At 37.3% G+C, this 55,404-nt stretch overlaps 4 protein-coding genes across 4 annotated transcripts; 2 read left to right on the forward strand and 2 right to left on the reverse strand.

The window, feature by feature from the left end:
• Positions 1-1,629: 1,629 nt before the first annotated feature.
• LOC144435499 (mpv17-like protein) lies at positions 1,630-5,433 on the forward strand. The gene is made up of 4 exons (XM_078124091.1): positions 1,630-1,939; positions 3,955-4,055; positions 4,670-4,768; positions 5,410-5,433. Exons 1-4 carry the CDS (start codon positions 1,630-1,632, stop codon positions 5,431-5,433), a joined length of 534 nt encoding a protein of 177 aa, XP_077980217.1.
• Positions 5,434-12,732: 7,299 nt separating this feature from the next.
• On the reverse strand, positions 12,733-18,632 carry LOC144435500 (mpv17-like protein). Its single transcript, XM_078124092.1, has 4 exons — positions 18,251-18,632; positions 13,544-13,644; positions 12,900-12,998; positions 12,733-12,753 (listed from the first exon to the last, which is right to left on the reverse strand). Exons 1-4 carry the CDS (start codon positions 18,543-18,545, stop codon positions 12,733-12,735), a joined length of 516 nt encoding a protein of 171 aa, XP_077980218.1. The 5' UTR covers positions 18,546-18,632.
• Positions 18,633-22,579: 3,947 nt separating this feature from the next.
• Positions 22,580-24,383, forward strand: LOC144435501 (mpv17-like protein). Its single transcript, XM_078124093.1, has 3 exons — positions 22,580-22,874; positions 23,375-23,475; positions 24,210-24,383. The coding sequence occupies exons 1-3, from the start codon at positions 22,580-22,582 to the stop codon at positions 24,381-24,383; spliced, it is 570 nt and encodes a 189-aa protein (XP_077980219.1).
• A 4,444-nt stretch (positions 24,384-28,827) lies between these two features.
• On the reverse strand, positions 28,828-44,637 carry LOC144435502 (arylsulfatase B-like). The gene is made up of 16 exons (XM_078124094.1): positions 44,571-44,637; positions 43,933-44,001; positions 43,088-43,199; positions 40,414-40,465; positions 40,146-40,249; positions 39,548-39,660; positions 39,121-39,218; positions 37,840-37,941; positions 37,328-37,391; positions 36,038-36,135; positions 35,374-35,507; positions 34,658-34,716; positions 34,041-34,158; positions 31,150-31,232; positions 30,051-30,149; positions 28,828-29,003 (listed from the first exon to the last, which is right to left on the reverse strand). The coding sequence occupies exons 1-16, from the start codon at positions 44,635-44,637 to the stop codon at positions 28,828-28,830; spliced, it is 1,548 nt and encodes a 515-aa protein (XP_077980220.1).
• Positions 44,638-55,404: the final 10,767 nt, after the last annotated feature.

The raw sequence follows: 55,404 nt of genomic DNA on the forward strand, positions 1-55,404 counted from the left end.
TGGCCTAACATCACTTTAAAAGAAATTGAAAGGTCGAGCTACCTAGGTTGTCAATTATACATCGATAAAAACATTGCCTACAGACAATTTCACATCGCCTATTTACCATTAACATCACCAGTATTCCCTTTTTGTCAGATGAAACAATTCTATAATGTTAACCCAAACGGTAAATGTTGTCTGTCGCATCGCTGGTAGTCCTCTAGTACGGAATGACGTGTTTCTAGGCACATTTATCGGAGAGGGGATATGACTATGGCAAAGTCCAGCGATTCGGAATTCGGAATCTTTGTTGCGATGGACTGTCGACGTTCGTTCTGAGAATCGAACGCAAAATGTGCGCTTTACGCAAATCTAATGGAATGTAGTGAATCGTGATGACTGACTAAACAAGCTTACAATGGAATGTGTACTATAACCCCCAAAATAGTGTATTTCAGGGCTGGTTCACACATTAAAAGACCACTACTAACCCTAACATGTAGATCACCGCAACGCCAATTACGAGTAGATAATGTAAAGGACGCCACCAACGAAATGATGATATGGTACAATGTCACTACAGAATGGAGATTTGACTTTACAGTGAGTATACTGGTATGTCTATGTATATTTCAATACGTGCTGGTCTGTTTTGTATATTTCATGACACTTTCTAGCCACATATAGTCACACTATACCATAGTATAAGATACAAATGTATGATAGACACGTGTACATGTATACGAGAAACACACTTTTTACAACTTCGAAACCGTCTTCGTATACCCCCGTTGTACGTGTAGGTGTTTATGTTCTTACGACATTGTTCGTATACTGCACAAGAAACTGAATAGTGTATGTATGCAACCATATCATTTCCACGTACACCTGTATATCGGAAATACCATTGCATAATCTCAGACCACTATCTGAGGCACAATGTCTATGGCTCGCAATCAAGACCAAAATTAAGCATGTCATTTTGTTTATTTACTTACGTATTTGCTTATATTATTCTACATTCACCTATTCCATATTCCATATTCTGTTCTCACACAGACACACATACACACAGACACATGCACACACACACACACACATACATACACAGACAGACACAGGCACATGCACAGGTACAGACATACACACACACACATACATACATACATACATACATACATACATATACATACATACATACATACATACATACATACATACATACATACATACATACACACATACAGACAGACAGACAGACAGACAGAAAGACAGACAGACAAACAGACAGACAGACAGTCAGACAGACATACATAGGCACATACACATATACACAGATACGCACAGGCAGACAGACAGACAGACAGGCAGACACAGACAGACAGACAGACAGACAGACAGACACACACACACACACACACACACACACACACACACACACTTTTGTCTTGATTGTACGCCACAATCTATCAATGTAATACAAATAGTAAATAGTTAAATTGGACTTCGAACTTTTTGGAAATCATTCGATATACGTTTACCAAGTTATCGTCGAATGCTGCACTTTGTACAGTTGTATTGTATTTATCTATATATATCTGTTTCTGTTATCTCTCAGTATCCACCACCAGGTGAAGCATTTTTATGATGTTAACCCAAACGGCAAACGTAGTACGTCGTATTACCGGTAGTCCTGTAGTACGGAATGCTGTGTTTCTAGGCACTGCGTACAGCGTATCTGAAGTCACACAGCAGGCATTTATCGGAGAGGGGTATGACTTTGGCAAAGTCCAACGATTTGGAATTTGGGGTCTGTGTTTCAATGGACCTTTCTTGTTTGGCTGGTATAAACTCCTTGATGGTTATCTACACGGCTCTACTCTTAGAATCGTCGGTACGAAAATGTGTTTGGACCAATTCTTGATAACTCCTATCTGTATTGTTGGATTTTATACAGGTAAATATGTGGGGTTTAGGTGTGTGTGTCTCTCTGTGTGTACGCGCGCTTCAAAACACATATTACAAGCACCTCGTTAGAAGTGGGGGACGTATGTATGTATGTATGTATGTATGTATGTATGTATGTATGTATGTATGTCTGTCTGTCTGTCTGTCTGTCTGTCTGTCTGTCTGTCTGTCTGTCTGTCTGTATGCACGTACTTGACTCAGTATATTAGGGAGGAAATATAAAGATACTAGAATATCAGTGATTTATACGATACACACATCACGTTACTACATCACAACAATTCCTCCAGCAAAATTATAACTTCGACCTTGTATAATGTAAACTGCTGAGTCAACGGCCGCATTTATGGACATGATTTATGCACATGATTTATCGATGTATGAAATACATAACCCAGTGAAACGTGCAAACAGTAACCTTAATTTAAAGCGTTTCTTTAATTGAATGTACTTCTGCATGGATGTTAACTTCTTCAATTGATGTACAGTACCAAAACCGTATAAATGGCATCAGCACCATTTACCATGAAAACAGAACATTATTTCACTGGATGACGTCAAGCGAGACTTATCTTACCATGAGAGGAAAGTCGTGTGATAAAATTGGCACTTTGTCATGACATCAACTTACAGACAACGAGTTGAGCAAAATTGAATATAACGTAAAAACGATGTATAGGACTTCTGGAGCATATACATTTGGAACGACGATGCGGTGTGCCGTTTAGTGGAATCTGTTTTGTACCCCTAAATATAAAATTAATATTGTATGTACGGCAGTAGTGAAAAACATTAAAGCGTCAATAAAAGAGTTTCTCCTCACTACATACCGGCTTTGTAGTCATAACAATACTACATATTGATTTGAATTGAATATGTCTGAAACATTTTCAATTTGGCCAATTTTGTTAGAAACTATTGGTCTCATTAAGTTACTAAAATATTTAGTCGTGTATCAATCATGTGACTGCAACTGGAACGTTAAAGATTTGTTTGTTAGGCACAATAACCTACCCATAGTATCGTACACCGTGAACAGTATCGCATCACATGTGGATAAACATACTTTTTGTAGCTGAATACACAATAAATCAAATCAAATTGATTCTTTGGGCCGTCTGCACCTAAAAATCAGCGCCCTCAACGGCGATCACAATTTCAACCACAATGTTTCTGTACTGGTTTTGGATAACATCGACCCCAGCTTAACATATACAATGAATATTTGTTGGTATTTTAACAATTTTCAGTGATATATATTGTGACTGCCTGATCTAAAAATGTTACTCCAGTTACACCAGTACAGTGTTTAACATGGTGACAGATTCTAAACCAAGCTTTCGTTTCAAGATTTAAACTGACTACTGAGTTAGCACTACCTACAAATAACATTGACCACTAAATAACAGATATAAATAAATGACCAATTTTTAGTGAATATATCTTGATGAAAAAAAATACCTCAGTTGCAGCTAGTAGCAGGTTGAAAATGTACATATAGTACATGGGTATAAACTATAGGGTTACATTGACATGAGCAAGTTCTAATTTCCACCATTCGACTTACGGACCACTGGTTTATTCATTTGATTTACATGTAACAAACACCTGTCATATATCAGCTCATGCCCATGGCCTGAGGCAAAATACCATATAATCCATCCAATGATTATCTTTCCAACATTTCATTATTATCAGGTTCAGAAAAACAAACAATATTAATTTTCAAGTTGTAAAAAATGACCGGTTCCTGTCAAAATTGTCAGAACCTTCTTCTCTCCCAATCCCCCCCCCCCACTTCCTCTGCGTTTTCTTGTTATTTTTCAGAAGGATTTACTTTGTATTTCACTCAAACCCCCCAAAAAATGTACGGAAAATAGGAATAAGTGTGAGTGATAGCGTCTAGAGACCATCTCCTCCTTCCATGTATATAATTATCTCGGAACATATCAACTGTCTTGACAAAATGTAAAACTATACTGTTTTAATATGATTGCTTTCTAGCGATGTCTGCCATGGAAGGGAAGTCTGATATATTTGCAGAGGCTAAACAAAAGTCATTCCCTACATTCCTCGCCTCGCTAGCGTTTTGGGTTCCAGCACAGGTAAGTACTGAGTACTGAGTACTTTAGGGTGTCTAGATACTATATTAAGCAATTCGAACACAAAAAATAACAGACAAACAAAATTAATGTACAGTAAATGCCAATAGTCTACACTAATTCATTCTACCATAGACGGTGGAGGGTCTACGATTCTACATATTGCATATTTAACGTTTTCACAGTGTATAGAGAGACACATGCGTACATCTCTTTTTTGGGACAGCCAAAAATTATGTCATTGAATTGTTGAAATAATTTGCCTCCAAACCACAAAAATAATTTAGTAGTCTTAGAGTTTAAATTTGCCTAATTGTGATGCTACAGATCTCCTAGTTATTCTAGCGATGAATTAATATGTTCAATAATTCGTACTGCTTGAACAAATGTAACGTAGAAAAAACAATCAAGATCTGCACTGTCACACTTTTCTGTAGTTGTCTGAACTTTAAGCAGAGCTATCCTCTTTTCTAAAATGAACTAGACTAATCACCGGATAGTCTGAAAGGTACGCCGTGACGGGTGCGCCCATCAGTCAACCCCTGTCGGTGAGGGCGGAGTAACACGATATATCTTACAGTCTGAATAATTCACTACATATTATTACGTATCACTAGGCAATCAACTTCAAGCTTGTTCCCCCAACATTTCGAGTGGTATATATCGGTACAGTGTCATTTATGTGGGCCAATATCCTGTGTTACCTGAAGAGACAGGTAAGGTTTTACTTTCCACAATGGAAAACTGTCATTAGGCCCAATGGTTTCTAGTCTATCTGCTAGACCTCTGACGTTCTTCCGATACAATACGACACACGACCGAACATCGCTATCGAAGATTCGGGCAAGCCCTCACTGCGAACTTCGTTCGCTTATAGTATAAAAAGAAAGCCCGAACGTCTAGCAGCGAGACTAAATGGTTTCGGCCTACATAGAACTATAGTATTTTGTCTAAGTAATTGTCAAGCCTCAAGTCGCAGAAGTTGTGAATTTTATGAGAATATCGTATTGTCACTCAATACTTTAAAGTCCTGTCTCTTTCATGTCTTTGTTGCATGTCTACCGCCCTCATGGTACTGTGATCGCAGAGAAAGTATTGTCGATTATATATTAAACATCAATTGCATACCTACTGCATAACATCTTCATTTGCATTTAATTTGAATTCATTTAATTCATCTGTACTGAGGTTACGTGAATTAATAATGTGTGCATATTGACGAACAGGATGTAATATTGCTAACTAAAGAGAGTTGTTCGTGTCGCGTGTGTTTTTTTAGTTTTGAATAATTTTAATTGTGTCAGTGTACTGTCACCTTTTTGGCACTCTTTTGGTAAACTTTTCATTTTATTTTCAGGACATTTCATTGGAATCTGAATAGGAATAAATCTGTTTATTACAAGAGATAGAAGTCACCAAGTCCACTGTGTGTTGTAGTAAGAGGCTGAAGCCAGTTAACTGTCCAGATATCGTTTCATGGCTGATGGTACACGTTTGGCATGTTCGCTGTTCGCTACTTTCCTCAACCAGGATATCAAAACTGCTTTAAAACACAGATTACAAGCACCTCGTTAGAAGTGTGTGTGTGTGTGTGTGGGGGGGGGGGGGGGTATGTATGTATGTATGTATGTATGTATGTATGTATGTATGTATGTATGTATGTATGTGTGTGTGTGTGTGTGTATGCATGCATGCATGCATGCATGCATGCATGCATGCATGCATGAATGTATGTATGTATGTATGTATGTATGTATGTATGTATGTATGTATGTATGTATGTATGTATGTATGTATGTATGTATGTATGTATGTATGTATGTATGTATGTATGTATGTATGTATGTATGTATGACTGGCCGTCTGTGTCTGTGTGTGTCTCTCTATATGTATATTGTGAGTGGGTGTTGGTGGGGGTGGGGGTGTGGATAATCACTTACAAATTCGCCTCGGATAGCACAAAGGGAAATTAACAGTCTACAAGGATCTTTGGAACAACGATAACGATGATATTTTTTTCTCCGGGACTTTCCTTCCCAAAAGAGACTTAAACTGTAACATCACACTATACGTATACACTCAAATAATGACGCACTTCTTTACTGTCTTCAATGAATGCTTTAATACTATTAGCAAAACAACAGACGCATTTCAATAAATGTAATTATTATCATTAGTATACGTCGTTGACTAATTCTTCACTTAATTGGCATCGTCATACTTCTTTATGGTAATACATCGTTTTGTTCCGTACAATAAAAAAACATGTACAGTTGTACAAATCTACGAATTGACTTTCACGACCTATCCGTAACTGACTCGGGTAATCTAGACTACTAAAATGTGTATTGCATGAACGCAAGTGCAAATCAATGCCCTGGTATGGCCGTGGAATATTATGTGCTGTACTTCGTCTTTGGAATGAACTGGTGTACTGGTACTGAGATTATGACATAACACTAATACTAATAATAAATAATAATAATAGCAGTTGCAAAACACCATATATCTTTAAGTGATAAAAACTACTAGTGGAAAACACACTAAAAGAGACACAAAGGCTTCTGACAATAAAAGATAGTGTCCAATGTAGTAGAGGTCACTAAACACGATCACTGGTAAAAAGTCACTACAAAGAGTCGTCTGTAATAAAAATCAAAAATCATAAAAGTTACACTTACAGTAAAAGTCAATTATGATAAAAATGCATTCTTAACTTTAGTTTTAAAAACACGATAGTTCATCACACTGTCTGATGCCAAGACCGTTCCATAAAACTGCGAATGCTGCAGCATTGGAGAAAGCACGTTTCCCATACGATGATTTTACCAGATTATCTTAATTGTACTTTGTAGTGAAATCAAGAAATAGATGCTGTGTATAATTTGATGATGATGGTGAATTAATTGGTGGTGTGCTTTGTCATGGCTAACAAATAAATAACAAACAATGAACGCGGTAGGAAAATGAACAAAAATGCTCAGAACAAATGAAAGTTTTCAAAAAGCATGTATTATATAACATTACAACACGATCTTCATAACTTCAAGATCAGTCTTGTTCAAAATGTTAATTTAGTCATCCGTTATTAGTCCTTTTCGTTTAGATAGAAATGGGCCGGGTTTAATTTGAAAAGAAAATTCCCGGAGAACATTCACAGTTTAAAAGTTATTTCAAATTTTGGACTCAAATCCTTCAAGTACACACTGTTGTTTGTTTTCCACTTTGATATTGTTGAAACCGATGACAAAATAGGTTTTGTCTCAATCTGGAATTTTTCAAGCAATATATATTTTGTTGTTCTTGTGAACGCAAAAGTTATTTGCAGTTTTTTGCAAAATATCTTGTAATTAATGAAATCTGCAACCACAAGAGGAAGTGGGATTTTTTTTGTACAGATTTGACACCACACCGTCCAGACAGATGAATACTGGGATGAATACTTAGTTAACGAATGGTTACTATGGTAACAGATGAAGAGGATTGTCAAAGAAAGTCACAAACATCTTTGAAGAGCAAATAATCTCGTAACCTTGTTGGGAGTATGGCCGTTTCGACGAATTTCACATATCTATGTTGTAGAAACACTCTCAGAGACGAACGACAGTGATGTTGTAGCGAACGAGGCTGTTGGTTCAACTTTGACAGTTCATCATAGAACTCGGCGTAATCCTTATTAAGATTAATTTGTTCCGTCAACGTGTAGTTCCAGTTTGGAAGACTGTTTACTAGTATTCCAATTATATTCACTTCGAATGACCATTTCTGTAGTATTCGCGTTATGTCAGCGGTGCTCGTTTTGTTCAAACGCCCTCCTTTGAGGACAATTCTTCTTAAATAGTCCGAGATGTGGACCAGGCCCTTTGCTTCACCATCCATGTACTTTCGATTGCCGTATTTGAAGGCGATGTCTAATACAGTGTTGTTATTTATATCTTGTGTGTTGAAGTCATCTGTGATTTTAATGAAATGACCGATAAGTTCACGACTACGATTTGTATGCATGAATTTGTAACGAATAGAATACGAAGGCATAAATAGGAAATGAAGGAGGGTTTTGTTGCTGTGATTTACAAGCTTTACGTCTGCCCCATGTCGTCTAAGAATGTGGACAGATGACCCATCGGCAAAGAACAGTGGAGGCTCGCCATATTTGTTTGTAGCATTGACATCGGCGCCATGTTTGATCAAAAGTTCGATCAGCTCAATATCGCTGTGGTGATATTTGAGAGCAAAATGTAAAACTGATTCGGAATCACTATTTGTCGATATGTTGACGGTGTTCACGTTAGCCCCTCTCTTCAGGAGCAACTCTAGTATTCTAATGTACCTTCGCAAATGGGCGCAATCTGTCTGCTGACTCTGGTAGTTTTGATGGACGATTTCAAAGAGTAGTTGATCTTCAACCACGGCACCGTGTTCAAGTAACAAATTGACAGCTCTGATATTACCTGTGAGACACGCGTAAAACAACGGTGATCTAGCATCGACTCGGTTACTAGTATAATCACTTTCCATTCCTGCCAACTTTGCGCCCATATTGAGAAGGACTTCGAGACACTTGACCCACGGGTTATGTAAACTACACATCGCAGCCACTTGTAGAGGTGATAGCCGGGGATTTATCGCCACTAATTCAATGCCAAATGGTCTAGCTCTTTGTCTGCCTTTATAAAACGAAATATGGGAATCAGCCTGATATCCTAGTCTTTCCCCGACAGATTTTACCTTGTTAGATATCGTCTCGAAAGGTAGATCGGGATGGAACCCATCGTCTAACAGAACTGTGATAGTGTCATGGCGATCGTTCATCAAAGCATCCTGGAAAATTTCTTCCATTCTAGAGATTTGGTTTTTCAACACGTGTTCCCGTTGGTAAGCAGTAGAGTCGTAACTTTGGCTTTAACGGTCAACAATGCATGTGTCGTCGAAATTACACCTGATAGTATTGGTGAGTGTAACAAGGTACAAGAAAACCAGGTACTGAAAAAAAAAAAGTATTATCAAGCAAACAATCTGTTCTTTTACAATACGTACGACGCAAACATTGTTGTTCACAATAGTACATCACGTAACTGTAGTCATATGCAGCGTTGATGGTCACAACGTGTTTTGCCTGAATAGTTCGTTATTGATTATCCTTTGCTTTGCAGCTATTGGTAGACTAAAATAACTTGTCGTGTGATGAGGCAACAACTTCCTTCACGCCTGTTTGTTTGTCTTTTATGTAAATGAAATTATGTATTGTTATGGATGAAACCTTTCAAATTCAGGAATAAAATTAATACTTAAAGAGAAAAAAAGCCTGACGATGAAAAGCAGGAAATAAAGCTAACATTCACAATGCTCAGTTAACTCACTCTCTCTCTCTCTCTCTCTCTCTCTCTCTCTCTCTCTCTCTCTCTCTCTCTCTCTCTCTCTCTCTCTCTCTCTCTCTCTCTCTCTCTCTCTCTCTCTCTCTCTCTCTCTCTCTCTCTCTCTCTCTCCTTGGAGATTTTTTTGCAACATTCAAACCCCAGGAGCAGTCGTTTACCTTACACTTTGCAAAACTTTCCCCTCGATTTACCTAATATGAGGGTAGTCAATAGCCAAGCCAATGTGTGTGCCTGCCAAAATATCTCTGTATAAGTTAACGTGTAGGTAATATAGCAATACAGTTGTATAATAAATAAATAAATTAATGCATTGAAAGTAAAATTTGAGTACGGAAGACACTTTTCAAGTACTCTATGGCTTCCGATAGTGTGTATGGTTTGAAATTTTATGCCACTAAATGGCCTCCTACATGTCTTTATGTGCTTACTGTGAGAGGGAGACCTTCCCCACTAGCTATCATAAGGGGTGCTGTTTCTGCATATGTGCAGCCGGGAAAGGGGGGGGGGGGCGGCATGATTTTTTTTCAGAGCGTGATGGGGAGGGGGTACGAAAAAAATGTTGAACAAAACAATTTCTCCTCCGCCCCCCCCTCCCCGCCCATAAATTCTGACCCCAGCCTAACTTCATTTGTAGGTTGTAATGAATACACTTTTCGCCGTTTTTCTTGTTTTTCCAATCGTTTGTGAACTTGGAGTATGTTGAACGTAATACATACTACATTGTCCGGTCGAGGTGAAAGTAGCCAGATGCCTATCAATGTCTTTATTTACCCCTCATTGCCATCGTTTTGTGTCGTTTGTTTTGCTCCGAGTGATCGCCGTGGGAAATAGACGAGACCACGTTGAAAACGTGAGCGAGGTGTCAGCGTACTACCCGTTTCAAAATGCTGCATGCGTTGCTACATTTGCCGATTTTGACGGAACTGGGGTACCTCTGAACACTTCTTGGGTCTTGAAGGCTCCGTTATTAATGTTGGCGTCAGGAAATGTCCGATATTTTGCTAGGTAAGGCGTAATTTAGCAGAAAAAGCCGCCCAACTTTGCGATTCAGATCTGAATCGGTTCCGTCTATTTGCGTTTGCGTTAGAGGAATTGTAGCGTTTGATTCGGGTTAAACGTCGGAACGAAAAAAGGCACAAAAACAGACGAAAGAAGCCCTCAAAATCACATCAAACGCTGCAGCTAGGTAGTACTTTAAAATAGTACTAACAAGAAGCCGAGAAAAATAGGCAGATGCAACATCGTCACGCTTACGATTAAACATTCAATACCTACACTAGCAAGACACGCAATCCATACCAATGCATAACAGGTGAAAAGGTGTTTCCAATGTGTACACCGTGTCACCTACACAAGTGTACTGTCAAATAGTAAAATGTACTGTATTGGACTTTGTCAGAAGTATTGAAGCAACTTGTAGAAGGAATATTGTGCATAAAAATATGACTTTATTTCTGTACATAGATCATAGCGCTGAGATCGGACGTGGCTCTGTCTCTGGCTATCACTCTCTCCACTGTCAATCAAAAATATAGAAACTTATTTGACTCTTTTGCTTTAACATACATATTTAATTAGCCTCACTACTGCGATATGCGAGCAATCTACATCACCTGTCAACAACATGGCGTGTATAGCCATAAGGCCAAATAAAACAAATAAGTTGTTTGGTTCCGGTTACCTGACCCAAACTAGTTTTTCACGCCGACTCTAAACTTTTATTTTTACGATTCAAGAAAAATAATAGTAAAATTGCGAAAATCGTGAAGTCTCGCAAGAAATAGTGGGTGCGGAAACTGACATCAACTTAAAAAGACAATATAAAACTATTCATCCAATCTGTAATGGCTGTACATCTGATAGGAAGAAATAAACAATACAGAGACCACTTGGAAAACAATGGCAAAAACCTGAACTTGACACTCACACATGAACAAAATATATCATGAAATAAAAATAAAATATCTACCTACCCCACCTTTTTAAAAATTGAATGTAATCGGAACCACTCAATTTTTTTACGCCTAATTGTAGACGGCAGTCACGACACTTGAAATAGCTATATATAGACACATTGTTGGAAATATTGTTATCCGCTATAAATGAGTAAATGATAGGTTTATAGTACATTCAATTTGATACATGTGTAATATGTAATGACCTCACACAGCATAACATTTAATACCACACTGTGACTCCACCCTCGGAACTGAGCTTCATTAAAATACCAAAACATAGTTTGACGAAATGGTATTATTGACAGATGGATTAAAACATACAGTCAGACACCTTCCTATTTCCCACCGAGAATAATATATCAACAGTACGGTCTACCACAAACAACGTGGCATGAAGTTTTCGAATCGATTCATTGTATTGACACATTCCTTCCCTATTTCCCACCTAGATCCAATAAAATGATAAAAAAACAAACAAACAAACAAACAAACAAACAAACAGACAAACAAACAAACAAACAGATAGAAGTAAGTCTACAATCGATCTGATCTTAATCTCTGATTCTGATAAAATGTGTTGTGATCGATATTGCGATTAGTGACCACTGCATGATCTACTGAACTAGAAAGATTACTAGTCAAACAATTAATCAGCATAACAATGTAAAACTGTTGTATATAAGGTCACTGAAGACTTACTCCGGGGAGGATTTTCATGAAAAACTGCGAGAAGCAAATTGGTTTAGTGTTGTTGATATTCGATGAATGTGAGGATGTCGATTCTGCTTGGAAATCTTTTCAAGTCGTTATTCGCCAGGACTTTAGATCAAATAGTAAAATGTACTGTATTGGACTTTGTCAGAAGTATTGAAGCAACTTGTAGAAGGAATATTGCGCATAAAAATATGACTTTATTTCTATACATAGATCATAGCGCTGAGATCGGACGTGGCTGTCTCTAACTATCACTCTCTCCAGTGTCAATCAAAAATATAGAAACTTCAACATATAAACTTATTTGACTCTTTTGTTTTAACATATATATTTAATTAGCCTCACTACGTATGCTGCGATAAAAATCCGAGCCATGGTTCGATAACAGTATCTTAAAAGTACAAGGAAAATGAGATACACTTTTCTCTAATTTCAAAAAGTCAAAACAATACTGAAGAAAGACTATGCAAAAAAGATGTACTTCAGTGCTAAACTAGGAGAGAGAGAGAGCGAGAGAGAGAGAGAGAGAGAGAGAGAGAGAGAGAGAGAGAGAGAGAGAGAGAGAGAGAGAGAGAGAGAGAGAGAGAGAGAGAGATGCACTAAGAAGAGCTGGCTCTAGTCGGGACTGCAACGTCACTCCTTTTCACGAAACGACTGCAAAGAAAAAATGATAAAATAAATTGATAAAAACATCAAAATACAGTACACACAAAAAACAAACATGTGAGCTAACAAATGACATACATAGATACATTGGACAGCCAACAAATCAGAACTGTAGTACGGTTTGCAATACTTACCATTCTGTTGATAAAACATAACATGTTTACCCATACGATGTTCATAGTTCCCATATACACCACTCTGTATGCTGGGGGTATTAGTAGGAAGTTTAGTCCCTGCAAGGCGAGGTTGACAGAGACATAGTTATACATTCCACGCAAGAAATGTTGATGGTATTCACTGGTTAGTTTAATTCAGCATTGAAAAGTTGTTGAGGTATTATACTAATGTGTTCGGAATAACTTATACAACACCAGAATATGACTGTGAGCATTAACACACACAAACACACACACAAACACACACACACACACACACACACACACATACATACAATCTATATCCATCCATCTATCCGCACACATACACACACGCACGCGCGCGCATGCACGCACGCATGCGTGCATTAAGAGTTAGACCACTACAATCCCATACATGGAAAGGATTTGACGAATCCGAGATTAAAACCAAGATTAAAACTTCAACAGTTTTGACATAAGCTGTGTTTTAATCTGTCAATATATTGTGTACGACACAAATCGTAATTGGAATGCTCGTTTTTGTTTTCTGTAGTTATTTCAACAACCCATTCACGTTGGCTGTTGTCATGGTGAAATTCAGAATACAACACACGTGACTTATGACGTAATACACTACACACTTCTATCGGCACTGATACGGCTGATCCAGCGATGTAAGTTGGAACAAATTTTTCTTTCCAGTCTGCAAATATGTCTGATTTTCCTTCCAATATTGATTGCACTGTAGCAAAATATAAAATCGATAAAAAAAATTGATTTCTCTTCAATGATGTGTAATCTAACTTCTCTTGCCTGGTGTAATTATTCCAAATTATACAAATGTAATTCCATCCTGATCAAACATAGGATGTAGTACACGAGAAGACTTATTTTATTGTTTGTCTTTTACTTCCATAAATTAAAATATACTGGGACTGAACTTTACCAGTTGGTATTTACTCTACTGTCTTGTTATTTTTGTATTCCGATAGGTTGATATTTTGAGTTTCATTATGTATTTCAGTGTATTTACAATATCCATGTACAATGAGACTAGAAAGACATTTTTGTTGTTTCCACAACTGTTACGACTCTACAACTAAAACCATATCACACGTACTAGTAAATACTAGTGGTGGTGTTTGCTCAGGTCTCTGGGCTGTTTTCACTCTTAATTGGAATAAAAAAAAATAACATAGTTGTGTTCTTTTGTGTAAGAAAACGACCTGAGCAAACAGTCGGGTGAACTTGTGTGACAATAAACCCCTTGGGAGCCTAAAACAAAGTTCATCACAATTTTCCTTCACAAAATTCTTTAAGTGAAAATCAAATGCAAAACATTTGAAGATTATGAGATTCTCCCAAGGAACTGGTGCCAGCCTCAATTTTGCGTGCTGTCAACAGGTGCAACTCTTACGGATGACAGAATACCAACTTTCTGATATTCGCTAAGTTTTAATGTTTTGCGAGGTCACCGTGAACTCTCAGCTGTCATGAATTAATACATAGAACAAATGTTTGCATTTCGCGAATGGTATTCTTCAGAGATGACAACACTGAAAGTTATTAAAAGATCGTCGATGTCAAATAATGACTGATTACAGACAGTTGGAAGAACAATGACGTGATCACATTGTTTAGCTAGTTTTTATATTTGTCAATATCATTTGCATTGAATTATTAAAGGCGACGGCAACACTTCCGTTTTAGTCATTTATGGTGCTGATTATTTTATCACCCAATCATTTGAGTATTGTATATTTTGTGTTTAGAAGAATTTAATTTTGAAACAAGCGACCTATCGGTCAGAATAGCTCCGCTGTTTTTTTTTTAATTTAATTTTTTATTTTGGTGACATGTAGAAGTGGTTCAGGTCTTCAGCTCTTCACTATGCAGTTTTGTTTTAGCGATGCAATAAAGTGGTTAGTGGTTTCATATGATGTCTCACTATAAAACACATTTTACACAGAAGTTGGTAATGTATTGTACTTTTATACCATAGTCACCATTTTATAACAAAAATCTACTGTTATGAAAAATTGCACAAAATTTTGAGGATTTTGAGGTTGGCTATAAATAATTCCAGTGTCTTACAGCTGTAACCCTGGAAAATTTTAATGATGAATGAAATAAACTAGGGATCTAAAATAATTTTGAGGCAATTTGAATTTCAATTTTCTAACAAATTTACAAAGTCAACAACATTCAACTTGTACTAGTTGTGGTAGATATATATAGGGAAGAAATGTATTAATCGCCATCTTAGTTTCCGTACGGCGACAATCTCAAGTACCCGGAAGAGAGTCATTCTCAGCCATACGTTACAGTGGTAACACTCGTTCATGTTCGGTTACCTTTCACAAAGAAAACACAACGAAATGGTTGAAATGATCTTTTTTTTTATTTCTTTTCATCACAACAACAAAATCTGCGTGATCAAAAGTGTTGTAAACTAAACCATAAAGAATTATCGGACTGGCTAAACTTCCCGATGAACTGGAGTAAGGTCCTACTACTTCCAAGTAAGCCTCGATAGTACTATAGTACGTGAGAAAATCGTCTCAAACTAGCGATACAACTTTCAAAATATAACTTGACATGTCTTCATTTGTTAGAGTTGTACAATTCAAGACGGGTTTTCACTAGAAAACAACAATTCTGTGAATAATGACACTCTGAACGCAGCGATTTCTCGGACGATGTTACCACTGTAACGTATGGCTGACAACGACTTGCTTCCGGGTTAGTCCCTCGTGCATACGGGTGGATTGTCGGCGATTAATACATACATGTACATCGTCTGATATTTTAATTCACAGTGTTTCTTGTGACCGGCGCCTGTCAGCAGACTCTGCCATTTTTTCATCATTCCATTGTATTTAAACCTTGTACTTGACATTTCGCAATATTTATAATTCTCAACAAAATACCTCAACATGCCTCACTTCGCTCGTACTCAAAGCAGCCCCGCGCGTAGTCCTGCTTGCATACGGAGGAATTCGGGACTCGATTCTGACAATTGTCCCTCCCCTCCGGTGTTTAGAGTCAAGTCAGTAATACCATGGAAGTATAACCCACTTTCCATGGTAATACAGACTCGTGCACCCGAGGACTACCCCGCGCGGTATGATCACTGACACTGATGACATGATGAGAGAGAACCTTTTCGGATTTACATGTAAAACGGGGAAAGATACGCAAAACATAATGCAAAGTCTGAAGCCAAATTAAAGTTGTAATTATTTTAATTATTTTTACTTGCCAAATATTTGCATTTTGGAAAGGCAAGACACGTTCATGTCGTTTAACTTTACATGTGAACTGTCGGCCATAACTTCAACCGCATGCCTGGCATGCCCTTCCTTACGCAAGTTGTCTGAATTCTGGTTCACTGTCATTCCAAATTGCACGACAATATAGAATTAACCACAAGTTACATGTTATCTGAAAACATCACACTTTTATAGTGGGTCTGAATTGTGATTTTACTGAGTACCAAGAACGTCCTGTGTTGATACTCAACATACTTGCTGTGGAAAATCGCTCGGTCGAATGAGGTCACCTTCAGCTTCTGGTCGAATCAGGATAGAGTATGCAAATGAGGATGTTGCGGACTGGCTGATTATGTAGAAGGGTGCAGAATTGGATTTGAAGTTTACAACCCTGTTTCGAACAAACGCTTGTCATTTGGGCGCCCAATGCGTAGAATTATGACTTTAGCACATATTACATTGCTTGTTTGACGTCAATAGTGTCTTTTGAAAAGTGGCAGTTTACTTAAAGTCTCGTCGACTGATTTCCAATATGGCGTCGGTCATTATGCTCATTAACATATTCATTTTTTTTTCAAATTACAAAAAAAAAATCATAAAAAATAAAAATGAGGATGTGCTGACTTGAAATTAACAAATCTGAGTAAGCTACCCCCTGCGCATCAACACGCCAGATATCAAAGCAATCTAATAAGAGGTTTTCAAGGAGTTGATGAAAATGACATTTTATGAAAAAAAATCATAAAAAATTGAAAATGGCACAGATCAACTTGGCATGAACAAATCTGAATAGCCTCCCCCCAGGGAACATGCACACCAAATACCTAAGAATACTGACTGTCACTTCCGGAGAAAATAATGAAAATATAAAAGTTTGACGGACACCTATGATTCACTCTACTCTCTATACCTCAATACCCACCTATACCTAAAGCTACGCTTTCAGCTTTCGCTGACAGCGGAGCTAATAAAATTATGGATACATTCTTTAGAAGTGAGCGAGCTGAAGGCAACAGCTAGGCCTAGACTAGGAGCTTCGATCTGCTCCGTGGCTACTTCTAAATGATCCAGGTTAACCATGAACATTGTGTGTAGTCTGAGCTACCTTTCAAGTCCAAGTCGATTCGTGTACGGAGTGGAGAGAGAGAGAGAGAGGGAGAGAGAGTAACATTGGAGGAGGGTTACGTTAACATTAGAGGTCACCCGGGCCCCCCTCTTATTTGTTACACAACCACAGGGCAGATTTGTGGTTTTCATTAATTTTTGCTTTCAAATATAACCCCCCCCCTCCAAAAAGAATTGTGGTGAGGGGTTTTTAGCTCATCATTCTTTTGTGCCCTCCCACTGGTGGCGAATGATAACTACCCTGAGGCTCCCTCCATCCCACTTGGTTTTAACTTGCCCGCCAAGCCACTGTCAATGGCGAACTGCCCACCCAATAATGTGAATGATTTACCCACTCTCCACCAGGAAAACGTTTGTGCTTTCCACTATACCAACATTTTGACGTACACAATGTGCATGACCTATACATATAGTATATCAGCACTCCCAGTCCCTCACCCACAATTCCATGTGTCCCCCCCACCCACTATATCACCCACTATATCAAAATCGGGAATTCCTCGTCTCAATTCTACCTTGTTTGCTCCCCTATAATAACTTTGAAGAGGAGCAAACGGCACGCTAAAATGTTTAGAACGGCCCAGAGACAGATAACTAACGACTCCCGAGCTCGGTGTCGACAACAACAACTTGCCGACCGGTAAATGCGGAAGTAAAATACGCGTTTACCGTATGGCGATGTTGAAGGTCTACTGCTAGCATTTTGTACATGACTAATCGCATGTATGGCCTCAACAACATTCGAAATTTCAATTGAATTTCAACCATTTCTGAATTAACATATATACAATGATCTTAATCAACAGAGTCCAAGCTTAATCGTTAATACGCTAATTTGAATATCCATAGTATACCGTAGACGTTGGCATGGAGGGCCGCATATGCGCATCACAAGTGTTCCGGTGGTTGTACATATACCGACGTCACTGATTACGTAAGCTTATACATTACCTGTGTAAAATCCAGTCAAATATATCGGGAATCCTATTCCTATTTCGATGGCTAATTTTTTAGCGATTGTTAAGGCTTTTGTTCCTGGAAATAAATGGTCTACGGCCCTGTAAAATCCGTACGACATTGGTCCACTAAAACAAAGTCCCCAGAATGTCAATCTCTTGATTTTTGGAACATCATAGTCATCGGACATGAATGACTGCTGGATATATTCCGTGGCCGCAAAGCTGACGCCAACAAACACTGAATTGCGAAATAGACTACTTCGTGCGATTCTGTGTATATTGTTCATTGTGTTGATGTGTCTTAAACTTGGTAAAGAACGGTATCAACTCTACATATTTGCTACGACTATAAATACTACCTAGTGTCAAGCAGAAGCGTACGAGATATATCTATTTGCAGTGCAAGGGTCAAGGTCGCAGGGCGCCGCAAACGGCCATGTTTCGTAAATTACCGACATTCGTTTATTTCGATCGCTGTCCCAAAGACGAGACTTGCTCCTCTGTCTTGCTCGAGACATTATACATGTATTACGCGTTGGCGCTTTCTCACTTAATGATAAAACAAATAAGTTATTTCATTTTTCATTATTTATGTCTGAGGTGATATGAAAGAATTTTTTGATAGAATGTTTGAGCAAAAGATCAACATGATAAAGTCTGTTAGGCTATCACACACACACACACACACACACACACACATACATACATACATACATACATACATACATACATACATACATACATACATCGCCCACTGCCGGCGCAACAACATTCAACCTAAGATCAGAGGGATTTCACACAATGGATATATAGGGATTAACTCGGTCTAAAACAAAGGATTTTTAAAGGGAGTAACTCAGTTGTTCTTCCTGTGGGTACAATTACTACAAACAATACCTCCGCTTTAGTACAGATACGCATGCGCATCAGTGGTGTGGTATGTCAATCGTCGTATTATCAGTTCAAAATGCAGTGCCTGTGCGAGTCTACTGTAACTCAGTGCTAAGGACCGAACTTCATTAATAGTGCCAATATTCTTTAGATAGGTGGCTCTGGCTAGAGCGGAAGACAGAGTAGGTGAGTTTGGCTATTTTATACAAATCACGTGTAGCCGGGCGTGTAGCACGGCGTACGTGTATGTTTGATAACATATATCCGTGGTATTATATAACAGCCTGCATGTTACAGCAAGTTCACCCCTTGACCATACACGGACATGTGTGTTGTCAACCCGGGGGTGGGGGTGGGGGTGTGGTGGGGTTATCAATGCTTGAGTACTGTTACTCTATAGCTGCTAGACTTTCGGACTTTCTTCCGATACAAGCTAAACTTATCGTACGTATCGGAAGAAATCACAGAGGTCTAGTATCATGTCTTAGATGCGAGTATTGTGCAGTCATAGACCGCACACGTAGGGTCTATGGTGCAATACTGTCTCCGATCCTTTGATTCCGATGCACTGTTAGAGACTAGATTATTTCCAACTAACAACATCTCGTCTTCATTACTGTGGAGACGAGATGTATCGTTCATGTAAATATGTCGATGTTGTTCTAGGTGAACGAGTTAATAGTTGTACATATATGACGAGGTGTGCAATGAATTATTCAAACTGGTCAAGCTCCGATTTGGGCACTGGTTGTATAGCTGGGTTGGAATGTACGATGGGTAATGAAAATGTCACATGTAAATGACGTTTGTTTCACTGGTAAAACCTCAGACCACTACTAGTTGTCTGAGGTCACTTAAAACGCACCAACAATGATAACTAACACGTGGTCAATCTGACGTACGTGAACAGCTGATGATATGTGGGTTACATGTAATGGAGATATTCTATCTGATGGCTGAAGCCAACATAGATCATGCGACACTCGAAGACAATACACCATAAATCATATAATACAAGATAAACATCCGATTCTACTGCATAGTTTTGACTAATCGGCAGCGGTAATAACAACTGGAGCCAAACTTTTAAAAATCTTCATTCAGAATATCTCGGTGTTAAACAACATATAGTTATATATATATTTGTTAACTATTATTACTCTAGTTGATATATTTACTAGTTTGTTTTAGCACCAAAAACTTATTGTAGAAAATCCAATGTAGAAATGTAGTTTTCTTAACGGATGCAATAGTCTATTCTATTCTATTCTATTCTATTCTATTCTATTCTATTCTATTCTATTCTATTCTATTCTATTCTATTCTATTCTATTCTATTCTATTCTATTCTGTTCTATTCTGTTCTATTCAGTTCAGTTCTGTTCTGTCCTCTTCTGTTCTGTTCTGTTCTGTTCTGTTCTGTTCTGTTCTGTTCTGTTCTGTTCTGTTCTGTTCTGTTCTGTTCTGTTCTGTTCTGTTCTCTTCTCTTCTCTTCTCTTCTCTTCTCTTCTCTTCTCTTCTCTTCTCTTCTCTTCTCTTCTCTTCTCTTCTCTAGTATGTAACGTAGAAAGGGTCGAATTGTAAAAGTTGTAATTTTTAGTTTAAATTATTTGTTACTGTTTATGTTAAATTACATATCCTTATACTTTGCTAGACCGGGAATACAATTTACGGTATTGCCAGAGTCCTGATAATAGTAGTAATACATACATATATAATTGTATGGTTGTCTCGTTGGGGAAACGTTGCTATGTCTCGTATGTCTTGTCCGTATCAGTAATCAATTTGTGACCTTGTCTAGTTCTATAATACAAGCGTCAAAGCAACGTGATAATTCTTTCTCTTGCTTTAATTTCAACCGCCTTGCCAACTGTCCTTTTCAAACGATGGCATTGTTCCATGCTTTATCACTATTTCTGACAATATGAATATATGAATAATAAGCATTAAATTATAAATTTTTTGAAAGGGTCTGGTATTTTTCTGTTGATTGAATGGCTAGCGCGCATATATGGAACCCAAGTGAAAGATTAAATTCTTGAATATATAATGGATAATTCACACTTTTATCTGAATGGGCACATTTCAGTTTACATGTCATGATGAGACTCCTGTTCATCGCATACAATGCCCATTTATTTATAGATAGCTGACAATGCAAGTCTAGGCAAGTATGACATATTTTGCATCGCGAAACCGTTGGTATATTGTACTGAATTACTGCAAATAATAACTCAAATGGGTCCATTTTAAAGCTATGCAAGTTGTAACTTGAGTATTCTTTTGTCAATCAGATAATCACCTATTTATTCACTGAAAATTGTTAAAATACCAATAATTCAATACTACAAGATGTGCGATGTTAGGCCTAAAAAATTGTTTGGTTCCGGTTCCGACCCCACCTAGTTTTTCACTGCCGACCAATTACTTTTTTTACGTAATCGAGAAAAAAAAGTGAAGTCTCGCGAGAAATAGTGGTTGTGGAATCTGACATCAACTTAAAAAGACAATATAAAACTGTTCTTCCAATCTGTAATGGTTGTACATCTGATAGGAAGAAACCATTAACACAGAGACCATATGGAAAACAACGACAAACATAACTACTAGTACCTGAACTAGACACTCACATATGAAAATTCTACCTACACCACCTATTCTAAAATTGAGCGTAAACGGAACCACACAGGGTTTTAGGCCTCATGAGTGAGTTATTATATCTAGCAGTTTTTTTCCCATAAAATCCGTTCTAATTAAAGCTTAGTTAAAGCTGTGACGGGGTGCACTCACGTATCGGTCAACTCCTCCCACGTCAGTCTGTATCGAACTGGTTGAGAGGTGGCCGGTGAGGTGGAACGACACAAGGGCAAATTACATTACATGTTGTATTGTATAAGCTAAGCTATAGTCTCTTCAAAATTTAACGACCGTAGAGGAAATTAGGAAAGTGTCTTACGATGGATTCAACATGTTTTAAGATCTGAACAGTCAATTACTGTTTAAAATATACATTTTGAAATGACTGTTTGAATCGTAGGTGAGTCTTTGGAAAACAAACTTCTCACAAAGAACTCAGGAGCTCTGTATATATATCACTTTCAAGTCTATAAGACTTAGTATTGTCAGCATATTATATCGTTCATCGTTAATCACTTATCTTGTACAATTTCGCTATCATTTATGTTCTAATATCTCTCATTTCTTCAGGTCACGTGACGTTCTGCCAGCGAACAAGCAACTATTTAATGCAATCCCCGAACCCACCCTTAATTTATAAACGGGATGTAGTCTTATGACGAATGAATTAATGGTGCAATCGTTATATGAATTATATGAGAAGTGGCTCTCGCGGAGTGTACACAGTGTAAACAAGACGTACAGGAAGAGTGTACCCACACTTATAAAATACACCCTCCTGAAAAAAAAAACTATGCGGCTCTTAAAACGCATTTCGAGAAGTCATCTCTTTCGTAATGCTGTCTTCGTCGGAGCTTCATATGCCATATCTGAATGTGTACAACAGAAGTTTTTGGGCGAGAGACGGGATATGGCGAAGGTACAAAGGATGGCGATATGGGGGTTTGTGGTCTACGGACCTGGTAATTATGGCTGGTACAAGGTCCTGGACCGAATTATGCCTGGAAATACAGTAAAGATTGCTATGAAGAAAGTGTTGTTGGAAAAAGTAACGGTGTCTCCTGTCTGGTGCTTTACTTTCTTCGTAGGTAAGAGATGCAGTAGACTATAAAATATGCGAGAGAGGTTGTCCGATGTGTGAGGGCGCCCCGTCACGCGTACTTTACAGACTAGAGATCGAGCTGAAATCTTAGTCCAACTGTCGCACGATTTAATTAAAAAATCGATGTTTTAAAATGCGATAGTCAAAAAATATCATTTCGTAATTCAGATGACACATACCTTTGAAAAATAGCCAGGATTGGTATTGTTTTGTTTGTTTGTTATTCTGCCAGAAAAATAGATAAAATGCTTCGGATCGTCAGTTAAGTTTAGTTTGGTCTTATCTACTACCTCGTATGAACACCGTTATAGACAAAATCACCTCACCTACAATTCCTGGACCAATAGTTGGGAACGAACTAGAATATGTTTAGAGTACCGGGGAGGGGGGGGGGGGTTATAGGATTTATTCTTACAAATACTGTATATATAATATACAAATATAATCAAATATTCCAACGTCATTATATTATATTCATATCAACAGTTCAGTCGCTATTGGAAGGAAAACGTGATATATTCGCAGAAGCAAAGGAGAAGGCAATACCAACATTTCTTATCGGTTTAACGTTCTGGATACCGGCACAGGTATGTTTGGATGGATTGTCTTCCCAGGTTACTACAGTATCTTATTAAGAAATTGGATGTGAAACCGGAACGAATACGAACACATTTGTAAAGGTTCACAGACACTTTTAAGTTGCCATTTTAACCTATTGGCGCCAGTGTAGTAGAAATGTCAACAATCATAACTTTGTGATCTGACAAACTGTTAGAGATGATGACAACATGCGAACATTTAAAAAACTATTAAAAAAAAAAGAATTCAAAAAAAATCTTCATGGTCTCAACAAAAGTTGGGATTTCTTGTGCATAACACTGTAGAGAGCTTTTATAATGAGCATCGCTATGTCAGCAAAATATATTACAGAATTGAAGACAGCTGGTTATTTGTCACTCTAAAATACACTGGCTGCATAAATTGGACGCTGGATGCGAATTACAAAGTAAATATGTAACAAAATATTAACTTCCTGAAAAAATGAAATACTATTTTTTTGAAATTATGAAATTCAAAGACTGCACAGTTTAACCAGTTCAAGAGTCAATAATTGTCCAAGTTGCCATTTATTGTATATTTTATCGACTATCCAAATTGTATTTGCCATCTTCTAAATCGAACAGATAACATGGAATTGTTATAGCTATTGCGGCCAGGAAACCACAATTTTCTCAATAAGAATTAACTTATGACCAATTTGTAAGGTATGGCGAGTTGATATCATAAATACATACGTCAAATATTTTTTCCTTGCTTACAGACGTTAAACTTCCTACTAGTACCACACGTATATCGAGTTGTCTATCTCGGTGCTGCAGGCTTTATCTGGGCAAATTTCCTATGCCTCATGAAGAGAGACACGGCGATTACAAGAAATGTGTGTCAACTTGGAGGTAACTTTAAGTATTATGTTTCAGGACATTTACAAAACTAGAAGATTTAGTTTTTAAAATTTACCTTGTTTGATGTATGGTATCATTTAATTCTATAGATTTTAAAAATCTTTAAAATATCTATTTCACTTTGAAGCCCCCACCCCAACCACAACCCCAAGCCTGTAAGGTACACACACCGTGACGTGGAACCCTCACACATCGGCCAACCCTTTTCGGAGCACGTCGGTGAGGGCGCGAAGCGACACCCTACGTATCTTACAGACAACCCCCCCCCCCCCCATCGCCTCTTTTCAAATCGTAACAAACTGTTAATATTTTGAAAACATTCTCTTTTTCAGTAGATAGTGGTTGAAATATCCATCGAGTCTGACTACTTTGTCGGAATTGCAGACATCTTCACCAAGGAACTACCACGTTTTCAGTCATTCACAGACAAAATAAATGGTTATTTCTCTATTTTACCCAAACTACAATTAGCACCCATGTCGTGCAATTTTAAGCGTAGGTCGCTAATACATACCAAAAATTCAGACTTATAAATGTACCTACTTTAACCTTATTACTCTGGTGATATAAGCATGAAATAATATCAAACATATAGGGGATACTAATGAGATATGACATCGCAATAAAGAAGATGTTTTTTCGGAGCTATACCGAACAGAACGGAGATTTTATTTGTTTATACTTTGCTCTGTATCGCCCAGTTCCAAGTCTGTTTGGGACAATAATTCAGGCGATAAAGACAGTTGTCTGATAGAGATATAGAGGAAAGTTGATGCTAAAGAAAAGAATAGTGCTAACTAATACTCAGGGTTGTACTTATTAATAACACTTCGTGTGAGAACCCGGGATTCAAGTGAATACCTAGCGAATACATGACGTAATCAAATAGCAGCTTTGATACTGAATTCGAGGAACAATCGCAAAGATGTATTTCTAGGTGGGATGTATACCATACACAGTTTCATTGTTTATAATTTATGATATTAGCAGTCACCTTTCCTATGTTATTTGAACTCATGATGAAGTGTACGCCGTAACGGGGCGGCCTCACACATCGATCAACACGACGTATCTTACAGTGGAAGCCAAGTCTTAAAGCATTTATTGTAAACCAAAATAAGTCAAACCAATCCAATACATGTATATTGAAAATATTGATGAATTGAATTATGTATATATGTTATTTTCACAATGAACGCTGCATTAATTAATTTATTAAACCAAACGAAATGACAACCGTGTCTCTATGATTGGGTTTTTATGTTTGTGACTGTACGTGTCTGCGTGTTAGTCTCTGCGCGCGCGCATGTGTCTGTGCGTATGCGTGTTTGTTTATGTCATTTGTGTGTGTGTGTGTGTGTGTGTGTGTGTGTGTGTGTGTGTGTGTGTATTATATTGTATGTGTGTCTTAGCGTGTTTGTATTATATGTGTGTTTGTAAACAGTACTTACAAGTTACAAGTTATTTGTACACTTTCAATGGAAATATAGACTGAGATCTCACCATACCAACAGATCTCTGATCTAATCTGGTCGAATAAATCATTTCTTCTAGTCATTTCCCACATTATATCTCTGTTTTTAGAGCAGAAGTGATGTGGCTAAAATATTCATAGTTTTTGGACCCTCACAGTATCATTTACTACGTACACTGTACACAGATATTTAAAAAGGCGCCCGCAACGACGATTCCTTAGGTACAGAACTTTGGGTATAATGATATAGAGACAATATTGATTCTTGAATATTGAAGATAGTACCGGGGGGGGGGGGGGTGAAATCATTAGCAGTTGATTTTGCAGAATCGAGAGAAAATCCAAAGTCATGTTGATAAGTAGTTGGAATTGAGTTCAACATCCATTGAAAGTGTTCAGTGGAGTGACTTTTATTTATTCCCCCCCCCCTCATCTTCGTCGAAACATTAACCCTCTTTTAACATTTTCTAGAACTAACTGAAGTGACGGTTTTAGGTTTAGTAAACTGAATGAGAAAGAAATGGGTATTTAAAGACAATGCATATTTAATTTATTGATGTCGATAAAGCAACTCAAAGGAGAAATCGACAAGATATATTATAGTTTCAATTCTTGATTCGTTATCTCAGTGTCCGAATATAGAAAATTGGTGTAAGTGAGCTTCGAGTTCTCTGCGTTTCCCTGTGGTTCTTTTAGGATGCAATATATGTCAGCTGTCTCATACTGTTGGTTATCAATATATCACCAATGTATGGACAAATTTGAATTTGATTTTTTTTCTTGCAGTTGACCCTGTAGGAAGGTCAAGCTTACGATTGACGGGTCAGATTTTACTGTGGTTTCTCAAACCAAATTATCTGTCGTAGTCTTGCGATATAAAAATATATTATCAAATTTAGTTTTAAAATTTTAGTAAAACTATTCCCATTAAAATAAAAGAAACTACTGACATGGTAAAAAAAAAAACTACTTCCATGAAATAAAAACTACTCCCATGGTAAAAAAAATTTGAAGGTATAACTGAACTATCCATTGCATTAATTAACAGTATTGTATCTTCTGTTGCCCACCATACACGTGGAACAAGAAAGAATGTTTCTGACACGTATATATTTTTATTTGTGTGTGTGTGTGTGTGTGTGTGTGTGTGTGTGTGTGTGTGTGTGTGTGTGTGTGTGTGTGTGTGTGTGTGTGTGTGTGTACATGTCTGCCTAGTGAACCAAACATTTCAATATTACACGATTCCAGTGAACCGTAGTATACATTGTGTATGAGGGTATGGAAAAAATGTCGAATCAGTGTTGTGATGACATAGTGTTTTTATTGGTTGGTTCTTAAACCACCTGTCTTATTTGTCATGCATTATTTTAATGACCAGGTGTATTCACTGACTGTTAATTAACATAGTCTTTAAATAGCGAGGAATACAGTGCCATGTCGGTTGTTCTACAAGTGGTGGGAGTTGAGGCAGTCCACGGCTCATTCCAGAAGTTTTCTTGGTGGTTTCGTCAAAAGAGGCTCTTCTTCACTTTAACTGTACGAAGAAATGTCGTTCTTGTGTAAAGTTCGACGTCGCTGAGAGTAAGCGGACCCTGACGTATAGTATGAATTGGTGTAGATATTGCCGTAAAAGTCCGGAGAAATACTTCGAGGACAGTTCGGTACAACGGAGGAACTGTTAGTAGAAGTTTCGGTTCCACGTAGCCACCTTCAAAACTCAACGAACTAGCCGTCCTCGGCTCTGTACTCTGTGAAAGTTTGTATGCACCACCGGTAAGACTAAAAGTCACGATATTCGACTGTCAAGTCGCAAGTCAAGTTTTATTCGACCATTTGGTGAACTACTTTAGTATATAAGTTTGTAAATCCTGTACTTTCAAGACTTATTATTATATATAGTATATTTTGTTTCATTACAACTGAATTAAATAAGATAATTGTTAAGTGTAATGCTGTGTAGTGTCCTATGTTTGACCGTTTGTTGTTTCGACTGGAAGTTGTGGGGAAAGTATGGCTTCTCTAAATCTTCGGTTCGTAACAGTGCGTAATACTGCTGTACAATATTAGAATAATTGTCCTGATTGTTGATGTTTTTCAAATGGATTTCCACAATTTAATTACAGAATGTTTGCCTACCTAAGTTGGTAGTTGAAATTAATTCAGCATTCATATCACCATCAATCAGGTAACGTATCTGAATTTTATTCAACTGCAACACAATAATCAAACTATACAATACATAATCAAAACTACTTTTAAATTATGAATTCATATCATGTGGTTGTTATATACAAACTTTCCAAATCTTCAAATTGATATCTCACTTGGTGAAGACCAAATTTTCTCTGCAATCTATTAAAGATCTAACATTAAACCTAAACTAAATGTAACTGGAGTAGTATTTTTCGGTCACACAACCGCCATTTATTGACAAAATTCTAAAATATCAATAAAAAGACACTGTATATGTTTAATCAGTGGTTGATATTATCCATAAGCAGTACAGTAACAGGCTGAAATTGTGGTCTCATTGGGGCACTAATATTAGGGTACGGACCCATAAATCTATTTGATTTATTTTTCATATTATGTGTACAGCTACAGAAATATGTTTACCAACAGGTCTGTCAATACTGTACAGAGTGTATGATATTACGAGTAAGTCATTATTTGTTAACAGTTATTAAAAAAGCTTCCACAAAGGTAAACATTGTAGTATTCATAAATGCTAGTGACCATGTGTCATGAACAGGACTGTAATTACGGATGATCGATCAAGTTAGTTAGTTATAGTATTAATACAGAGTAAAAAAACTAAAACAATCCACAAAAAGTTGAATGATGTCAGTCAAGATTCTAACGACAGATAGTTAGATGTGAGTACTTCACTATATTGGTAATAGGCACAATGAGCTTGTAAATTATTTTTCAAATTTGTCATTACTGTCGGTGGGTAACATCAATTTGCAATATTAGCTGTGCTATTAACTACATTGATATGTTTAACACCATCCAGGGGACCATATACCACCACGATTTTTAGGGTTGCCACTTTCAAAGTCAAGTTCTGGAAAGAACGTAGGAGGTGCAGTCTCAATGTATTTCTGGGCAGCTTGACGTAACTCTTCCACCTTTTCTGGCATGCTTCCTGACAAGTCTGTGGTTTCTCTTGGGTCATCTGAAATGACATACAAGGTTAATCCCTGTTAAGGGGTAATGTACTAACTGAATAGTGTACGGGTGATTCAATCAGTCATCAATTTAGGCTACATGATATTTGGCACATCTCATGCAACCTTTTTTATTACCAAAATTACAAACGCAAAATTTCAGGCACTGATAGGACACATGCATATGAAATGTTATATTTTATCTCACTGTAAACACATATAAACAGTTATGTGTGGTGAATCTTCTTTGTTTCATCTGAGTGTTGTTGATTTGTGTTCACTGTGAGATAAAATGTATCATTTTATATGCCTATGTACTATCAGTGTCTCTGTATTCTGTTAACAAAAATGTAAGACGTAAAAACAAAGTTCCTCCAAAATGAAATGCTATAGTCACTCTGTTTTGGTAGTAAAGAACACAGTGCCGGCAAATTGAAACTCTATAGTCACTCTAGTTTGGTAGTAAAAACACAGTGCCGTCAAGTTGAAACTCTATAGTCACTCTGGTTTGGTAGTAAAAAAACTGTCGCTAAATTGAAACGCTATAGTCACTCTGGTTTGGTAGTAAAAAACAGTGCTGCCAAATCGGAACTCTATAGTCACTCTGGTTTAATTTGGTAGTAAAAAGAACACAGTGCCGCCAAATCGAAACTCTATAGTCACTCTGGTTTGGTAGTAAAAAGAACACAGTGCCACCAAATTGAAACTCTATAGTCACTCTGGATTGGTAGTAAAAGAATACAGTGCTGCCAAACTGAAACTCCACAGTCACCCTGATTTGGTAGTAAAAAAACACTGTCGCCAAATTTGAAACTCTGTAGTCACTCTGGTTTGCTAGCAAACTAAATTAAGCCATGTTAATGATTAATTATAATAACGATATGGTAGAAGTACACAAACATTGATAAAAGGATTTAAAAATATCTGACGACGTTGTCTCCAACAGTTTGCTCAAAATGTATCAAGATATAAGATAAATTAGAATAAAACAATATTTATAGTATTTATATGTTAACAATATGACAACTGAACCCTCAACATTCGAATAAACATACCTGCGATGTTGAATAAAAATGTGGTGTTATAGGGAAAGGGATTTCCAGGAACATCGGGAATATCGGGATCCTGCAGATCTATCGGAGGGTACCAGTCATCTGTGTATGGGTGTAAAATAGAAAGTAGGTTACCCGTACGAAATTTACAAGTTTGCTACATGCTTGCACAAGTTTGCAACATGCTTGTAGACAGATTGTATGGTATATCTAGTAAAGATTTCGACAAGCTCGCGCAAGATTGCAAACTAGGCAGCGAAGTTTTAGTCTCAGCTACAAGCTTGTGACGTACTTGAAATACCCTGCAAACTTGCAAGCTTTAATGGTAGGGTGCTAGCGTACTTTTTTAAAAGTACAATTTTGCTAGAATAGACACATAAATATATTCAAATGATTTAAAATTGAATGCTGTTCAGATTATATAGTTTATAACAAAACAAATGTACTTTTGATGGACATGAATGATGTATAGAGTTCTAGCACACATGACAGAAATGATTACAGCTTTGTTGTTAGTTTTGTCAACTCTACTCCGGGAGTTATGTATATATGCAAGTCCGGGGTATACGTAGACAGCGTTACTGGTCTCATGCGACAATTTCATAGGATTCCTCTTAGCTTGCAAGTTTGCAGGGTATCTCATGTCATGATGATGGTTTTCCGGTTCTAAGATGCATTGTGTGAGACGACGTCGCCAATGTTGTTACCTTTCAACTTGTTTTGTCTTTATTACATTTGAAATAACATTTTCATCGTGACATGATGGAAAAACATGTTGACCACCTGTTGATTGTGAGTAATTTTATGAAACTAAGACTAGATGTTATCAACGACAGAGAAGGATTTTGCTGTTAAACCGAGTGGTACAATCAGGTGACAGTGCTAGCCATCCCTACACCCTGCATATAAATGAGATCAATAACAGAGAAGAATTTTACTGGTAAACCCAGGGGATGGTCAGGTGACAACCACTCCCCTTGTAGCGCCTGCAACCTCCCCCCGTGCATTGTGTGGGGAGATGCGCAATGCATCTTGGAGTTGTACCGACAACAGGTCTAGCACCAGTTAAAATAAATCATAAGGAAAGAACAATTCTACTTACCCTGTCTATTAGTTGGAAAGGGTAATTTGGGCATTCTATATCCTATATTCCATTGACCTTCCATCAATTTGTAGTCTCCAATCCTGTAATTATAAAATATTGAATATAAGATAAGTGTACAATATGGTGACATATGTGCCAGTGATTACTTGCATCAGTTCACATCCACACAATGACAGAACCCCCCATGACACGTGTGTGCAACTGTGGCGTACTCCCAAGAGTGCGTGCAGTGTTCTCTGCGGCCGTACTTCAACGAGCGTAGTGAGTGAAAGGGTACCAGTGAAAGTGCAGCAGAAAACACTGCCAGCACAAGTGCAAATACCCGCTGACTACCACACTGGAACTCACGTGGCATGGGTTCTGTTATTATTACATATGTTTTCGGAAACAACATACTTCTGTAAAGGTGACACTGTGTGATTGAATGATATATTTGCATATCATTTGCATGCAGGTATGCAAAAGTAATGTTTCTGATGTTGCACTGCAGTGAAAATACCGCGAGAATTCGCACACACCAGTGCAAGTAAACTGTGGTACATATTAATAATAATTTATTTCCAACAATATATAGTATTTACAAATTACAAATACATTACCAGTCAAGATAAATATGTATATCAATAGCTAGGGGGAAAGGGGGAATGGAAATAGGTGTCAGGCAACTAATCTAGTCCAACCCCTATAATACATTTGATAATTGACAATACATATTATCTGGGCATGTCCAATATGATATACTAAATCTGGGAGCCTCAAAACATAAAAATACATGAAATACACACAGCAAGAAAAATAACTATACAAATACCATTATATATCCAATCTAAACTACAAATTTAACCGACTGTAGATATTTTTTAAGCTCTCGTTTAAACTCTGACCTGCATTCATTGGTATTCTATTTCATATTCTCTCACACGCGTACTTAAAATGTAAATTGACCCGACCTGTGTTTTAAAATTTATCATTCCTTGTACGTTGCCTTGTTGAGTAAGAATGACCGAGTTTAGTAAAATTGTGAAAAATTTGGAAGCATATTATGTAAAACGTCATATAGACAAAGATGCTAACTGTAGGTTATGTTGCTGATAAATATTCAAAATACCCAGCTTCTGAAAGAATGGTTTCTACGGTCCATTCCATTTGCCGAATGTTATATTTCTCAATATGTATGCAGTACTATAGGTTGATGTTCTGCAGTGAAATACTGAAAACACTACTGCATACATGTGTGCAAATAAGCAATATCAAGTGAACACATGGTTATATTTTGAAAAATAATCTTTATATCGTGAATATGGTTTTTGTGGACAAATCAAGGTTGTACAACAGAAGGGTCAACCTAATAGGATCGCCTGTAAGCCACCCTATCGAGGTCCGTAAACTCAAATATACAGAAGATGTGTTATCATAATTATTATCCCAAGCTTTACTAGACAGCACCTACATGTAAAAAGTGACTACATAGGGTTGAAATATTTGTGAAATATACTTTGATAGCATCTTGACAGTTAGAGGTAGGAGGGAGAGCTTGAGACTGGGATGTGTACACCTCATGTGAGGTTCCTAGGGGGTTTCCCCCTAGAAGCCCTGGAGATTTTTTACTCTTAAAGCCAATGTTAGGCTATTCAAACCGTTTCAAGCACGCCAAGCTTTACACGACTGCACCATCAAGTATCAGAAACTATTTTTCTTATAACTTACATAGGTTTGAAAGGTGTTTTTAAAAAGTTAAATGGCATCATTATAGTAAAGGTCAACGCATCTAATGGTCATGTCATCGGTAGGGGAGATTGGACTTTTAAGGCAATTTTAGACTATCTTGGCAAACATTTCACATCTTTAAAAGACAATATCATCTCAAATTAGCACAGGATGAAAATCTTTAAGAAAAGTTTAATACCATTATGACAGTCATTGGGGGTTTTTCCCCTGGCAGATCTGGAGGGTTTTTTGTTTCTAATAGCAATTTTTAGGTTATTCATAGCCTGAGGTAATATTTCCAAGCTTTGAAAAGCTAACGGAAATGTGAGTTTTAAATGAGTCATGTCACATAAAAATGGGCCTGTAACATTGGTATAGGGGCATTAATATAGCATGTATAGTAAAATCACTGGTATGTTAGAGAACTTTAGATGGTCATACCTAATGTATGATAGAAACTGGAATCTGACGAGATGGGGTGATTTGTAGTGTTAATAACATGTAGTGCCCGAAATAGAAAGTGTATTAATCCCTTCTGACAAGTTCATACTGAAGAGTAGAACAATTTAGATGAACCTTTTTTATATAAACTATCTATGCAGATTACCATTACGAAACGGCCAAGTTCACCTTTGCCCCAAAGTGCAATATAAGTGAAGCATTGATTGTGAAACAGCCAAGCATTTGCATGACATGTTCTGTAACTAGCGTGGTAGCTAGGTAATACATGTATATGTATATGTATAGTTAAGTTTCAACTCTTATTACGTGAAGTAATATAAAAGAATTGATGTAAGAAACAGGGACAAGAAAAAACATGTACATGTGCCACATTTTAGTCAAGGCTATATGCCATTGTAGAAATGTATTTTTTGATTCTATCACTAAAACAGCATGACCCCCCCCCCCCCACACACACACATTGCCAATTTCAAAAACAGGGTGACCCCCACCAATCCATCATCCCCAGGCCGAAGAAACTGACTGGTCCCTTATTTGGGTAAAATTGAGAGCGCCTGCGAGTGAGATCTAGACTTATGGAGATTTCTGATATCATACATGGGTATTTTCCACAAAATGTATTGAGTATTCGGAAAGATCAAAGTACTCAGGTTACTGGGGTTTTAGAATTTACTAATTTTAGCAGTGCTTCACATTTCACAATAAATAAATGGTTGTACCTCATGACGTAATGATATGAATCAGGGTGAACGTCCAGGTGTTGAAGAGTTTCCGTTCTTGGTGTCGGCGATCCCTTGGATAGAGTATCCCATATATTCATACCGTCCAGTTTAGGATCTAGCAGTATTCAAAAGCAAAAGGCAGAGAGTTATACACGTATAGAGTATTTTGAGGTTCTTTCTACTGACTCAAATGGGTAGGCTGTACCACTCAGCCATGTCCCACTCACAAGACGAGTGCAAATTTGGGGCCGGGGTACTTCTGGAGTAATGACTCGAACATGAACACGAAGAGACGGGGACGATTGCTCAAACGGAGCCAACGGGTGCTATGTTTGCCGGACGTGAATCCACGATAGCCTATGGTCCGACTGGGAAAGCCTTGACAGTTCCACAGCGCCATCATATGGAGCGTACAACATAGCTCTGTCACGTAGTCCCGAAACTGAATGGAACTCTGTGTGTGTGATTGTTTGTATGTAATTATCTGCATCAAAAGAAAATTGCTGGGAACAATGCCCAGCACAAAATGTTTTTTAAAAGGAAAAAAGTTTAGATAACAATGGATGTTATTCGTTAGTTCTGTTTTATCTATCAATGTATACTTATATCCTTACCAGGTTTTCCACCAGCTAGCGATAGGAATGTTGGGAAAAAATCAGTAACATGTATTACTCTGAAAGAGACAATAAAACGATTCTGAAGGACAAAGTTGAAAGCATTCATAATTGACGATATTCCACTAACTGCAGATACTTGGTTAGGGTCAAGATTTTATATTATTGAAATTAAGGTCATTTATTTCCAAAGGTTTTAGTACTGAAAAGACAATTTAAAATTTAACACCATTCCTGGAACAGAATTTAAAGGTATTTAAAAAAAAAAATATTTTGGCTTGTGGAGATTTATTCCAGGATTTAAGATTACATTAATTTTGCACGATTGCCAAGAAACACCTTTGTTTTGTATTGTTTTACAACGGACTAGCGTTGTCTCCTGGGAGTCAGCAGACGTGCATAGGTGTTAGATGAATAATGATTGTTCGTGACTATTCATCTAAAGGTAATAAGCACTAAGGAGTTATGAATATTCATTGTGCATCTAATGTATACCTAGCGTTTCTCAGAATCGCACAAACTATATGTAACGATAAATCATAAAGGAATTCTCCAAAGCAAAAAGTTATTGAAAATACCTATATTTCCTGGAGTGATGAACAAACAATTGTATGTCAAAAGTTTTACAAAACACAAAGAAATTTGAACTTCCAGACAATTTGTTAACTAAAAATAACCTTTCGAATTAAACGAAATCTTAAATCTACAGAACTTACTCATTGTTAACATAACCTGTCTTCTCTAACAGTTTTCCGCTGATAAATGCAGGTGAACGGATGGCTCCTTCAAAGGCAGTTCCGATACCAGCTCGTAAAGGCCAATTTCTTCCAAGTGAAGCGAATGTTCCATGCTGGTGATGTTGAAATAGTAGAGACTTTGTTGTTTAATATACATTTCTGATCAGGCTGTTTCGATTTGATAATTAAATAGAAGGGCAAAAAGAGTAGTAATATTGGCCATATGATTTATACTGACCACATTTTGTTTAGTAAATACTTTGTTTGTTGTGACTTCTAGATTATCAACTCCCTAATGTCCCACTTTAAGAAAACTGGATTGGAAAATAAAACTGAGTACCAATGTACACAAATAAAAATATATAAATGCTAACATCTTATGCAATCAGAAAGGCTTTCCAGATGACATTGACGTGAATACCATGACAATGAATTCACCAACGTGCAAATAATACGGGCGATATTTCATGTTAAACGTCATCAAGAATGCTTGATATTAGGATGGGTATAATATATAATGATAGTAATTAATCCCACCTAAATAAACATATTATCAACTCTACCTATACTACAGCGTCATTATATAGTAACTATTTCTGTTGCAAAGGAATTCCAGAAAATTAAGAATGTTCTTCAAACTTACGTCAGAAAGGTACAGGAAGATCGTGTTCTCCCACATTCCCTTGGCTTTTAGTGCCTTCGTTATATTTCCTATGCATTCATCGAGTAGTGAGATCATAGCTAGAGAGTGTAAACACATACATGTACACTGTTATTAGATGGTTCATAGTTCAAATTAGGGTTAAAGTTTAGGTGCTGTTAAAAATGTGTAATTTATATGATATTTCAGTGTATTTTAACATTGAGGATCATTACGTATCAGCAAATGTTCAACAAATATTTATAAGTTGGTACCATATATATATATATATATATATATATATATATATATATATATATATATATATATATATATATATATATATATATATATATATATATATATATATATAGGAAGTCAGTGGTAAGATTTGTCCGTAGTACAGTGCTCGATACGTCTGCACGCAGAGCGGAGTATATGTTGAGGGTAGAAGAAAATCAAGTCGGGTTTTTCGTCTCTACAAGCCTGTTTCGTGAGTAAATCACTCGTCAGGAGATGTTGATGTACTGAATATACCTTGTATAAATCGTGTGGTGTAAGGCGGGTTTTACCTAGGGTGTTGAGTGGTGCTATTGTTTGTACAAAAGGTGTCAATTATGTGTGCGATGGGTCAGGTGTTACACAACAATGTTTTATTTCGATGGCGACAAGAGGATACAAGTTCATTTCGTTTATTTAATGTGGATAGTTCGGGTCGGCAGATAATAAAGAACTTTTCTTTGAGGCATAAATTGCACTTCTTGCTTGCGCTATTGTAGGTTGGGTGGGATGAAAGTGGTCGCCAGGAAATGGAGTGGTCGATATTTTTATCCTTGAGGGTCCAGATATGTTTGCTGAGTTCCGTAGAGTTCCTATGTTTAGTGTGTCGGAATGATGCTGTGTGGTTTCTGTACCTTGTCTTAAACTCGTTTTCTGTGAGCCCGATGTATGTTTCTGTAATGTCGTTGTCCTTGCGTGTGACGGCTGCTTGGTAGAACATATCTGGACCCTCAAGGATAAAAATATATATATATATATATAGAGAGAGAGACAGAGAGACAGAGAGAGAGACAGAGAGACAGAGACAGACAGGCAGACAGACAGACAGACAGACAGAGACACAGAGAGACAGAGAGAGACAGATAGTAATTAGATAGATAGATAGACAGACACAGACAGACAGACAGACAGACAGACAGACAGACATTTCTCATTTCTCTGATATTGTCCGTCACACAAAATTCATCAAATCTATTCAAATATTAGTTCTACTTGCATCTCTCTCGACCTTACCTCTCTGAGTACGTATACTAGAGTCGTTGATATTCGAGTACAAGTCTTCAAATCGTTGTGGTGCCTTGTGATGATAAGATAATACATTCACAAGCTTAAGTATTACCAGGGTATGACGGTCTCTTTGTTTACAGTAATTTTTTTTTTTACTATTTATCAGTAGTCGCACTTTAGCATCGTTATGGATTCTCTTTTGTAGCTGTCGTTGCATTGAAAAATAATATTACAGTGACCATGTGGATAAGCATTTAGTATTTTTAATTTATAAAACAATTTTATTCCTACTTTAGAAATCAAGTCATGTTTCTCAATCTTGATATATTTTGTTTGTTTGTTTGTTTGTTTGTTTGTTTGTTTGTTTGTTTGTTTGTTTGTTTATTTGTTTATTTGCTTACTTTTCATAATTGTAAACAATAAGATTGAGCCCCTCTGATATAACCCTCAGACCACTAGAAGTCTAGTGGTCTGAGTATAACCATAACAGTTATGTCCTGGCGAAATCAAATACTTACATCCCATGGACCGTGGGCTATGATTGATCCGTGGTGTAAATACAATGGCGTGGCAGGATTGTGACTTGATATGATGTTAACTGCTCTCTCAGTCAGTAGTTCCTGTATCATAAGTAAAGAATCAAATGTAATTATGTAACTGCAATATATGATGCGTTTCCTGTGTTGCTTGCTTTATTATCAATTAATTGTCTGTCTGTCTCTCGGTCTGTTTCATAGTAAACAGAAAGTTTTTTTTAAGCCTTAGGTTGGAATTTTCAAAAGAATAATGTCTGTCTGTCCGTCCGTCCGTCTGTCGCTGTCTGTCTGTCTTTCTGTCTTCTTATTTTCTCCCTGTCTCCCTGTCTGTCTGTCTGTCTGTCTGTCTGTCTGTCTGTCTGTCTGTCTGTCTGTCTGTCCGTCCGTCCGTCTGTCGCTGTCTGTCTGTCTTCTTATTTTCTCCCTCCCTGTCTGTCTGTCTGTCTGTCTGTCTGTCTGTCTGTCTGTCTGTCTGTCTGTCTGACTGACTGACTGTCTGTCTGTCTGTCTGTCTGTCTGTCTGTCTGTCTGTCTGTCTGTCTGTCTGTCAGTCCGTCCGTCCGTCCGTCCGTCCGTCCGTCCGTCCGTCCGTCCGTCTGTCTGTTTGTCTGTCTGTCTAACGTTGCCTTTCAGCACGGTCTCTCAGTAAGTATGCATGCATGCCTGTCTGTCTGTCTATTTTTGACATCTAGAGTCAGGACAATATGAATTCTCACATCTGTGTAATAAGATATTCATCAACACAACACCAAAGAAATAAGATTGTGTTTGATGTTTCGAATCATTGAATGATTATATGTGATTCACAGGGCACTAAAATTAAGTATCCTTAATGACTAATGTGCGAGATTAAGGGCATTTATAACATTTATAGCGTCGTAATATAATACAAATGGATGCCATAATATTAGCTATAGCACTTCACAAGCCAAGTTGACCAAAAAATATGGAATTTATACCCTGGTCGTTCTACGTCACGACAACTCGCGTCAATGTCATGAAGACGTGAGTCTAGGTCACTGGTTCTGCTGTGTTCGAAATATGAGTGAAAACGTTCAAAATTGCCATTACTTTCACCAATTTTTCTTTGATATTACTGTCGCTGGTATAATTATGTCATTCTCCTATATTTTTCTTCCTTCAGCCAGAAATACTAGCGACTCGTAGTGACAAGGCCCCTATTAGGTCACTCTTATTTTCCTTGGCTGAAGGAAGAAAAATGTTGGGAAATAATATCTAATTTTATTACATAAGGTTATTTACCGATACGTGTTTTCCTTCTTGGTTTAAGACTACACCAGTATTGTCGTACAACGAAGGATAAGGAGGGCCGTAATTGAACCTTGTGGCGTTCGCTTCACCTGTGGTAAAATGAAAAAAATATAGGGTATTATGAATTCCAAAACGATGCATCAGTGTATGCATAGCTCTAGTAAAATTAGCAACATTTTTATGACAGATTTGGCTACCAGACGATGGAGAGAGCGCCAACAACGACTGATCTTTTACAGTTTATGGTGATCGTTGTGAGTGGAAAGAACATATATGCATATTGGAATGTCAACCTCATAAAAATCCCCACCACTAGATACTGACATAAAATATAATACCAAGTAATTAATGATTTGAGCTAATATGACAATATCATGAAATGGGTATTTTGAGATATTCGACAACATTAAATACTTACCAAAATTAGTCATGTGAGTTAAATAATTTGTGTACCATTCATGTGTTCCAAAAAAAGAGTCATAACCACGATATGTGGGTGTTACATCCCATCGACAAGACCCAAGGTGCCATCTGTTTGCCAATAAAAGTGACGTGGTCAAAAACCTTTATTTCTGACAGGATATTTAAACTAATTATACAGATCATGAGAAACTTTTTTATCTGAGCGGTAACCACCCACCTCTCCACCCCAACATACACACAACAGCACCCCCAACAAACACACACACACACACCCATGTACACTAAGTTTTTCTTACACTAAAACACAGATTAGCAATTATACACATGTACATGCACACGTAAGTGCAACTTATCCAAATATACAAAACCGAATGTCACATACATACATACATACATACATACATACATACATACATACATACATACATACATACATACATGTACTTGTGCATGAACGCACACACACACACACATGCACAAAGACAGACGTATATGTACATATGTACAGACAGACAGACAGACAGACAGACAGACAGAGACAGACATATAGATAGGCAGATTGACGGACAGACAGACATACATGCTATACTTACTTTCCGAGTATATGGGTTGAATATCCCAATGGTTTCAGTGCTTCACCTAATGTTGTCAAATTTCTCCATAAGTAAGCTGGTTGTTGTGGATAAATAGTTGCACGCTGAAGAAACAAAGAAAAAATGTGTGTATAAAGATTCTAATCCATAATTAATTTTGTAATTTATTCTGAAAAATGTGCCAAGACTTTCAAGACAAGCATTTAAATCCTGATAACACTATAACTGTTAGCCCATGCACATGAATAGAAAAACATGTATGACTCACGCCAAGACCTGCTCTGAATGCATAGTAACCAGTCAATAAGGCAGCACGTGTTCTATAGATGAAAAATATATTTTTTCATATATGTAAATTGTGTAGGCAACATATCTTGAAGGTGCACAAATATACCATACAATATGTCCCATCAAATTCATTTGTGGGTCCGCACCCAAAATCGGCACATGTACAACGTTTAACTATTGGAATTAACAATTTTCAGTATGGATATTGTTGGTTGTCTGATATGGAAAAAATAATACTGCTACAGCTAGTATAACTTTAACACTGCAAATAGTTAATTCATTCTGATTAATAATAAGATCAGGTGTCTAGTAGTCGTTGATAGTATCCTCACTTGATGTCAGTGTGTAAGTAACCATGAAGGAGATATGGAAAATTTACTTGAATGGCAACAAATACTGTGGGTGCTGATAGTATTTCATCACTAGGTGATCGTACATGTTTAAAAATGTTGTTGCAAGGCAAGTACAAGGAGTTGACAGTAACAATAAGGGCATCGAGACTAACCCTCACCCCCATCTCGCATTTATTTCGAAAATGTACCCTCTATCCACAACTCATATCTAAAGTCAGATGTTATATTTTATTAAAGGTTTGTTATTCCTCGTATTTATGGATGGACCATTTGATATCGGGGGGGGGGGGGGGGCTTCGAAGATTAGGGGAAAAAAGATGCCAAATGGAGTTGCTTTAAAAAAAATATCCGGATATAAGTGGGTGATGGAAAAAAAGACGAACCATTGCTGCTAGGAAAAAGAATTCTTGGCAGGGATATGATGCACAAGATCGAGTGTACTGTTCAACCTGTTAGTACCTCTCCAACCAAGACACTAGTTACAGAACATGCCATGTAAATGTTTGGCTTTTTCACAATCAGTGCTTCACTTATCTTGTACTTTGGGGCAAAAGTGAACTTGAAGGTTTCGTAACAGTAATCTTAATCTAAATTGTTCTCGTCTCTCCAGTATGAACTTGTCAGAAGGGATGAATATACTTTCTATTTCGGACACTACATGTATCGACACTGCAAATCAGATTCCAGTTTCTATTATACGCTAGGTATGACCACCTAAAGTTCTCTAACATAACAGTGACTTTACTATACATGCAATATTAATGGCCCTATACCAATGTACGGGTGACATGTTTTATGTGACATGGGAAACTCATTCAAAAAATTATATTTACTTTAACTTTTCGAAGCTAGGAAATAGTACCTCAGAGGCTATGAAATACCTAAAAATTGCCTAAATAGAAAAAAACCAGATCTGCCAGGGGGAACCCTTAGGACTTCCTTGCCCCAGCGGTCACTCATTCATCAAACCAACACTAAGATTCACCAAAATTGGCTTTAAGAGTAAAAAACCTCAAAAGCTTCTAGGGGGAGACCCCTTATAAATGGTGGACATATCCCAGTATCCAGCTTTTCCCCCTACCTCTTAATTACTGTCAAGATGCTATCAAAACTGTACTTCAAAAATTGTTCAACCATGTGTATTTGCCTTTTACATGTTGGTGCTGTCTTGTAAAGCTTGGAAATTATTCCCTTTCTCAAGCTTTCCCACTGCATTTCATTGTCAAGATGCTATGAAACTCAATAATTATATGACAGTGTCATCCCTGGATCTCATAGAGTATTTGCAAGACGGTCAAGCAGTCCATACTGAGCCACAATAAAAAAAATACCTGTAATGTGAATATGATATGGGGGGGGGGTCATCACATGCTTTCGAATTAAGGGGGTTAGCCTGTTTTCAGTTTTACATATATGGGGGGGGGGGGGGGCAGTGACTTTTCGTTGGCTCGATGGGAAAGACCACTACCCCCCCCCCCCCCGGCTGGAGAAACTGACATATCTGTCTGAATGTCGGAGCTCACCAATCAAGTTTCCGATTTGCATTTTCAGTATGACATCATACCATGGCATAAAAAACTGTCAATAATTGAAAATCAAAGATGTATTGCAAAATAGTCTTTATTTAGTTTCCTAAATATAATATATGTGTGATAGAACAGCATCTTTTTACTCTCTGTATTACCCTGTGCCAAAAAAGTAGGTGTTCAAAATTGGCGTCATAAAATCCGGATATCTCAAAGAAGGAAAGAAAAAAAATGTTGCCAGCATAGCTGAAGGAGAAAAAAAATAATTCACAGGCAAGTAGGTGGGAAAAAGATAATGACACACCACCAATCTTCCACGCCCCCCGCCCCCCCCCGATTTCAAATGGTCCACCCCTTATATAATGATGCAGTACATGTACAGACATGTCCACAATGCCAGTTGGTTCATTTCAAGTGGCATGTACAACATACAAACATATGATGTGGATGATATGAATGAAGATTGGGAATTTATTTCAAATTAGATTTTGAATTTATAAAACAATATTGGCATGGCTTAAAAATTCCTACACGGAAAATCAATGTGATAAATTACGCAAGGTTAGTAAATGTGTAAACTCTTTGTTGTTGTATTTACAGTAACAAACCTTTGACACATTTTTAGGTAGGAAATAAGCCATGATTGTTTTATGAATAAAAAATAAAAAATAAATATCCATTCCTCATCCATATGGCCACTTTAAAGGCCTTGTGTAAAATGTATTGATGATTCAAACTATGAATATATAACAGCACTTGGTTATTCGATACTCACGGAGAGCACGCTTGTTGAACATAGGTTTGATTAAGAATGACGCCCTCTCTGGCCAAACCTTCCATGTTTGGTGTGTGCATGGCAGGATAGTTCCATGACACATCAGACCAGCCTGTAAGTTTAAACAAATTTAAAAAATTGTGATAGCGGATACACGCATAATGTGATATGTAAATGTTTGCGTGCGTGCGTAAGCTTGCTATTCTACTTACCTGTGTGGCATGACATCACAATGACAATATTTGGACTCGATCTCTTCTTCCCTATTATGGTAATGATATCGAAATTAGTAATGTATACCATCACGAAACATCGATGCTGGAGGGATATATTAACTAATTACGGCTCCTCAATTTGAATTATCATAGATAGTCGGATGAGCACGAAAACTGTGAACTTTAGGGTAAAGTTTTGAAATTGGCACACATGTCCAACTTTTGTGTGCAAATCTGTTCTGATATAGTGTGTAAATTTCTTTTACTGGAAAGACTTCTATTGTTACAGAAGCTGTCATTCAACTCATCTGTCGATGTCAGAGTGCCTTGAATAGTAGGGTCTCGAAATTATTGTCAGTTTTCTTGATTTTAAGCTCCTGAAATGGAGCAGAAAACACACCGTGTCAAATAAACCGTATACTAAAGTCATTGGTATTATTATTACTCTAGATAGTAGAAATAGGGCAACCTGTTCGTTGATGAATAAAAAAAGAGAACAAAACAGAGAGAAGTAACTCGGCGGTAACTCTTATAGTGAAAATGACGGAAACTTAATGTTTGGAAGTATAGATATAAGTCGAGTAACATAATATTGGGTATTTTAATGCAAAACAAAAAATCAATATGTACCTCCACATCCATTGTCAGAATCTTCACCGCTGTCATCACCTTCATTGCTGTTCTCATCATCATCACCAGCTGTTAACATAAATCATAATCTAAAACATTTCGAAATTTCTCAGATTTTATTTATTACCACTCCTTCAGCGAGTCAAGATATACAAGATGGTGTCAGACCACTACAGCAAGTTGACATTTGTTATAACAAAATGGTATGTATTTGTATTCCATTCTTTTCATCGCCAATACGAGGCTGTAATGACGTCATCGGTCTGGGCTTGTCAGCCTTCGTTTGGGGAAAGGGAGATTAGACTGCGCCCACAACGGCTGATCTACCAGTCTACGCCAATGCTTTCGCTCTATTTATTTCTCTAAGTCATATTTTATGAAGCATATTATCCATAGTAGACGGATCATATTTCTAATTTGCCGTTCCAAAGTGACTACTGTTAGAAACTTTTTCTGTCAACTTATTCAGGTAGCATTATCATTGGAAGTTGTTATTAAATATATTGATTTGTCAATGCCGAATTGCCCTGAATTGCTTTCAAAGTACTTTATTCAAAACTGGAGCAGAAAACATTACATCTAAAAAAAACCCTAGGTACAGAGGTATTGCTATTACTCTGGATAAATTCAATACTTACCGTTAGATGGCGTCACCATCAAAATAGCAAACATGTACATGAACATCAAAATAAGGACGAACTTCATCGTAGAAGACGTAGTTCAGGCTCCTGTAATTTGTCAATTACGACCCACAGTTAGGGAGTGTCCAGATTTTACTTTGGGGGGTGGGGGGCGGAGGATTTTCGGGGGGGCATCAATTCTTCTCAGGAAAAATTAGGGGGGGGGCTAAACACAAATTTCACAATTTTCGAGTGGGGGGGGGGTCAAGGAAAAAACCCATGATTATTTAATGCAACATAAACCAATCTGCATTTCTGGCACTTCTCAAAGTAACTTGTCCAATGTTGTCTGCGAGGATGTGCAAGACTTGTTTCATCATCAGTCTTATTATCAGTACATGAATTTTCTGAGCTATCAGTATCACAATTGTCTCCATCACTGCCTAGAACACGCATTACAGAAGTGTCACTTTCAGTCTCAGAGTCACTATCTGTTTCACTCATGTCCATGATATTAGTTTTAATTTCATTAATTTTGCAGTCAGTTTTCTAGATCTAAATTCTGGTATTCCTACGATGTGAGTGGATATTATGTCTAATTTTTCTCTTTTTAATTTTCTCTGTTTTGGCAATTTGTACTCATCAAGATATTTATCTAACTCTTTCACTTTCAGTTTTTCAAGAGTTGAACTCAAGAACAACTTCAACCAGTCATGGTCATTATATTTCTTCTTTTCTCTTTTTTTTTCGGTTGCTCTTCCTGATGTTTAGATCTAATGTATTTTACTCTCTCCATATTTTTCAGATATTCAATGTAGTTTTTGACAACACTTATGCTGACAATATTTTTCTCTGCAAAACGAGATATAGAAATTTCATCATGTAATTGTTTGAAGCATACAGCTTTTTTATTTTGGCACAGGGTTGGAAGTCATCGACAGTTCGTTTTGTGTTTGCGAAATCACCTAATACTGGAAATAGAAGTTAAACATATACCAGTCAAAGCAAAAATGTTGATAGTTAAATTATTTCAGTTTTTGACTTTTCCTTCCAACAATAAAAGTGTTCACATTTACACTTGCATTGTTGACAAGCTGAGCAACAGAAACCGGCATTGGAACTAAAGTTGTTTTCAATACGTATCAAAAAGTAGAACAGTTGTAATTGTGAAGTATTTAATTTAAGTAAGGCATGGCGCTGAGGCTGTATTTGTGTGTGTGTGTGTGTGTGTGTGTGTGTGTGTTATGTAATTGTATGCATACATACATACACACATACATACATACATACATACATACATACATACATACATACAGACAGACAGACAGACAGACAGACAGACAGACAGACAGACAGACAGACAAACAAACAAACAGACAGGCAGAGATACATACATACATACATACATACATACATACATACATACATACTTACATGCATATATATGTACATTGTGTATGTATAGTGTGTTTGTGTATGTGTGTAAGTCTATGGGAGGGGGCATGGAAAAAAATCAAGAACTTGCAGGGGGGGGGGGCATCAATTTTTCCCAAGCTTTTGTAGGGGGGGGGGCATGAAAAAAATACACAAGGAAAAGGGAAAATCCTCCGGGGTCCCCCTGGAAGTAAAATCTGGACACTCCCTTAGCCGTCAGCTTACATGTAGTGGCAACCCCTATACCTAAAAATATGTTGAATTATGACGAAATGTCATTGGGAAGCTAAATGGTGCAGATTCTGAGCTCAAGGAACATTCTGAAAATAAGATAATAACACAAATTACAAATTATCATTAAATCACAGGAGTAAGTAGACCTCAACAGATACTTTAGTATTCCCGGTTTTAATCGATAAACTCTCAGAAATGTTATCCTATATATTCGTTCACTTCGCTCAAATAACAAAAGTCTACTTCATATACCCTGTTGTAATACAAAGTCATACGGTGAGCGTGCGTTCTTGCAAGCAGGGCCAGTCTTATGGAACAGTATACCACTTGAACTTCATTCTTCACCAACTGTCGATAAATTCAAGAAGGACATCAAGCAAGACACGTCTGTTTGCCAGAGCTTTCTTAACTTTATTTTACACTACTGTTGTTCCTGGTCAGTGTCATAGAACATTACGTCGTATTGGATTTAGGCGCTATACAATTTATTTTATTGATTGTTTGATTGATATACATCATATAACTATAACTCTAATAAAACACATCTTAAAAGTAGTTCCAATGTACTGTCTTGAGGACGGCCTATCACACGTAGCAGTGGTTGTATGGCAGAGGTGGTGTGTTTGTACTTTTAAAAAAGGAAGTCACTTTTAAGTGTGTTGACTAAACTGATACATCAATTTTACAACATTTTCATCGACGTCACGGATCAATCGTGCTCCAGTTGTCTCATAGAAAGTCCCAACCTACCCAATTACCCATCCGTACCGTGAACTCTACTACCATAAAATTGTTAGGTGAAACCTGAGGAGGCACACTTGCATGCTCAAACTAAAGTATTTGCTTGTAGATTTACATGCATGTCAAATGTTTTTTATTGCACCGTCTTACAATGTATCAGTGTTACATAAGCTTAGCCTGGCCTTCAAGTGTATTTTCTGAGTAGGGTTACATTATAATAAATACGTAATTGAAAAACTATCAAAACATTCTCTTATAAAGTGGCGCCATTGTAAGATTTATTATCCCAATCAAACTGGTTAGAGAACAATATGGAATTTGTACCTCTGGTCGTGGACACAATTGTCACTGGTTCTGCTGTGTTCATATAGGCTTGGAGGAAAGAGTAGTTTTATACCAAACTTATCCATGATGTACTTGCAAATAATCTTTGCCGATTTAATTTTATTCATCCCCCCTATAGAAATTTCACATCTATTATAAATTAATTTAGAAATGAGACTTGATTTTTTTATTGCAATGTGGTTGGTGGGAAAGTCAAATATACTGACCAAGATATACGATCATTTATATACGTCTTGTATAATAATTCTATACGTATTGTATATATTCTAATACAGTGATCACTGCGGAATTCGTTATTACTCAATAAGTGCCTAACTCGGCAGAAGCATTGACCCTCACACACCATTTACATATGCGTAGCCCTTGAAGGCACCCGCAGGTGCTATGTTTGCCGGGTCTGTGTGACACCGGGATAGCCTGTGGACTGTCCGGGAAAGCCTTGACAGTTCCACAGCAATGTGATATGGAGCGTGCAACATAGCCATGTCACGTAGTCCCATACCTCAATGGATCTCTGTAGCATTGTGTGTAATTGTGTGTACATGTATATGTCTGCAGAAGAGAAAATCGCTGGGAGCAATTCCCAGCACAAAATAAATTTAAAAAAATCAACCCCCCCCCCAAAAAAAAAAACCAAACAAACAAAAAAACAAAAAACAACAACAAAAAAAACCACAAAAAACCCGACTGCACTGTAAAAAAAAATTTAAAAATCTGGAATTGTGACACAACTTTACCACAACGATGGTTAAATAGTTAGTAGACTGGGTTAAGCTTGAAATCTGACATCGCTGCAAGTTGTCTTTTGTTTCTGATCTGCTAAATTCCTTGCGTAGGATTTGAATCACCACTGCTCCTCAGTCAACCCAATTGTATAATATGAGTTCTGATGTGACAGTGGACACATTTCTACAAGTTGTTCTTTCGAGGCTTTAATACTGTTGCCTTTTTTATTTCAAAATGGTCAACGTCCTTTGGCCACCACTGTCCACCAGTTATTCCAATTGTAAATTAGTAAAGACCTGATACCACACAGGACAACTTTAACCCAACTTGTCTCGCTGACTAGAAGGTGTGCTTACCATCGACTTGAAGAAATCAAGGCTCACGTGTTGTGCCATTATGGATCTACGTCAGGTATGATAATACATGTACGTCTGCGCCTACAGCTCAGCTTTTAAGACAATGCGTGCATTACAAATACTATTCACCATCATTATGATCGTTTCTTGATATCAAAAATCTTGTTTGCCTTGCTACATCACATATCCGTGTCATTGTTAAAAAACCTTGCTTTTTCACATACATTTCCCTACTTTCAATTTGAAAATGGTTAGGAAAAAGTGTAGGGGACACTCGTGTGTAATCTTCAATGATATAAAGTACATACAAAGTGAATGTTAGGTATACAACAGATAAAACAGACTTACCTCTGTCAGTGAATGTATCTGTTCGTGCCACAACCTCTGTTTAAATCATAAACTGTTCGAACCATTTATATATACCTTTTATGGTCAATTTATCATTCAGTACGGAGATCCAGGTTGGTTAAAACTCTCGTTAATTATTTCTCAAGATTTGAAATGCTAATCGGCAGGTGTGGCTTTATTACTCTTTGGAGCTATAACAGATGGTCTTATGTTTGTTTTCAAATTAATCAGTCATTGTGGTATACAGTATATACAATGATTTATTTAGAAGTTATGAAACGACATGTCATAGAGATGTATAAAGAGAATACAAATGAGAAATGGATGGGCTCAACACCCCACCCTAACCCATCCCCACCCCACCCCCACCCACCCCCATCAACAAACCTCAACTCACAGGCTTTCCAAAACTCGTGACCAGCTTTCACCTTGTTGACAGAATATCGCATTTAAGAATATATACATTTCCACAGTGTATTGTGACATACTAGTCTAGGTCCTGACGGAATGTATTCCATACTACACTGTACTCCATTACTCTACTCCCAGTGTAGTCAAGGTCCCAACGAAACACACAAACATATTACCGATCCTGACCAGAATACTGACGCCACAAACACTGTAACAGTTCATAAGATGTTGATGATGAGGTAAGAACCCTTAACATTCCTGAAAGATATATGTTAACATGTTTGGTCCAAAATTTAGGAGAGACACTTGTACATGCAAGCTTAAACATTTAATTGCATAATATATTGTCACTCGTCCGAAAACTGTCTCATTTATACAAGAAGGTGTTGTATTCGTTCTCTCTAAATTTCCCGAAATAACCTTGTAGATGTTAACTTCATAATAACTTCCTCGAGTTTATCCACGATGTGAAGGACCACGATTCACTTTAATATTCGCCCATGGGCTTACAACCTTTTTGATCCTCATATACATGCACGTCCTTGAAATCGATAGAAAATTCTAGTATATATTAAGTCCGTAAATTGTTTAATTTATACAATGAGATGTTAAATTGCATGTAAATAATCCAAATTAACGCGCTTTACTGGTTCATGCGTGGGTCACTATGACCCCGACACAGTTTGCTGTCTAGGATAAGGAGAATGGCTGAATGGTGAATATAAAGTACATTGTACTTCAAATCGTGTTTATATTCTATTGTATAGTGTTACCACTACACGTACTTGATTTATCCTGACCACTTTATTACCGAATAGGGCGTTGCACCAATTCTGACATATACATAATGTTTAGCTGACTCTTCAGGGTACCCTTTGACCACTTGTTAGGCCCACTGTTAATATAATAACGGGTTCTTGTTTACTATCAGTTGTGATATTGTTACCAAAGGCAGACTGGGTGATCCAATGCAATATCTATGGAATTAATGTTCTTCTTTCTTTTTTAAATAAAACTATATCTTTTAAACTCTAAGCCCTTCTGTTGCTAAATTTGAGTATAATTGTTAAAAATCCTTGTTAAAAATCCTAAATGTCAACGTGAATTTCGTGAATTGTTATAGGCGCGACACATGCACGCAAATCTATACCTACAAAAGGCATGATATAAACTACCCCTCCATACAGTATTTTTTAAAGGAAGGGATATACCAAATGACCACAAACAGTAAAGGTTCACAATCGCGCATGTCCTCTCTCATTGTTTTAAACACGGGCGCTCCCCAGGGTTGTGTTTTAAGTCCATTGTTGTATTCATTTTAAAGTGTGTTGACTAAACTGATACATCAATTTTACAACATCTTCATTGAAGTCACGGATCAATCGTGCTCCACTTGTCTCATAGAAAGTCCCAACCTACCCAATTACCCATCCGTACCGTGAACTCTACTACCATAAAATTGTTAGATGAAACCTGAGGAGGCACACTTGCATGCTCAAACTAAAGTATTTGCTTGTAGATTTGCATGCATATCAAATGTTTTTTATTGCACCGTCTTATAATGTACCAGTGTTACATAAGCTTAGCAGGTTAAACTAAGCCTGGCCTTAAACTGTATTTTCTGAGTAGGGCTACATTATAATAAATCCGTACTTGAAAAATTATCAAAACATTCTCTTATAAAGTGGCGCCATTGTAAGATTTATTATCCCAATCCAAACAATAGAAAACAATATGGAATGTGTACCTCTGGTCGTGGACACAATTGTCACTGGTTCTGATGTATTCATATAGGCTTGGAGGAAAGAGTAGTTTTATGTCAAACTTATCCTTGATGTACTTACAAGTAATCTTTGCGGTTTTAATTTTATATATCCCCCTATAGACATTTCACATCTATTATAAATTCATTTAGAAATGAGACTTGATTTTTTATTGCAATGTGGTTGGTTGGAAAGGGAAACATACTGACCAAGATATACGATCATTTATATACGTCTTGTATAATAATTCTATACGTATTGTATATATTCTAATACAGTGATCACTGCGGAATTCGTTATTACTCAATAAGTGCCTAAATCGGCAGAAGCATTGCCCCTCACACACTATTTATATATACGTAGCACTTGAAGGCACTTTTGACCAATTATTAGGTTAATATTGTGTGAGGTGACATGTTCTCGATCGTGATTTACCCTGTTACAAAGTACTGCTCTGTACAAGTTCCTGTATCGTAGTGGTTAGCATACATGATTAGCAGTTGGGAGGTCACGGGTTCGAATCCCACTGGAAACAGGATTTTTCTCTGACCGACCCAAACCACGGGTGAGTGTTCTACAGACCTGATGGGTGGGCCGTATCACTCAGCTGTGTCTCATTCACAAGACGAGTGAGAATTTGAGGGAGGGGGGGGGGGGAGTAACTCGAAAAATCGGGGACGATTACTCACACGGAGCCCGCAGGTGCTATGTTTGCTGGGCCTGTGTGACACCGGGATAGACTGTGGCCTGACTGGGAAAGCCTTGACAGTTCCACAGCAACGTCACTGTGATATGGAACGTGCAACACAGCCCTGTCACGTAGTCCCAAAACTGAATGGATCCCTGTAACATTGTGTGTGTTTGTTTGTGTGTGTGTGTGTGTGTGTGTGTGTGTGTGTGTGTGTGTGTGTCTGTATAATAGAAAATTGCTGGGAGTAATCCAGCACAAAAACAAAAGCAAAAACAAACAAAAACGACTGCACCATAAACAAATTGGGAATTGTGACACAACCTTACCACAACGATGGCGAAACAGTTAGTAGACTGGGTTAAGCTTGAAATCTGTAAAACATCGCTTAGAGCCTCAGTGCCGGTTGTCTTTTGTTTCTGATCTGCTGAATGCGTAGGATTTGAATCACCACTGCCCCCAGTCAACCCAATTGTATAATATGAGTTCTGATGTGACAGTGGACAGATTTCTACAAGTTGTCCTTTCTGTAAGTTGCCTTTTTATTTCAAAATGGTCAAAGTCCTTGGGCAAGGTATTCGACCACCACTGTCCACCAGTTATTCAAATTGTAAATTAGTAAAGACCTGATACCACACAGGACAACTTTAACCCAACTTGTCTCGCTGACTAGAAGGTGTGCTTACCACCGAGTTGAAGAAATCAAGGGTCACGTGTTGTGCCATTATGGATCTACGCCAGGCATGATAATACATGTACGTCTGCGCCTACAGCTCGGCTTTTAAGACAATGCGTGCATTACAAACACTATTCACCATCATTCTTGATATAAAAAAATCTTGTTTACCTTGCTACATCACATATCCGTGTCATTGTTAAAAAAACCTTGTTTTTTCACTTAAATTTCCCTTTCAATTTGAAAATGGTTAGGAAAAAGCGTCCAGGGGACGCTTGTGTGTAATCTACTATGATATAAAGTACATACAAAGTGAATGTTAGGTATACAACAGATAAAACAGACTTACCTCTGTCAGTGAATGTATCTGTTCGTGCCACAACCTCTGTTTAAATCATAAACTGTTCGAACCATTTATATAAACCTTTTATGGTCAATTTATCAATCAGTAAAGAGATCCAGGTACAGTTGGTTAAAACTCTTTATTATTTCTCAAGATTTAATATGCTAATCAGCAGGTGTGACTTTATTGCTTTTTGGAGCTATAACAGATGGTCTTATGTTTGTTTTCAAATTAATCAGTTATTGTGGTATATGGTGTATACTATAATTTATTTAGAAGTTATGAAACAACATGTCATAGAGATGTATAAAGAGAATACAAATGAGAACTGGATGGGCTCAACACCCCACCCTAACCCATCCACCCCCACCCGTCAACAAATCTCGACTCACAGGCTTTCCAAAACTCGTGACTAGCTTTCACCTTGTTGACAGAATATCGTCAGGTCAGCATATACATTTCCACAGTGTATTATGACATACTAGTCTATGTCCTGACTGGGAACGTATTCCATACTACACTGTACTCCATTACTCTACTCCCAGTGTAGTCAAGGTCCCAACGAAAGGTGTCAAGTGTATGTGAGTGGAGTAATTATGGAGTACACTGTAGTATGGAATACGTTCTCTGTCAGGACCTAGACTTGTGATAAACAGATACTTAATATGTCAAAAAAACAAACGCACCCGTGCAGACAATTTGTAATGAAAGAAAGATATGAGTTTTAATAAAACTATAAATAATCATGGTTTTGGTCGAGAAATGATCGTTCTGAATAGATAGACAAGGAAAGTTCCATAAATTCTCAAAGTCATGGTATTTATGACGATATTACCGATCCTGACCAGAATACTGACGCCACAAACACTGTAACAGTTCATAAGATGTTGATGATGAGGTAAGAACCCTTAACATTCCTGAAAGATATATGTTAACATGTTTGGTCCAAATTTAGGAGAGACACTTGTACACGCAAGCTTAAACATTTAATTGCATAATATATTGTCACTCGTCCGAAAACTGTCTCATTTATACAAGAAGGTGTTGTATTCGTTCTCTCTAAATTTCCCGAAATGACCTTGCAGACGTTAACTTCATAATAACTTCCTCGAGATTATCCACGATGTGAAGGATCGCGATTCACTTTAATATTCGCCCATGGGTTTACAACCTTTTTGATCCTCATATACATGCACGTCCTTGAAATCGATAGAAAATTCTAGTATATATTAAGTCCGTAAATTGTTTAATTTATACAATGAGATGTTAAATTGTATGTAAATAATCCAAATTAACGCGCTTTACTGGTTCATGCGGGGGTCACTATGACCCCGACACAGTTTGCTGTCTAGGATAAGGAGAATGGCTGAATGGTGAATATAAAGTACATTGTACTTCAAATCGTGTTTATATTCTATTGTATAGTGTTACCACTACACTGTACTTGATTTATCCTGACAACTTTATTACCGAATAGGGCGTTGCACCAATTCTGACATATACATAATGTCACAGCTGACTCTTCAGGGTACCCTTTGACCACTTATTAGGCCCAATGTTAATATAATAACGGGTTCTTGTTTACTATCAGTTGTGATATTGTTACCAAAGGCAGACTGGGTGATCCAATACAATATCTATGGAATTAATGTTCTTCTTTTTAAAAAAATAAATAAAACTATACTCTAAGCCCTTCTGTTGCTAAATTTGAGTATAATTATTAAAAATCCTTATGTTAAAAATCCTAAATGTCAACGTTAATTTCGTGAATTGTTATAGGCGCGACACATGCACGCACAATCTATACGTACAAAAGGCATGATATAAACTATACCCCTCCATACTTTTTTAAAGGAAGGGATATACCAAATGACCACAAACAGTAAAGGTTCATGTCCTCTCTCATTGTTTTAAACACGGGCGCTCCCCAGGGTTGTGTTTTAAGTCCATTGTTGCATTCACTTTCTACGCATGATTGCACACCCATATAATGAGGATACTGCAATTGTTAAGTTTTGTAAGGACACTACAGCAATTTGCTTGATATGTAATGACGATAAGACTGTGTACAGGGCAGAAGTTGAGAACATGGTCAAATGGTGTGAAGTGAACAATCTCGAACTCAATATTAATAAGACCAAGGAAGTAATCGTTGATTTTAGCTCAGACCACTCGTCAGCCCCCATACTCCAATTAATAATGTAAATGGGACAGATGTTGAAATTGTCAACATTTAAATGAAAAATTCTAGGCACCCAGATCTCACACAATTTGTCATGGCATACCAACACTGGAATCCCTTGTTAAGAAAGCCAAACAACGTCAACGCCTTTATTTTGTTATGCGGCTGAAAAAAAATCGGTATGGGCCAAGATAGTTTAGTCAATTTTTATCGTTCAACAATTGAAAGTATTTTAACTTACTCTATCATCGTCTGGTTCTGGAGCATTACGCTGGAGGAGTTAACTTCACTCGAAAATGTTGTACGAATTGCAGAAAGAATCATTGGAACCGATCTGCCTTCACTTGATTCTATATATCGCTCAAGGACTGTCCGCAAGGCAACATCTGTCACACATGATTCAAGTCATCCTTATGGTCTTGTTAATCTTTTACACTTTGGTCGGCGCTATCGTTACGGTATCTACTGAACGTTATGAAAAAGCTTTTACCCGTCTGCAAATCGAGTTTTAAATGAGTCTTGCATGATTTTCCCTTTTATCAAGCTGTTTTTTATCCGTCTTTTTCACACTGTTTTTAGGAGCGCTCGTGCATAGTTATATGCCA

This window comes from Glandiceps talaboti, chromosome 5, assembly GCF_964340395.1.
Source record: "Glandiceps talaboti chromosome 5, keGlaTala1.1, whole genome shotgun sequence".
Classification (NCBI taxonomy): Eukaryota; Metazoa; Hemichordata; class Enteropneusta; family Spengelidae; genus Glandiceps; species Glandiceps talaboti.

Coding starts and splice junctions, on each gene's coding strand:
- LOC144435499 (XM_078124091.1), top strand. CDS start 1,630: ATGTTAACCCAAACGGCAAACGTAGTACGTCGTATTACCGGTAGTCCT. Junction 1,940..3,954: donor TATTGTTGGATTTTATACAG/GTAAATATGTGG, acceptor ATTGCTTTCTAG/CGATGTCTGCCATGGAAGGG. Junction 4,769..5,409: donor TGTGTTACCTGAAGAGACAG/GTAAGGTTTTAC, acceptor TTTTATTTTCAG/GACATTTCATTGGAATCTGA.
- LOC144435500 (XM_078124092.1), bottom strand. CDS start 18,545: ATGAACAATATACACAGAATCGCACGAAGTAGTCTATTTCGCAATTCA. Junction 13,645..18,250: donor TTTGACTGGATTTTACACAG/GTAATGTATAAG, acceptor ATTTTGCTACAG/TGCAATCAATATTGGAAGGA. Junction 12,754..12,899: donor TATGTTTTATCAACAGAATG/GTAAGTATTGCA, acceptor TTTTCTTTGCAG/TCGTTTCGTGAAAAGGAGTG.
- LOC144435501 (XM_078124093.1), top strand. CDS start 22,580: ATGCGGCTCTTAAAACGCATTTCGAGAAGTCATCTCTTTCGTAATGCT. Junction 22,875..23,374: donor GTGCTTTACTTTCTTCGTAG/GTAAGAGATGCA, acceptor TCATATCAACAG/TTCAGTCGCTATTGGAAGGA. Junction 23,476..24,209: donor CGTTCTGGATACCGGCACAG/GTATGTTTGGAT, acceptor CCTTGCTTACAG/ACGTTAAACTTCCTACTAGT.
- LOC144435502 (XM_078124094.1), bottom strand. CDS start 44,637: ATGAAGTTCGTCCTTATTTTGATGTTCATGTACATGTTTGCTATTTTG. Junction 35,508..36,037: donor TCTTCCTGTACCTTTCTGAC/GTAAGTTTGAAG, acceptor CAACATCACCAG/CATGGAACATTCGCTTCACT. Junction 31,233..34,040: donor TCATATCATTACGTCATGAG/GTACAACCATTT, acceptor TTATAATTACAG/GATTGGAGACTACAAATTGA.